At 52.7% G+C, this 53,260-nt stretch overlaps 2 protein-coding genes across 2 annotated transcripts; one reads left to right on the top strand and one right to left on the bottom strand.

Annotated features, from left to right (window-relative positions):
* Positions 1–1,499: 1,499 nt before the first annotated feature.
* Positions 1,500–9,954, top strand: RLBP1 (retinaldehyde binding protein 1). The gene is made up of 8 exons (XM_068143409.1): positions 1,500–1,750; positions 2,571–2,614; positions 2,888–3,016; positions 3,646–3,847; positions 4,916–5,094; positions 5,888–6,046; positions 6,657–6,767; positions 6,873–9,954. Exons 2-8 carry the CDS (start codon positions 2,603–2,605, stop codon positions 7,029–7,031), a joined length of 951 nt encoding a protein of 316 aa, XP_067999510.1. The 5' UTR covers positions 1,500–1,750; positions 2,571–2,602; the 3' UTR covers positions 7,032–9,954.
* ABHD2 (abhydrolase domain containing 2, acylglycerol lipase) lies at positions 9,948–52,745 on the bottom strand. The gene is made up of 11 exons (XM_068143408.1): positions 52,669–52,745; positions 41,560–41,646; positions 40,518–40,718; positions 31,701–31,876; positions 27,929–28,096; positions 23,494–23,677; positions 20,812–20,904; positions 19,065–19,178; positions 18,573–18,642; positions 17,668–17,752; positions 9,948–16,152 (listed from the first exon to the last, which is right to left on the bottom strand). Exons 3-11 carry the CDS (start codon positions 40,709–40,711, stop codon positions 15,956–15,958), a joined length of 1,281 nt encoding a protein of 426 aa, XP_067999509.1. The 5' UTR covers positions 40,712–40,718; positions 41,560–41,646; positions 52,669–52,745; the 3' UTR covers positions 9,948–15,955.
* Between the last annotated feature and the right edge of the window lie 515 nt (positions 52,746–53,260).

Here is a 53,260-nt window from a genome sequence, read left to right as displayed (position 1 = left end):
GCGTGGGAGCTTTTGCAAGCCCCGTGCCTGCAGGGAGTGGGAACCGATGCTGCGGAGTAGGGAGAAGCAGGTTCACCTAAGGCCAGGGGCCATGTGGAAGGGGATAGCTGGACCTGGCCAAGAGCTTCCCTGAAGGGACTCAGCCATAAACCCTTGGGGTGGCTCCCTTTAGGGCTGCTACTGCATCCAAAGACCCTTTCTCTTTTCCCCCTTTAAGTGGGATGAAACACTCACTTAGTGATGCCAAAGGTTGTGCATGATACTGCAAAACAGTTTCATCTGCAGTGAGCCTGATGGCCAGGATGCCAAAGCGGCCAGGGCAGCACAGGTCCTCTCTGTGCAGAGCTACTGGGTCTGTTCAGGAGCCCCAGCGCTGTCACGATGTCCCCCTGTCACACACTGTCTTACTCACTGGGCTGTAGATAAACCTCCCATCAGCTGGGGGAGGCTGCTGAGCTCCCACTCCACCAGGGCTGGAGTGGGAAATAAACAGGGGGGTCTCCAGTGGACAGCAGTGCACGGTGTCCCTGCCACGATGGCATTTCTCAGCTTCTTGGCACAGGTCTGGGTTTTCCCTCCCCGCTCCCCTCTGCCCTTCACATGGAGTCTCGTGCCTTCCTCCTCCTCCCTCCGTCCCTGGCAGTGGGGGCTTGGTTCCATTTGCAGGGCAGCCCCGTGGAAATGAAATCTGTAAATCCCAGTGGCATTACAAAACATGCCTTGTGTAAGCCCCTTCAGTCCTTCTCTGCTGCTGAGCCTGGCTCTGCCACCTCCCCAAAATCCCCCTTGCGGTAAGAACCCAGCTGAGCTCCTCTCTTGGGCTTGGGGGAAGGAGCCATGCAAATCCTGAGCCCAAAAAGAGTTAAGACTGCAAAGGCTCCCCATGCCACTCCAGCATGCTGGCATGTTGATGTCCCAGCAAACTGTGTTTTGCCATCCTGCTGCACCCACATGTGGACTCAGCATGGTTCTGGCCACATCCTGGGACTTCTCTCCATTGTTGGTCCACAGCATCACCTCTTGGAGGGGACCTGGTTCCAGTTGCCAAAGCTCCAAGCTGGCAACTGTCACTTGGGGACACAGTAAGAAAAGACATTGTAAAATCTACCTATTGTTTATTTCAAAAGCTGAAAGAGACACTGAGTGGATGCTGGCTTGGGTGGCTTCACTGGGGAGGAGCTGGAGAGCCCCAGGCGGGACCAGACCCAGGAGCATCCTCTGCCGTGGACACAACCCCGCAGCTGGATGCTGCCCACGCGGCCAAATCCACAGCGGGACCTTGCCAGGCTTTGTGGGGCAGAAGCTGGGGAAGAGAGCCGTCCCACTCGCCCCGGGGGAAGCAGGCCGGGCTGGCAGGCTGCCCATCGCCTGTCTCTGCCCCTGCTCCGTGCTAATGAGTGAGTTACACAACGAGCAGCTTTTATACTTCGCTAATCGGGTCCGGCACCGGCACCCCCACCCCCCGCCCCTCCACGCACACTCCGGCTGCCCGGCGCAGCTCCGGCTCCCTCCTTCCCTCTCCTCAGCTGCCTTTTGTAATGTTTTAATGGGGTTTCTTGCCTGGGTTGTGCTGGCTTAGTTACAAAGCTGCAGTGAGTTGATGCCGTGTGACGGTCTAATCCCAACCCGGTGACTCTACAAAGCTTTCTGCCGGCTTTCTTCCCGCTCCACTCCGGCCTCGCCCTCCGTGTGTCCATCTCGGCCCCTGTGCACTGACCTCCTGTGGACAGTTCAGCTTTTCCTCTCCCTGGTGAGTTTCCGGGACTTTCCCCATCCAAAATAACTGCAGTGGAGACCATCACCAAGCCCTCCCTTAACCTGGCACCTCCAAGGACGGGATTGCTTTTAGCCGCTGGAAATAGGGGATGCTCGTCCCCTCCCATGAACTGGTGGGGAACAGGATGCCCCTGGGAGGCAGCTGAGCTGGAGCCAAGCATCCCTCACACAGCCTGTGCTCAGATCTGGTGCTGAGGCTGGTCAGGGGCAGTGTCAGGCACTGGAGAGAGGATGAAGGCAGGCTTGCTCCTCCTCAGGCTTGGGAGCAACGTGGTTCACCCAGAAGGCATCTGAAAGATGCTGAGAGGCTCATGGACTAACCTTGCAGCCAGTGAGAGGCTCTGGGCTGAAGCAGCAGGGGCTCAAGGGTTTGGAAACCTTTTGGGGGGATAATGGGGCAGTAGAAGTCAAAGGCAATAAAAGCAGGAGCTGGCTGCCTACCTGGACAGAGCTGGGCACTTGCCTCTGTCCAGATGAGAATGGGCTGTGGTGAAATGGCACTGGGTGAGCTCACAGGGTTGGGGGTCCCCATGAAGTACCCCCAACCACCAGTGGAAATAAAAGGGTGAAGGTGTCAGATGATCAATACCCAGGTAAGCTGCTTTTGCAAAAGTCCCTGGTGGTTCTCCAATCCACCCAGCCTTCAGCAGGCTGGCAGAGATGCAGGCAGGGTGTGATGGAGATGGGCAGCTGGGGCACCCCTGCCTGAGCAAGAAGGGCAGGGTTTGGGGCACGGGGGGCTGCAGAGGTTATTGGGATCCCCACTGCTGCTGATTCCTCCTTCCCTCTCCCAGTGCCCTGCAGCCAACAAAGGACAGAGGACGACATGTCTGCAGTCGTGAGTACTGTTCCCTCACCACCCTGTCCCCTGGGCTCTGAGCATGCCCTCTCCCCAGCGCTGTGTTGGGGTGTGCCCCATGCACCCCTACCTCCCCATCTGCTCTTACCATACAGTGGGGAGCCCGAGTAGCACGCAGCCCATTGCACCCCCTTGGGTACGGGCATGGTGGCTCTGCTCTTCCCCATAACACCCTCTCCCAGGAGCCCTGTGGTGGGGCAGGGAAGTGGGGGGACTGCCTGGGGATGCCTCACATCCTCTCCTCACCCCCAGACGGGCACCTTCCGCATCGTCTCGGAGGAGGAGCAAGCCCTGCGCACTAAGCTGGAGCGCCTGACCACCAAGGACCACGGCCCTGTCTTTGGGAGGTGTGAGAAGATCCCCCCCCACACCCTGCAGAAGGTGAGGCTGGCTGTGGGGAGCAGGGGTCAGGCACAGCTCAGGGCTCCTGCTCCTTCCTGGGGGTCAGAGAAGACCCCTGAGGAGAGCTCTTGCGGTGGTTGGAGGGGTGTTGGGTGCAGTTAGCCCAGAGGGTACCTGGGTAGGGGACACCCAGTTGGTATTTAAAGGGTGGATATGAAGAAGATGGAGGCTCCCTTTTTGCAAGGAGTCCCATGGAAAAGATGAGGGGTGATGAGTACTAATTGCTCCTGGGGACACTCCAGCTGGACACAAGAGGAACCTGTTCCTCAGTGAGAACAGTCAGCCATTGGAATAACCTCCCCAGGGAAGAGGTGGGCACTCCAGCTTTGGACACTGGAGATTCAGCTGGACAGGGGTCAGGGCCACCTTCTCTAGGCCATAGTTTTGCCAAGAAAGGTTGCACCAGATGATCTTTGAGGTCCCTTCCAGCCTGGTCTTCCGTGGTTCTATGGGTCTATGACATAGGTGACCTTGCCCTCCCTGCACTGCTGTGCTGCAGTGAGCATCACTGCACCCCACCCAGCTTCTGGGTGCCTGAGGTGTTTTGGGGTGGGGGTGTGTGTGAAGGCAGCATCGCTGAGCCGGTCCCCTCTCTGCTCCCCCCTCAGGCGAAGGATGAGCTGAACGAGACGGAGGAGCAGAGGGGGGTGGCAGTGAAGGCGCTGCGGGAGCTGGTGCAGGAGCGGGCGGGCGGCGAGGAGGTTTGCAAGGCGGTGGCCGAGAAGGTGCAGGGGAAGGACGACTCTTTCTTCCTGCGCTTCATCCGCGCCCGCAAGTTCGACGTGCACAGGGCCTATGACTTGCTGAAAGGTGAGGATGGGTCCCAGGCTGCGGTCCTGGGCGAGGGAAGGGTTATCTGTCCCCCTGGCAGCTCCCGACCCCATGTTGGAGCCTCCCAACTCCTCTGTCGGGGCTGTGCCTGCAGAGCAGGATGCTGGCGTGAGGAGATGAGGAGAGGATAAGTAGAAAAAGGCAAGGCAAGGGGCTCGGGATGCAGGGAAAGAGTTGGGATTGGGAAGGAAATGAATGAGGGTGATGCCAGGTATCCCACAAAGCCAGGGCTTTCCCCTTCCTTGCCAATTTACTGGATGAAAACACAAATGCATTTGGTGGTGGCAGGCTGCTAAATCCGTGCAGCAAACCCAGCTGGTTTGGGCTGCAGCCCCTTGAACGCCCCACACACCCCCTACACATGCTCCTCCGTGTCCCTGTAAGGATCTGGTCCTACACCCAGCCTGGTTCTTCTCTCCCTGGTGGGCTCAGCAGCCCTGGGACCCCTTGAGGGCTGGGGTTATGTTGGGGAGCTTGTGGCACCCCCTCCCTGCACTGCAGGTGACCTGTAGGGATGGAGGGGGAGTGGGAAGGCAGCCTGCGGGGGGTGGCTGCCAGTGGGGACCTGCCTGGCTCTGGCTCCACTCTTCTTTGTGCTGGGCTGGGGGATAATGAGTTGTAATTATCAGTGCTGGCTCCCAGACAAGAGGTTTTGTTTGTCCACATTTTCCCAGGATGAAATTCCTTATTTCGTGCCTGCAGGGTGCCAAGAGAGGGGCGCTGGGGAATGTCACCCAAATGGGGAGGGAAAGAAGAAGGGAAATGAGGGCAGAAATTGCTTTATCTGCTCGTTGAGGTGTTGAAGAGAAGGCAGGCGTGGGAAGCCCCAGGCATGGGGACCCTAACACCGAGCACGGCAGGGCTAGGGCTGGTCTGCTGAGCTCCTTTTGCCCTGCTTTGCTGGGGGAGACCTGACCCGTGGCACAGCCAGGCTGCAGCCCGGGGCTCAGGGCTGCCGTCTCACCCCCGCCAGTCCACCCCACCTCCTCCAGCTTCCCGAGGCCAGGCGAGGAGCCGCTGTCCTGGCTGATTTCTGCCTCCCCGCAGGCTACGTGAACTTCCGCCAGCAGTACCCGGAGCTCTTCGACAACCTCACCCCCGAGGCCGTGCGCAGCACCATCGAGGCCGGCTACCCCGGCATCCTGGCCAGCAGGGACAAGTACGGCCGGGTGGTGATGCTCTTCAACATCGAGAACTGGGACTACGAGGAGATCACCTTCGATGAGGTCAGCTCAGCCCAGCTGCTGCTCCCGGGGCAGCAGAGTCCTGCTCCCAGCCTTGCCCTGCCTGGCACACCTGGGCACAGCGTCTCTGTGTCCACCACACCCAGCTCCAGCTACCTGGGTTGAAGCAAGTCTGTAGCCTGGGAGGGCATGGTCCATGAGGGTGGTGAGAGACTGGCACAGGTTGCCCAGGGAGGTGGTGGAAGCCTCATCCCTGGAGGTGTTTGCAGCCAGGCTGGATGTGGCTGTGAGCAACCTGCTGTAGTGTGAGGTGTCCCTGCCCATGACAGGGGGATTGGAACTGGCTGAGCCTTGAGCTCCCTTCCAACCCTGACAATTCTGTGATTCTGTGATCCCAAAGTGCTCCTCCTGAAGTGGTGCAAGGCCAAATTTGAGGGTGCCTCCCTTCCATTGAGGGTGCACCACGCCATTAAATCAAGGGGAGACCTGCAGAGCGAAGGAGGACACTGAGGCATAAGGCACAGAGTGGGCTTCTTGGCCAAGAGCTCTGCAGGCATCTAACTCACAAGTTAGCTCAGCTCCATTTTCTCAAGTTGGTGGCAACATATCCTTGATCCAAATGTGAGACATGCCCACCTTGGAAGGGGAACAGGGTGGCTGTTGAGCATCCCTTGAAACACCTTCCCTGCTCTGAAGTCCCGGGGCTGGCTGCAACAAGCAGGCTGGAGTCAAGCAGACCCTGACTGACACTGCATGGGCATCTTCCTGAGAGCCTTTGGGGGCCCATGGGAGGTGAGACCTGACACCATGCTCTTCTGTCTCTCATCTCCATCAGATCCTCCGTGCCTATTGTGTTATCTTGGAGAAGCTGCTGGAAAATGATGAGACCCAGATCAATGGGTTCTGTATCATTGAGAACTTCAAGGGCTTCACCATGCAGCAGGCATCAGGGATCAAACCCTCCGAGCTCAAGAAGATGGTGGACATGCTCCAGGTGAGGTGGCAAAGTCTGCACCCAGCAGTGGCAGAGCAGGCCCAAAGGGAGCAGAGAGCTTAGGGAAGGGGGAATGCAAGGCTGGCAGGGTTGGTGGTTGCCACTGCACTGGCACCATGGCAGAAGCCTGTGGAGAGGCTGTCCTCTGGCACATGCTCCTTCTCTTGCCAGCTAACTGGCTAAGTCCTGCAAGAGGGACTGGCCCCAGCTCCTTGTCCTCTCAAAGGGTCAGCCATAAGCAGCATCCTACAGCATGGCCTGGAGGCCTTTCCTTACCACCCTCTCAGGCCAGCCCAGCCCAGGCACCCACAGGAGCTGCAGGATTTCTGCCCTTGGACCAGAAGCCAAAGACACTCAGCTCTCCCTGGGAAAGCAGGACTGCAGAGATGTGGGAGTGGGAGCAATGAATCTTCTGTGAGGCTCTTGAGCTTCCCTGGTCCTCCTGGGGCAGGGATAGCCAACCTGTGCCAGAAGGAAAAGGGGCCTCAAAGAGAGAAGGGTAGCCTGGGCAAGGGGAGCCGCAGCAGTGGTGGGGTGGTCACTGATGTCCACCCAGTTCCACCTGGCCAGCAGCCTTTGTAACCACCTCTGTCTGGCTTTGGGATCCTAGGACTCCTTCCCAGCGAGGTTCAAGGCCGTGCACTTCATCCACCAGCCTTGGTACTTCACCACCACCTACAACGTGGTCAAACCGTTCCTGAAGAGCAAACTGCTGGAGAGGGTGAGTGGGGGAAAGGGACCCAGCCCCAGAGGCGTGTCCCTGGGGTGAAACAAGGCAGCCAGGGAGAACCACCCTCTGCTGAGGGTCACTCCCCTCTCTCCCCAGGTCTTTGTGCACGGGGAGGAGCTGGAGTCCTTCTACCAGGAGATCGATGCTGACATCTTGCCGGCAGACTTTGGGGGCAACCTGCCCAAGTACGACGGCAAAGCAACTGCAGAGAAGCTCTTTGGGCCCCGCATCGAGGCTGAAGACACAGCTCTCTAGACCTGGGCTCTCTCCCCCTCCCCTGTGAAATAGGCTCAGAGGTGGCCCCCTAACCCAAACCACCTCCTTACTGTAGCATTGCTTGGATGACTGCTGACGATGAGGCCCTGGGCACGTGGCTTCGCCCCTGTCCCTCCCCTCCCCAAACCTGGCAGCGGGCTGCCTGGCAGCTCTGCTCCTCCTTCCCTCAGGAGTCAGCAGAGAGAGGAAGCCACTGGCCCTCTCCTGCAGCACCCTCTGGGGCTGCAGGGGGAGGACAAGGAGAGCAACAACTCTGGGAAGGGAGGGCTACAGCAAGGGAGAAATAAAATGTTTAATGTCAGAGCTCCAGGCTCCCTTGTGGCATGTGGCAAGGAAGAGAGGGGCAGCTCTTTGGGCACAGGTGGTGGCTTTGCTGCTGGTTCTAGGGAGTGTCTGTGCTGTGCCCCTCATCCCTGGCTGTTCTTTGGCACAAGGACCCAGGACCCAGCTGTCCTCATTCTCCCTGCATTCCAGAATGAGCCCTACCCCTGCCTGAGCAAGCCCCCCCCCCCCCCCCCCCAGTTCTCAGTCTTCTGCTCTAACCCAGAAAGAGAAAACAGCCCCAAAAACATAAACAAAACCTCAGCCAGGGGCCCAGGGCTTTGCCCAATTCCTGCTCAGGTAGGGAGGAGGAACAGAGGCTGCAGCAGCTACCAGTAAAAGACAAGCAGAAGAGCCACCCAGCACTGCATCAGAAAGAGAGCTCAGTCAGGGAAGCCTCACCAAAAGCCACCAGCAAGGGCAGAGGAGCTGTGCCTGATGCCTGTCAGCCCTTGCTAATGGAGAGCCAGCAGGACCAGGGGGGAGGAGGGAGGCAGAAGTCAGAGTGTCCCAGGCAAGGCATCCTGTCCTGGCTCATGAGCCAGAGCTCCACCAAGGAACTGAGCAGCTACCTGTCTCCAGGCCACCTTCTCCCTTGGCCAGCAGTAGGGCTTGGAGAGGAGGAAGGTGCTGGTCCCTGCCCAGGTTACCTTCTTCTCTGTCAGGCTGGTCCTGCATCATGGGCTGTCCCTCTCAGCTGCACACAGGCACCTTTCACCAGCCAGGACACCAGACCCCCACTTGAAGCCAGCCGAGGTGGAGGGTGCTGACAAGAGCCCCATTCATCAGGGCACTGGCTGAGGCTCAACTCAAACAGCACTTGGGCTCCCAAGCTGGGGGGAGGATGGGGCCTGCCTGGGCAAAGGCCACTGGGGCTGAATCTGTTTTCTCCAGCCTCAGCAACGTGGCTACTCCAGGCAGGGCAAGCCCCAGGCTGAGGCTGCACCAACCTTGTGTGAGAGGCAGAGTGAAAGGCACCCCTCTGCTGCCTTTAGCTCCTCGCTGTGCAGTGCTCTCCACAGGGCCAGGGAGCACCTGGGGCCCCCCCAGAGAAACTGTGTGTGACATCCCAACCATCCTCAGGCCAGTACAAACAACAGCACAGCTTTGTTAGGGAGACAAAGCCAACTGCAGCCCCCTTGTGATAGCCAAGAGCAGCCCACCCATGCATGCACAGATGGAGGTACCACACTGTGCCCCTGGGACTTGGGAACTCACAGCTCTTGGGAGGTCCCTGGGGCTGCTCATCACTGCTGGACCAAACTGTCAGTAGCTTGCTTTGACAGGGAGGCAGAGAGCAGCACAGCACACAGAACTGGGAGCACGATCCACACTGCCCTCAGCTTCCCCTCAGAGGGACACTGACCATGCTGGGAAAGAGCTTTGAAGCAGATCTAAGTTAGATCATAGTGGCCACTAGAGATGGAACCTCAGATGCTGTCCCCCAGAGCAATTCTCCTTCCAGGGGAAGAGCAGTGATGGTCCTGGCCCAGCCACCACATTAGCTCAGCAGCCCCAGTGACCCTCCACCTCTGACTCACTTGCTCTGGAGAAGTCAACCCCCCCCAAGTCGAGCATTGCTGTGCCCTGGGGTCAAAGAGGGGCAGTGCCCTGGCCAGAGATGCTGTTGTGCTTTTCTGCTGCCAGCAGCTAAGGATCAGGAAATCCACTCACTCCCCTGGAGGGAAAAATAGCAGATGATGATGTTTGCAGAGCAGCTTCCAGGGAAGCTGCTGTCCCCAGGGAGAGCCCTCCCATGCACTGCAGGAAGGGCCACACCTAAGCCCTACATCAGCTCTCAGTCCTGGCACAGCTGTAGGTCTGGCTCTGGAGGATTGTGCCAGCCAGGGGTCCAGGGACAGGAGAGGCTGACAGAGGACCCTGAGAGCCTGCTTTTGTCCACAGGCACAATCAGCCCTTCTCCAGGAGCGGCAGGGCAAGCTTTCAGCTGGAAGCTGTTGCCACTCTACCAGAGCGGTATCAAGGACCTCTCTTGGCCAGAGGACAGGAGGAACTAGCAAAAGGCTGAGCATCACCAGAGCTTGTGGCAGATGCTACAAGAAAAGTGTCACCAGCAGGGCTAAGGAGGTTCTCCTGCCCTGATGAGAGCACACCTGCAGTATTGTGGCCAGCTCTGGGCTTCCCAGCTCCAGAGGGGGCAGCTGGAGGCATCCAGTGGAGGCTATGGAACATCTCTGTTAGGAAGAGAAAGGGAGAGCACAGAGGCTGTTCAGTCAGAGGAGGCAGCTGAGAGAGGAGCTGATCAATGTCTGTCAGTACCTGAGGAGGGGGTGTCAGGATGAAGGGGCCAGGCTCTTTGTGGTGGTGCCCAGTGACAGGACAAGGAAGGACAGGGAGGAGCTGGAAGGCAGGAGCATCCACCCCAACAGCAGGAGAGGGTGATAGGCCTGAAGCAGGCTGCCCAGAGGCTGTGGAGCCTCCTTCTCTGGAGGCCTTCCAAACCCACCTGGATGTATTCCTGGGTGACCCTGCCCTGGCAGGGGGGTGTGTGTCAGACCCTTCCAACCCCTGCCCCTCTGTGATTCCTCCCCCAATAACTCCACACACACTCACTGCCTCTAGCACTGACTTCACCAAGTCCTTTATTCTTAAATAAAGAAACCCCCACTGAATCAGAGGTAACAAAAATCACATTGTGTTTGCAGTGATCTCCATTGTACACCACACAGAACAGAAGAACCAGACTTTGCCTTTTCTTTTTCATAGAGATATATATATTTATCATTTTTCCAAGGTAAACATCAGCAGATATAGAAAAAAAATTGCATTGCTAGTTGCAAATCCTCTCCCCTGCAGCTGCCAGCCCCAGAGAATCTGACTCAGGAGAGGGCAGTGGGGAGGCTGTCTGGCTGGAGAAGCTCTCTCAGGGCAGCGTTCAGAGGTGGGTCCCAAGGTCAAGTCTGAAAACATTTGCCTGGTGAACTGCTGCTCAAGGCCAGCAGAAGTCACTGAGCCTGTTGTGGCACTCAGCTGCAGGAGCAAAACCAGAGGGGCACAGGGCTGAGCTCTCCACCTACCTCCTCTGCTTGGGGCTTGCAGCAGCAGAGGCTGTGCTCTCAGGAGCAATGCCCAGGGGTCTGTCCCTGGAATGGTGGTCAGGCTCTCAAGTGACACAAGACAACATGCTGCTGACCCTGGCTGAGCACTAGGGTTTGGCTTTAGCAGACACCAAGTGGGTTTTGTCTGGCTGCTCAAAGCCATAAGAAGAGTCAGAAGCCCAGGAGAGCTGCAGGGGAGCTCCTAGGAGGGTCTGTGGCTGATCAAAGCTCTTGCCTGGCCAGAGACAGACAATGCAAGCTTGTCACTCTCAGAAGTGAAAAGGCTCTGTGCAGAGCCACTCAGATTTGGCTTCTTACTGGCATTAAAACTGGGTTAGGCAAGGCCCTTGGGAAAGGAAAGGGTTTTAGCTGTAAGTGGTGTGGGGATAGAGCTTTGGGGATGTATCATCAGATGCACTGGACAAGGGCTGGTCAATAGGAGCAGCCTCAACCTGACCAAGGCTGCCCTGGCTTGCAGTGTTGGTGTCCACTGATTACCCAGCAAACCCAGGAGCACAGAATGCAATGGTCCAGCAACAGCCCTGCAAACTCTCCCAGCAGCATGGAAAGCTGACAACTGCTTTGACTCACTGCTGGCATTTGAGCCAAAGCTCCCCCAGCAGCTGAGGAAGTCCAGGGCAGCTACCAGACACTCAATGATAAAAGGGGTACAGTTGCAAGGCACCCCTCTCTTGGCCTGGGATTGCTCTGAGGCACTCAGAGCAGACTCAGGAAGTCCTCACACCAAGGAGAGCTGTTTGCTCCTCACCTGGAAGCCATGAAGATGACCCTGCTTTGAGTCACTGTGACAGCAGGACCCACACAGCCAACAGACCCACCTGAGGAGCAGGGATACACAGAGCATGACTGCAGCCAGAAACAAGATGCTCCTCACCAGTGACTCCCACAGGCAGCACAACGCTGGGGCCCTAGCTGGCCTTCTGAAGAAAGGCTGTGAAGAATTTCAGCAAGCTCCAGGCAGGCAGAATGCTTCCAGAGAAACCTGGGAGCAAGCCAAGTGACTAAAGCCTGAAGCTGCTACCCTGCTCTTGTTGAGCTGTAGTCACTTAGGCAATCCACCTCCAGCTGCACAGCCAAGAACTTTGGGACTGTAGTCACATTAAGCAGGGCAAACCCTCCTTCTGTGACTCAATCCCCACTGCTAGAGGAGCAGAGAGCTGGATCTGACCCCCTGCTTACACACATGGCTGTTTTGAGCATTGAAATAGACCTTAGCTAGTTGTAGGCTGCCCACAGAGGTCCTTTAAAGTCAGGAGGTGCTTTGTCCAGTGCACAGTTGGCAGAGGTGTCTCACTACCTGGTGCCTGAAAGAGTCATTCACTGGAAAGCAAAGCCTCCAAAGCACTGACAGAGCTGTTTCTGAAGTCTCTAGATATGCTGATGTCAAGGGAGGAGGAGAAAAAGGGCAAGGCACCACGTGTCAAAAGGTCTAGGAACTTGTGACAGACCCAGGACAGGTGACACACAGGTAGAGCTTGGCTAAGTCCAGTACAGGAGCTAACAGTTCTCAACATCTTTGCTTAATGCCCTGTCTTTGGAACCTACATCTTCATCAGGAACTGCACAAAAATGCCCAGGAAAGACTGCAGGGAGGTTCAAGGATCTGTCTCTGCAACCACAACACTGCCAGACCCATCTGAAGACACCTGCAGGGTAGAGGCTAACCCAGGGACCACTGGAAATGCTGGCAGAGTCGATGCAGCAGAAGCTGCAAGCTCCTTGTATTCAGTAAGAGCAAGTCCCAGCTGCTAACCTACAGTCCTGGACCTCTCCAGACACTGCCAGCAGGTGATGGCTGGACCAGCCTGACCAGCTAAGAGCAGTACTGCACCTTGCTGTCTGACTGAGAAAGCCCTTGGGGTTTCTGGTCAAGTGCTGCTTCCATCCAGAAGTGTGGAGGACAGAAGTGTGCACACAACATGAGGCTACCCACACAAGGGCTCTCCTGATGCTCTAACCCCACTCTGAAAGGGAGCAGAGCCCATGCCAGAGCATCCTGCTGCAGTCTGGAACTGCACTATCAGCCTCAGCCTGCAATGACCTACAAGTGCACACTTCAGCATCCTCCTGTGTCTTGACAAGAGATGAAAGACAACTCCAGTTCTGAAAGTTCAGGCTGCTCCAAAGGTTGAGTCCACTGAGCAAGTGAAGACCACCTGCCCACACCACAAGACTACCACTGCCTGCTCTGGGAAGAGTATAGCTTAGATTAGGATGGGCCAAAGCTCCATACATCTTGGGGGGGATCAGTTGCCAGCTGCTGTCAGCAGCAAGGTTTCAAACACAACTCCTTTGTTTGGAGGTCTTTAGATAATGTCACTGCAGGACAATTGCCTCCTCTCCCACTTCCCTACGTTCCTGCTGCAAGGCTGACACCAGGAGCCTGGATGTGACACCAGCATCAAACTGGGGAAGAAGAGCAGAACAGGTTTTCCACCACTGCTTCTACCCAAGTGACCCTCAGGCTCCAGAAGCCTTGCACAAAGCAGCTGTGACATCAGCTCTCCCCCAAGCAGGGTGGAATTAGCTGGGCTGGTCAGATGTGGTTTGACCAGCTGGAGATGGAAGTGCAAAAACAGGTCAGGAGGAAGAGGAGGAAGAGAGATACCCACACAGCTTCTGCAGGGGAGCTTCACAAAGTCCACAGCATTGGCACTTCTCAAGTACAAAGGCTTGGATTGGGAGGCAGGCTCCAGGAGACCCTGCAAATGGATCTGTTTGAGCAGCCAAAGCTCCTGCAGCTTTGAGAACTGCCCAGTTGCTCACCACATTGGAGAAGATCTGCTTAGAAATGGATCATGGATTGCCTGGCCAGCTGGTGTAGTGAAGTGGTCTGAAACAAAGCTACACTGGGCAAGGTGGTAGCTTCCTCACACCTCAGCAGCAGAGCAGCCCCTCTGAAAGCCTGGTTTGTCAGGAGTGACCTTCACAAGGTGGAAGGAGACAAGTTTTTTCACCCCAAGAAAAGGCTTCCCCTGAAAAGCTCCACCCTGAGGGGCTGGCATGGCCACAGCCAGGGGCAGGACACCTGCTTTGCCTCAGCACTCACCTGCCCAGACAGCACCCAGGCTGCACCTCACCTTCTGACTTCCACCTTCTGGGCAGGTCAACCACCAAGTTGTTCTGCCAGCCTGGGGGCCTGGAGAGGAAGGCTGAGCTCCAGCTGCCTGGGGGCTGAGCAGAGGCCCCTGCTCTTGGTAAGGCTTCCAACTTGGAGTGCAGATATTTTGCTCTCAAAGGAGGTCAGATGCATACTGCACTGATGCATAGGCATCTCCCTGCTGGGTCATGGGATGGGCTCTCCACCTCAACAGCAGTACTGCACCAAGGACAGCTGCTGTTCCTGAAGCTGAGACTCAGCACAGCAAAGCTGCACTGAGGCAGGACACGAGGCAAGGGCAGGGCAGCTCTTTGACCTGTGTAAGCCACAGCTGGGGTTATGCTCTGCAAGCCAAGAACACTTCTGAAGTTGTAACCTGCTGGAGATAAAAACCATACCCCCCCGACACACTATCTACTTGATGGGTGAGGGCTGTTTACACTCTGCTGCTGCTGAAGTGAGAAGATATTGAAGTCCTAGTCAATGAATATTACATGAACAGCCACTTAAGCAGAAACCTCCCATGTCTTTCATGACAGCTTTCAGGGATGTACAGATGCAGCAATGAGCAAGAGGATAACAACACAGAGACAAGACAGCCATCAGCTAAGAATATCCTTGCTAACTGGGGCCCTAAAATAGCTCTTCAGGAGCAGCCACAAGCAGAGCCAAGCCTTGCTTTTAGCCTTACTTGGTCACATCTCCTCTTTGAAGGGGAAAGCAAGCCTGGGTTTACCAGGAGGAGAATGTGCAGCTTTCCACAGCTCCTTCTGACAGGCCAAGGTGTCTGGCCCAAGGCAAATGCAAGGAGTTTCCTGCTGTGACACTGCACCTTTGCTACCACCACCAATTATTGCTTTATTGGAGCAGAAGCTCACCTCTCCAACCTCCTGCTGGTCAGTGACAGGGCAGGCCAGAAGGCTTCTTCCCCTCTCTTACCAGACTGAAGTCCTGCAGCTCCTTTTGCTCTTAAGCTATTAAAGTGCCTGGAACACAGACCAAGGCTGAAGCAATAAAGTGCTAATTGACAGGGGAGGTGTGACAAGGGAACAACTTCACTGACACTGGGGTAAAGGAGTCCTCAGGGTGGGTTAATGAAGGTTATAATATTGACACAACAAACAAGAATCAAAAACCCAAAAGAAGAAGATTCTGACCACAAAGTTGCAGTCTCCAGCTTGTCATAGGACAGCTTTCCTCCCAGGGAATGGGCTGGAGTCTTTCAGAACCATCTTGGCACAGCTCACAGCAGCCACTTTGAGGCACAAGGCAGCAGGCATCCCTCCTGCAGGCCATTTCCACACTTCACCTTGCACAGTGAAATAAGAGGAGGATGTCTGGCTGTGGAGAAGGAATTTGGGTGAGGGAGAGCCCAGTAATCCTCCAGCATCTGCATGGAAAGAGAGTCATCCAGAGACACCAGGGCTGGAGGCTCCCCAGCAACTGCAAGGCAAGTCTGAAACCATGCAGTGCTTTGAGAGCCAAGAGGAAGAATTTGGGTATGATTCACCCTGACATAAGGGGTGGGACCTCAACAGAGAGCTCCCACCCCCAACAAATTAAACCCCAATAGAGAATGTAAGTGCCTGTGGAACATTCTTAAGAAGAGATTGGCTTGCCAGTGATTAAGAATCTGAAGGACCTGTGAGCTCAGAGCCAGCTTTAAGCAGCCCTGGGTCAAACAAGAGTCCAGTTCTACAGAGATGACTGCATGTAAAGAGAGGCAAAGGTGACAGGAAGGTGACTGAGCTGGTCTTGGTGCAAAGACATGTTCACACAGGAACATGGGATGGCACTGAGCCTGCAGCCTCCCTGCTTGGAGTCCCAGCACAGATTCCCCAACCCACAGACAGCTCAAGCACAAAGACACCTAAGTAGTTTTAAACTGATTCACTGCTTAAAGGGCTTCCTAGGAGCCAAGAGGCTTCCCTTGGGATGGTGCAAGGCTGGAACTCCACTTGCAGCCAAGTGTGTTTCTCTGCAACATTCTAGTGAAGCATTGACTGGCTTGTGGCTTGGTAGAGGTTTGGTTCAGCACCAGGGCAGAACAGAGCCATGGCTACCCTCTCCTCTACACCTAAACACACACTGCAGATCAAGGCTGGGACCAGTGGGTGAGGAGGTTTGACATCTGAAAGCAAGCAGTCCTCAGCTCAACAAAATCACTGTCCATTTAATTCCACAAGCAGAGCAGTTAGTTACAAACCCAAGGGGCTGCTGCTGCTGCAGAGATGCTCTGAGCAGCCACTAACCTCTGCTGGACTCCACTCTGGAAGCAAACATTGTGATCAAACCCCAGCCATAGGATATCAAGGAGAATGGAAACCTGAAGCAGCAGGTGAAGGAACAAGATGTTCCCCAAGGGGGAGATATACTGAAGTGATCCAGAGTCTTTGGGTTGATTACTCTTGGCCAGACACAGCCTGCTCTGTGTCTGAGCATTGAGACTTTGTCTTCTCCCACTGGCAGATGGCATTGGCATACTGTACCACCAGCTTATCCATCCAGGTGAGAGGTTCTGGGAAGAGTACAGAGCCCTCAAAGAATCCCAGGTGGCCTCCATGCAGGAGCAGCACATGCATGACATTCTCCCTTTTCTCTGCAAAACAAAAAGCAGCAGAGAGTTCCAGGTTAACAGCTTGGAGCCTGCAGCTGTGACAGGCCACTCCAGCCTTGGCACAGCACCTGAACTACAGGAACAGTCATGTGGAAGAACCAGAAGTGCCCTGACAAGAGCCATGGCCACTCTGAAGCCCAATGGACATAACCTCACTGCTTCCCACCACAGGACAGTGTGCAGGAGCTCAGCTGCTGCAGGAAGGTTGGCCAGAAGGTGCTGCTGGCCTACAGCAGTACCTGCTCACTCTTTGGGATCTTCAGCTCACACTCACTGGAACTAGACTGCTAGCATCAACCAAGCTGCACTAAGCTCTGCCATCCTCCACCTCATTCCACTCTGCTTGGCTCCAGTAAGCACCTGGGGCCCTGTGTCCTGCTCTGGAGCCCTCAGCACAGGAAGGACATGGACCTGATGGGAGCAGGTTGAGAGGAGAGCTACACAAGTGCACAGGGGGCTGGAGCACCTCTGCTATGAAGACAGGCTGAGGGAGCTGGGGTTGCTCATCCTGCAGAAGAGAAGGCTCCAGGGAGACCTAAAAGCAGCCTTCCAGTACCTGAAGGGGGCTACAAGAAGGCTGCAGAGGGACTGTTTGCAAAGGCCTGCAGGGACAGGACAAGGGGCAATGGTTTGAGAGGAGATTCAGGCTGGATGTAGGAACAAGTTCTGCATCCTGAGGGTAGTGGAACACTGCAGCAGGTTGCCCAGGGAGGTGGCTGAGGCCCCATTCCTGGAGCTATTCAAGGTCAGGCTGGACAAAGCTCTGAGCAACGTGCTGTAGTGGAGGATGTCCCTGCTCAGTGCAGAGGCATTGGACTGGATGACCTTTGGAGGTTTCCTTCCAACCCAAACCACTAAGATTCTACACTCCCAGGTACAGGGAGAAGACTCCTATATGTGCTTTGATCTGGAAGCAGCTGTGGAGACATTTTGTACTCACAGCTTTCAAGCAGGGCAAGGATGAACCCTGCTCCCTCCCCTGTGCACCCACCACTAGTGGTGGGATGAGGCAGCAGCCAGCTCCCTCTCCTGAAGGGAGTTTGCATTGTTTTCTTGGCTGAAGAGCTCCTCTCATGGGAGAGACCCCAGCCCAGTGTTCAGTAACACAGCTAAGTGTGTGCCTCCCCTTCAAAGGGGCCTGCTCATCTGCACTTGATCAAGACATTGTCACTCTCATAACTCACATCTCTACTAAATCCCAGGGAGGAATAAGGATATGAGGAAGTGTTTTTCCACTCAGGAATGACCTGAATGTAACCTGCTGGCTATCAACAAGTCAAAACAGGAGATAATGCCTGAAAGGACTCAAGCTCCTCCTGTTCAAGGTTAGCCTTGCTAGTTCTAGCAGCTGGTGATTTAAAGGGGCTTAGGAACCCCTCCCAGAGGATTACAGATGTGAGGAGGCAAGTCCAACTGCTCTGCAATAATGGATCATTGGTGTTAAAGCAGCTGCAGGCACACAAGCATGCACAGCTGGAGAAGTCTGCTTCAACATACCTGAAAGAGCTCTTGGAATTGATAGGAGACTCTCATGCACAAGAGGGTCATCAGCAGCATTAACCAACAGAAGAGGAACATAGATCTGCATCAAGCCACACAGCAGAAAGGGAGAAAACAAACCAGTGAGAGGCTAGCATTGCAATTCACTAAGTGTGAAAGCACCTCAGCTTGGTTCAGGGAGAACATCTTCCTTCAGAGCTGCCCTGTGCCTGCAGAAGCATCAGGAAAGCACAAACTGGAGGCTGGGGGCTTTTCACCACTGCAGTCCCTGGAGTTTTAAAGAGGTAACTGAAGTGTGCTGCATTGCTTGCACAAGGTGTGCATCAGAACAAGCTCAGAGTGAGCCACAGGCCTTCCCCCTTCTCAGAATTGACACAGATTCACCTCTCTTCCTTTGCACATCAGGCAGGCAGGGCCAAGCTCTGATATGGACACCTTGGGTAAAGGCCAGGAAACTCCCTTGGAACTTCTCCATCCTCTGGCTCAGTAGATCAAGCAGCAATTAACCTTCAAGTTCCACTTCTGAAAAGCCTTGGTCTGCTGAACATCTGTCTGCCAGACAGCATCCTGAGCCTCCTCCACAGGATCTAGTAAGTCTTTCTTCCTTCCAACTGCAGGCTCTGTGCCACTACCCATTCCCCAGCACATCCTTGTGTACTCAGGGCAGCTCAGCTGAACTTGTGGCTCTCTCCAGATCACTTGGGTGCTGCCTGTCAGAGCTGTGAGCTCTGGGGAGCCCACAGCATTTAACAGCAGTAGGAGAGGTAGCAAACACTGCAATCCCACTCCAATATGCTGGCAGGGAAGCCAGCTGTGTCTAGGTATCAATGACAGATTCAGGCACATTTTCTCCCCAGTAGGAAGGTGAAGGCACAAGGGCAGCCCCCACTGCAAGAGCTTACCTTGTGCAAGTACTTCAGGCAGCTCTCTTCCTCATAGTATTCCTTCAAGGAGCTGTAGCCATGGAATTTCCTGGAAGACAGCAGACAGTCACTGTACTGATGGGCTTCTGCTCCTCACAGGACTTTCAAGAGAAGGGTTTGGGGTTTGTTTTGGTCATTCTTCCTCACTCTGGCTCTTGTGAGACCCCCACCTCAAACCCTGCATTCAGTTCTGGTGTCCCCATCACCATCCTCCTACACTACTGGAGGCTGCAGGTTCAGATGTGGCTGCAAGTAAATCCCTCCTAGATGGTTTTACAGAAGCTGTGGCTGTCAGCAGGAAAAAAAAACAACCTCCTTGCTCTTAGATTTTGTTGAATGTGAAGGCAAGGAAGAATTTGAGGTTGTCAGCACTGCAATTCAGCAGACTGCCACAGGCACAGCAAGGGGCATGCAAGGGCAGCACTTGCAAGGCAAGGTGCTTTGAGTTCTACAGAGGATCACCCTTCATACCTCATGATGTTGTCATCAATCTGCATCAGGGATGTTGCTGTGTAGAGTTTGCCCAGATCAGCATCTGCCAGGTTTTGTGGCTTCTTCATGTTGTTGTCTCCAAAGAGAACATGCCTGAAAGAGGACAGCCAAGGGAAAACATCCAAATCAGCCCAGGGAAGCAGAGCCAGGACCTGTTCAAGGACAACCAAGTCTGACAAGACTGCAAGTGGGCTTCACAGGAGGAGGCCTTCTTGGGAAGAAGCACAGCTTGGTGTTCCTCTTATGTCTTGCTGCAAAGAGCAGCAGCCAACAGCCTCCCCAAGAGATAGAAAGTTTCCCTGTCACACTGGAAAAGTGCTCCAGCACCTTTAAGAAGACCTTTCCCAGATCAGACAGCACTAAGGGTATCAGCAACACAGGCTGCCTGTCAGAGGGAGGGTCCTTCAGCCTCCCACCAAACCTGGGGGGGGCCTGGGTGACAGCAGCAGCCGTCCTGGGCAGCATCTCCTTCACCATCTGCTCCTCAGAAGCCTCCCCCAGCACAGAGCTCAGATTAGGTCACAGAGCAGAGAGGACTTGGGGGCATTACTTTAGCAGAAAGCTATTTACTGTGGACACTTATGACTGACTGCCCTCAGGAGAGGAGGAGTTTCTTCCCCAGAACAAACTGCTCCCTAGCAAGCAGAACAAAAGCTGCAAAGGGATTTTTATTCCCTTTCACAGGCAGGGTGGGAGGGAGGCTAGGTTTGGTTTGGGGGAGGGAGTTGCCTCAGAGCACAAGAGGTTATGGACAGAAGTTGAGAGAGCAGCCTTGCCCTCAAGGCAGCACTGCCTTGTTTTGGTTAGGGGTTCAAGCATGTATTAATAGGGGCTTCCCTGACTCCACACAGCAAACTTGGCCAAGTTGTCTAAATATTTGCCCATCTGAAATGGATTCTGTGCATCAGCCCCCAGGCCAGCTGCCCTAATCCCTTCTACAAGTGGTTCATACTGCACAGGAGTGTAAACAAGGAGCCAGAAGTTTGCAAGTGACACAGACTCAACTGGAACGGGTCTTTGAGGCTCCCCCTCCTGCCAGGCAGCTTCCAACACACAGAGGGGAGGCACTTACACATTTACTGCCCTGGAAAGAAGCACCCAGAGAACTCCTGGTGGAGGAAGCCCCACCACTGAGTGTGTCACCTGCTCACCACACACATTCCTCCATGGGACAGCCACAGCTCACAACAGCAGCACAGGGATCCTACAAGTACAGCTGCATTCTAGGGAGAGCAAGACTAAAGTATTGTGCTGGCTACAGACTCTCTCTAGAGGAACAGCTAGAAGCCAGAGCTACACTTGGACTATTTGCTCAGAGCCATACAGCAGAGCTTGAAGATGAAGGCCTACCTCAGGTAGGTGGCAGAACAAGAGGCTCCTTGAGGAGGGAGTTCTTTGGCTAGAAGTGAAACAGATGCAGAACACTCCACTTTGAGGTTTGGTTGCAATGGTTCTCCTGTGTGCAGCTTGTTTATTCGTTAAGCAAACTGCCTCAGAAGGCAGAAACACAAAGCCCTCTTTCTTCTAACAAAAGCAGAGCTTACTTGGATGTTACAGCACAGCAGTGAGGGGGACAGGAGCTCCCCTTCTGCTGCTAAAGGCCCCCAAGCAAGCACCTGGCTCGTCCTCTCTCAGGAGTGCCATGTTACGGGGCTGAGAGGACAAGCTGCCCCAGCAGCCATTGACCCCAATCAGTGCTCTCAGTGCAAGTGATGTCCTGCAGTACCTGTGGGAAAGGATGATCTTCTTCATGTTGTCTGCCATGAGGAAGTTGTAAAATCTTCTGCACTGGTCCCACTGCATGAAGGTTTCATGGGCCCTAGAAGAGAGACAGGGCAGAACAAACAGAGCTGTTAAGGGAGCTCAGATGAACACACTGCAACATCCCACAGCAGCCTGGAGGCTGTGTAAACAACTCTCCAGGCCTTCCCTGCCAGGGCTTAACCTCTGCCAGGAAATGACTTCCACTCAGATGAGGTTTGGTAAGATCAGGACAGAGATCTGCCCTCTCATTTTGCACAGTGCAATTAGCTGTTCTGACCAGGGGCAGCTCATCAAGCTCTGCAACACTGACAGCAGGATTTTGGTGTCCCTTTGCATTAGCTGGATGCAGTTATCTGCTAGGAAGGACCCAAACTCTGCTGCTGAGCAAAGTGCTGCCTGTTGCAGAGAGAGCTCTGCAGAGGAACTAGCTTGTGCAGATGTTTCCAGTGTGCACAGACCCTGCCATTGTTTCAGCTTGGCTGGCAGCAGCTGCAGGAATAAATCCTTGCTGCAGCTGCAAGTGGCATCTGAGCTGATGTCTTCACCTATCCCCAAAGCAGAAGGGCACTTCACAGCTTATCTGTTGTTACAGCAGAACTGAAGCCATCCAGACTCCTGTGCTCTGCCAGAGAGCAGCACTCCCCTGCTCTGCAGGGTCACAGGCAGGTTACAGCTTGACTCTGAGCAGGGTTTGCTGTTACTGAGGAAACACACACTCATTTACTGAGCACCCTCAGAATGCTGGGAGCACTTTGAGCTGCTGAACTGCTCCTACCATTTAAACATTAGCACACCATGACAACTACAGCAGGCTTAGCTTCACCTCCCAAGCCTCAACCTGCAGGTCAAACCCAAGCAGTTTGCCTGCAGGAAAGCCATGCTGGAGTGTGGAATGGTTTCTGTTGAACTCAAACCCCCCCTTTGATGTCTTTGTCCAGCCACACTGTGCCAGGGCAGGGGAATGAAGACAGGCAGATGCACATTCCCCTCCTCACAGAAGGTTTCCCAAGCACACCTATCAAGTCATGCCCAGGTGTTTGAAGCTCAAGCTGCTATGGTCCCCTGCAGTTTGTGGTGCAGAGCAGCACTCCCAGCAGGATGAGCTGCAAGCACTGACAAAAACCACAGGGCACTTTCTGGTATTTGAGGGACTGCCCAGGTTTCAGAGCTGAGGACTCTCCCCACAGCCTGCAGCTATGGGGAAGGTGCATTCCACAAGCTCAAGCAGCAGAATCAAGCCTGTGCAGGCAGAGATTAAGGAGTAAGGAGACAGGTCCCTGTTTGGCCTCAGGGTACAAATTCCCCAGCCTGGGCTAATTCATTAAACTAAAAGCCTCCTGCTCTCTGGCAGAGCCTACTATTGCTGCTGCTTTACTGTGCCCATCCATGGAGCTCATGCTGGAATGCTCTGGAAGGACTTGGACACTTCAGATCTCTGGTCACCTTGCCCTCCACCACTCTCTTCCCCCAGCTTCCTAAAGTTATATTGGGGGGTGGTGGAATCAAGGCTGTATCAACCAATAAAAAGGAATTCATAGCTTCCTAGAGGGGAATTCTAAACTAACTGCTCACACCTACCTGACTCATCCCCTTTCACACAGTCCTTCAGCATTCCTCCTCTGTCTCCCACAACCACAGGCACAAGGCCCTCCTCACCCTGGCTTTTGCTTAGCAGATACTTACTGCTGCTGCTTTCCCCTAACTCTTCTAATTAGCACTTCAAAGTAGATATTGGGGAGGAAGACAAGCAGCAAAACTCCTTCCTGCTGCTTGCCCAGTAGTGCACAGCAGAGGTTTTGGGGCTGGAGACCTGCTCGTGGATGTGCCCCCAGCAGGTGGAGTCAAGAGCTTCCAAACGCAGCCACACAGCCCGCTGGAAGCTGCCACTGGACTCAGGCAAGCAGCTCTTCAACACAAAGGTCCAAGGGCTGTGCAGTCAAACAAGGTTGTCCTTGCCTGGCTCCTCTACCAGCACATCATGGCATGCTGCCACAGAATTGGCTAGGGAACAGCATGAGGGCTGGAGCACCTCTGCTGTGAGGACAGGCGGAGGGAGCTGGGGGTGTTCAGCCTGGAGAAGACTCCAGGGGCACCTTAGAGCTGCCTGTCAGTACCTGAAGGGATCCTGCAGGAAGGCTGCAGAGGGACTTTGCATGAGGGTGTCCAGAAACAGGACAAGGGGGAATGGTTTGAAGCTGAGGCAGAGCAGGGTTAGACTGGAGCTGAGGAAGAAGTTCTTCAGCAGGAGGGTGGTGAGACTCTGGAACAGGCTGCCCAGGGACGTTGTGGCTGCCTCCTGCCTGGGGGTGTTGGAGGCCAGGTGGGATGAGGCCTTGAGCAGCTGAGAGGCATTGCTCATGCTGCCCAACATGCCTGGCTGACTGCATGGCAAGTGCTCCTTCAGACACTGCAGCAGTGACTTAAGCCAGACCAGAAGCAGACACCAGAAGCTGCCAGGTACAGAAGGCTGCTTGCATGGTTGACAGAAAGCTTCTGTGTGCTCCCAAATCAACAAAGCTTTGTCTGCTCCTGCAGGAGGGCAGCATCCTGCATGCTGCAGTGTGTTGGAGCAGTTCAGTACAGGAGGAACACCACTGAACCCTGCTGCCAGGGAGAACAGCGTGGAGCAGCCTGTTAGACCTACCTGAGTGCGCTGTACCCCTGGCAGACGCTGACGCAGCAGAGGACTCGCTCCTGGTTGGCCTGGTTCTCTCCCAGGTACTTGCACACAATGTTTCCACCCAGGCTGAAGCCCACCACCACCAGCTGGCTCTGAGGGAAGGTCTTCTTGATGTAATTAACCATGGCACCAAACTCCCAGGTGCAACCTGCAAATGAGGACAATGTCAAGAATCATCCTGTAGCACACCTGGATTCCCCCTTCAAGCCCCAGCTGTGTGCTGCCAGCTCAGCTGCTTCCCCTGACTTCTCAACCACCTTCAGCTTCTTAAAGCTCTGATTCACACATGTGCTCATCTGTTTCATGAGTCCTGTGGACCTCAGCTCATACTCAGTTCTGACAGAGTGCCAAAGCAAGATGAAATAAGCTTCCTTAGAAATCATGGCACCATCTACACTCTCCCTTCCTAAAGCAGCTTAAGAGGGGAAAAAGCAGAGCCCAACAACTCTGGGCTTGACATTGCTGCCTCAGGACACCACACATCAGCACCTTCCTGAGGCAGTTTGCCACTCCTGCACTGAGGTGAGGTGTCTGGAAAGCAGCAAGACTGCCATGGATCCTTAAATCCATGCTGACACAGGGAGGAAGTAGAAGTGCAGAGCTGTCTTGTGAGGACAGAGCTCACAATGGGCTTTTGCAGAGCCTAACTAAGCAGGAACTGTCTGAGTCAGAGGGCAAGGTTTAAGCAGAGGCAGCCAGACCTTTTCAGTCACTGAAGAAGTTACTGCAGCCTCCTAGAACACCTCTGGGTATCTTCTCACCAAGAGAGGAGAGAAGTGCCTCTGCACAGATCTGTTCTGCTCTCAGCTAGCATTCATTTGCACCCCACAGGGCTGCAGGGATTCAGCTCCTGGCAGTGCTGGGGGCCTCAGATTGTTTGACAGACATGAAGACCTCCAAACATGCAACACCCAAGTACCCACAGCTATGCCTCCTGCCTTTGAGCATGACAAGAGAAACATGAAGAAAACCAGCTATAAGACTGGTGCAATCAGTACACTGCTATCACCTGCCTGTACACCTTGGGAAGTGGATTGGAGACTGCAAAGCACACAGGAGGCATCACAGCACAAATGGAACTCCAGCTGTACACACCTGCCTTGGCTCAAACTCAGCTCTACCTCATGGAGCTTGTCCAGGCTAGAATAGAATCAACCAGGTTGGAAAAGACCTTTGAGATTGAGTCTAACCTATCACCCAACACCATCTGATCAACTCAACCATGGCACCAAGTGCCTCATCCAATCCCCTCTTGAACACCTCCAGGGATGGTGACTCCACCACCTCCCTGGGCAGCACATTCCAATGGCCAATCTCTCTTGCTGGGAAGAACTTTCTCCTTACCTTGAATCTAAACCTCCCCTGGCACAGCTTGAGACTGTGTCCTCTTGTTCTGGTACTGCTTGCCTGGGAGAAGAGACCAACCCCCACCTGGCTACAGCCTCCCTTTTAGTTGTAGAGAGCAAGAAGGTCTCCCCTGAGCCTCCTCTTCTCCAGGCTAAGCAACCCCAGCTCCCTCAGCCTCTCCTCACAGGGCTGTGCTCCAGACCCCTCCCCAGCTTTGTTGCCCTTCTCTGGACACCTTCCAGCAACTCCACAGCCTTCCTGAACTGGACACAGGACTGATAAATCTTGAGTCTGGACTCTACTCTGTGCTCACCTAACATTGCTCCAGTTATGCTGCCATCCCTGCTGGACAGAGTCAGGTTTTAGCTGGCTCTGGAGCAGACTGAGCAGTAGGATCTGTTTAGTTCTGTGGAACAGCAAACCTCTGGCTGAGTGTTTCTGTAGGGCTTGGGCACTTCCCTGGGAAGATTCTGAATGAGCCATTTCCCAATGGCTGACAGACAGCTGCATTGCTCTTGTTTCCTCTGCAAGAAGCCAGCAGACAAAATACTTCTGGTGCTTGACCTTCATGATTTGAGGGCAGCTGGCAACTGCTTCAGACATCCAACACTAGAAGAGCAGCAGGTCAAGCTTGCTGTGAAGGCTGGGGGATTCCATCAAGCCCCAATTTAGGGTGCTTCTATTTGCTGTCAGGACCTCAGCACAGGCTGACTCTGAGGGATTTGGGGTGGAGGCAGAGTAAAGCCTGCTCAAGGTCTTGCTGGAAGGCAACTTGGTCAAGTGATTTACTGTCTCACTCAAAGGGAACTAGGTACTCTCTGCCCTTCCCAAGGCTAGGAAAGGCTCAGGAAGGTGTCTCAAGGGATGCACTGCTGAACTGGAGTGCACAGCAAAGCCTCATGGAAGAAAACCCTTAACTTGTATCAAAACAGCAAATGCTTTATGGAGGCCAAGCTTAGTTCCCAAGCATGGTAGGCTTGAAGCCATTAACAGCCTGAGGCCTCACAAATTTTGGGACTTGGTATTCCTGAGATGTTTCCCACTGAGAAGCAGATTCACTAACTATAAACCAAGCAATAAAGCATTCTTGGTCTCTGTCTGCCAGACCCAGAACCTGAAAGCATTTGGGCAATCCCACACTTGGAGATCAACACTCAAGCTGCTAATTCAAGCTCTTACAAGTATCTACCTTAGCTATCCTCAGCAAGAAAGAGGCCTAACACCTGCTAAACCCACAACTGACTCCTGACTATGCTTGCAGGGACATGAGGGCTCAAGAGAGCTCAGGAACAAGCAGATTAGGCGCCAGCCAAGAGAGCCAGGCTCTGCAAAGATCCTGTTACTCACTAGCAAGGCAGTTAAGAATAGCTAGAGTCACCCTTAGAGCTCCAACTCCTTTGTGCCTTTCAATTTGTGGGTTAAGAAAAGATTTCTTTATACTTGGGGTGAAAGATCAAGATCATGGCAGTTCAGCACTCCCACTTGTGCAGTTTTGCTGTCATACTGGGGAATTGCTGCTGCTCCTTCACGTTTCTGTTACATCCAAGGACCAATCTTCACATGCCCTCCTAAGACAGAGGTGTACTTTCTGGATCAGCTGGTACAAGCTCCTCTCATCATGTTTCACAAAGCCTCAGAAGTGCTTATTCCCCAAAGAGATGTTTGCCTCACATTGTACTGACACTTCAGAACCTCTACAATCATCTAAGGGACCTTAGAGATTACTTACTCCAACCTCCCCACCACAGGCAGGGACACCTCTCAACTAGACTCTGCTCAAGGCCTCATCCAACCTGGCCTTCAACACCCCCAGGCAGGAGGCAGCCACAACCTCCCTGGGCAGCCTGTTCCAGAGTCTCACCACCCTCCTGCTGAAGAACTTCCTCAGCTCCAGTCTAACCCTGCTCTGCCTCAGCTTCAAACCATTCCCCCTTGTCCTGTCTCTAGACACCCTCAGGAGAAGTCCCTCTGCAGCCTTCCTGCAGGATCCCTTCAGCTACTGGCAGGCAGCTCTAAGGTCCCGTGGAGTCTTCTCTTCTCCAGGCTGACCAACCCCAGCTCCCTCAGCCTGTCCTCCAGCCCTCAGATCATCTTTGGGGGCTCCTCTAGACTCTCTACCAGCTCTGTCTCATTTTTGTGCTGAGGACACCAGATCTGGACACAGGATTGGAGACAGGATCTCAGCAGAGCAGAGCCAAGGGGCAGACTCCTCTCTCTTGCCCTGCTGGCCACACTCCTCTGGCTGCAGCCCGGCGCAGGGCTGCCTTCTGGGCTGTGCGAGGGCACTGCTGGCTCCTGGGGAGCTGCTCACAGCACCACCAAGGTTGGAAGAGACCTCAAATGTCATCAAGTCCAACCTGTCACCACAGACCTCATGACTAGACCATGGCACCAAGTGCCACGTCCAATCCCCTCTTGAACACCTCCAGGGATGGTGACTCCACCACCTCCCTGGGCAGCACATTCCAATGACCAATGACTCTCTCAGTGAAGAGCTTTCTCCTCACCTCCAGCCTAAACCTCCCGTGGCACAGCTTGAGACTGTGTCCTCTTGTTCTGGTGCTGCTTGCCTGGGAGAAGAGACCAACCCCCACCTGGCTACAACCTCCCTTCAGGTAGTTGTAGAGAGCAATGAGGTCATCCCTGAGCCTCCTCTTCTCCAGGCTAAGCAACCCCAGCTCCCTCAGCCTCTCCTCACAGGGCTGTGCTCAAAGCCTCTCCCCAGCCTTGTTGCCCTTCTCTGGACACCTTTAAGTGTCTCAATGTCCTTCTTAAACTGAGGGGCCCAGAACTGGACACAGGACTCAAGGTGTGGCCTAACCAGTGCTGAGTACAGGGGCACAATAACTTCCCTGCTCCTGCTGGCCACACTGTTCCTGATGCAGGCCAGGATGCCCTTGGCCTTCTTGGCCCCTGGGGCACACTGCTGGCTCATGTTCAGGCAGCTGCCAATCAGCACCCCCAGGTCCCTCCCTGTTTGGGAGCTCTCCAGCCAATTCTCAGACCAACACACCCCAAACCAACCCCCCTCCAGCTGCCATGGGGTACCTACCATAGGTGAACATGCGTGGAGAAGTGAGCTCAATGTTTGGCAGGGCCCCCAGGTGGTTGAGCACAGCACACCTGTAGCCATTCCTCTGGGCATAGTCCACGAAGGTGCGGATGTACTGCTTCTCGCTGTGGTTGGCAATCCCCGGGCAGATCACCATCGTGACATCCTCTGTGCACACACACACACACACACACAGACACACACACACAGACAGGGAGCTTAAGTAAATGTCACTCCATGCAAATGAAAGAGACTCAGAAGGTTTCCATTCCACATCCATGGGAAACCATCTACCAGAAGGAAGCTAAAAGAACAAAAAGAGAGAGAGAAATCCTCTCTGCCTGCCAAAAGGATGGGCCGGGAGAGGAGCTGCTGCAGGGCTGCAGAGGTATCATAGGATCAGTCAGGGTTGGAAGGGACCACAAGGATCATCTAGAACCAACCCCCCTGCCATGGGCAGGGACACCCCACACTAGATCAGCCTGGCCAGAGCCTCAGCCAGCCTGCTCTTAAACACCCCCAGGGACGGGGCCTCGACCACCTCCCTGGACAACCCATTCCAGGGTTTCACCACTCTCATGGGGAAGAACCTCCTCCTCACCTCCAGCCTCAATCTCCCCACCTCCAGCTTCATTCCATTCCCCCTAGTCCTATCACTACCTGAGATCCTGAGAAGTCCCTCTCCAGCCTTCCTGTAGGCCCCCTTCAGATACTGGAAGGCCACAATGAGGTCACCTCGGAGCCTTCTCTTCTGCAGACTGAACAGCCCCAACTCCTTCAGTCTGTCCTCATAGGAGAGGTGCTCCAGCCCTCTGATCATCCTTGTGGCCCTTCTCTGGACACCTTCCAGCACCTCCACATCCCCCTTGTAATAGGGGCTCCAGAACTGGACACAGTACTCCAGGTGGGGTCTCACCAGAGCTGAGCAGAGGGGGAGGATCACCTCCCTCAACCTGCTGGCCACACTTCTCCTGATGCAGCCCAGGATCTGATTGGCTTTCTGGGCTGCAAGTGCACACTGAGAGCTCCTGGTGAGCTTCTCCTCTCCCAGCACCCCCAAGTCTCTCTCCTCAGGGCTGCTTTCCAGCCAGTCCCTGCCCAGCCTGGATTTGTGCCTGGGATTGCCTGCACCCAGCTGCAGGACTCTGCCCTTGGTCTTGTTGAACCTCCTGAGGTTGGCTTGTGCCCACCTCTCCAGCCTGTCCAGGTCCCTCTGGATGGATCCCTTCTCTCCAGCGTGTCTGCTGCACCACACAGCTTGGTGTCATCAGCAAACTTGCTGAGGGTGCACTCAATGCCACTGTCCATGTCCCCCACAAAGATGTTGAACAAGCCTGGTCCCAGGACTGATCCCTGAGGGACTCTGCTTGTCCCTGGCCTCCACTGGGACATGGAGCCATTGACAGCCACTCTTTGGGTGCGGCCATCAAGCCAGTTCCTTATCCATCTAGTGGTCACCCATCACACCCATGTGTCACCAGCCTGGAGACCAGGATGTGGTGCAGGACAGGTGAAGAAGTGATTCATGCTACAGGGCTTCTAACTGCAGGGAAAGCTGCCCAAGCAGTTCTATAGGCACTGCCTAGAGACCAAGGCTAAATCCTTCCCCTTGAAGGAGGTTTGTGGCATTCCACGTGCCCTGCCTTATGAGAGCCTGTTGTGACTGCTGAGCGTGGGGAAGCTCTGCAGCTCACAGCTCCTTCACACACCAAGCAGATTGGCTGTGCTATTTTTACCTCTTGTTTCCCTTCCAGAGCTGAATCACAGAGTATTAGGAGTTGGAAGGGACCTGGAAAGCTCATCCAGTCCAACCCTGCTGCCAGAGCAGGATCACCCAGGGCAGGTCACACAGGAACATGTTCAGGCCAGGTTTGAAAGTCTCCAGACAAAGACTCCACAACCTCTCTGGGCAGCCTGCCCCAGGGGTCTGGCACAATCACAGTGAAAAGGTTCTCTCATGTTCCTGTGGCACCTCCTCTGCTCCAGCTTGCCCCCAGTGTCCTTTCCTGGCCTTGGACATCCCTGAGCAGAGCCTGGCTCTGTCCTCACAATGCTGCCCTGCACATGAATGAGGTCACCCCTCAGGTTCCTCTGCTCCAAGCTAGAGCCCCAGCTCCCTCAGCCTGCCCTCACAGGGAAGTGTTCCACTGCCTTCAGCAGCTTGGTGGCTCTGTGCTGGACACTTTCAAGCAGTTCCCCAAGGTCCTTCTTGAACTGGGGTCCCAGAACTGCACACAATGTTCCAGGTGCAGCCTCACCAGGGCAGAGTAGAGGGGGAGGAGAACATCTCTGGATCTACTTACTGCAACCTTTCTGATCCACCCCAGGATGCCCTTGGCCCCAAGGGCACATTGCTGGCTCATGGCCATCCTGTTGTCCACCAGGGCTGTCAGGTCCCTGTGCCCAGAGCAGCTCTCCAGCAGCCTGTACCAGTCCGTGGGGCTGTCCCTCCCGACGTGCAGGCATTCTGATCAGCTGCTATCAGCCATCATCTGCTCTGGGGCTAATCTAATGCTATTTGATCTGCTGACACTGTTCACTGCTTTAACAAGGTATCATTTCATCAGCTGAGAAAGTAATTGTTGTAATTCAAGTAAGTGCAGTGAATTACATCCAGGATTAGCATACGTGCCTGGAATCTGCTATCAGCCTCTCCTCTGCAAAGCTCCAACAGCAGCAGTTCTGGCCACTGAGTTTCTGCCTCCTTGGGCAAGGACTGCTCAGAATAAAAAGCAGTAGCTGCTCCAGTGCAGCATCATACCACCAGGACCTCAGCAGTGGCAGCTCAGAAGTGAGCTCTGCTTTATCTGAAGGCCAAACCCTGGTCAGGCAGTCATGGCCTTACCACAATGTCAGTTAGGACAGGGGTGAATTGTACTTCTGAAGGCACAGAATGTTAGGGGCTGGGAAGGGGCCTCCAAAGATCACCCAGTCCAACCCCCCTGCCACAGCAGGATCACCCAGGAACACCTCCAGGTGGGTTTGGAATGTCTCCAGAGAAGGAGACTCCACAACCTCTCTGGGCAGCCTGCTCCAGTGTTTGGTCACCCTCACAACTACCTGGACTCCACACTGTGCACACAGTTTGTTTCCCTTCAGTCTTGAAACACCTTCTGGTACTGAAGGCTAACAAACATCTGTCTTAAGGGGAGATAAAACCTAGCTTCTTTTCCATACACACCAGGCTCTGAAGCACCCCATGCAGCCAGCCTCTGCTCTGTGATCCCACAGGCTGAAGAGGCAAAGAGCATTCCCAAGGCAGCTAACCACCAGGTTCTTTGCCAGGCTATCACTACAAGCACGAGTTACAGAACATTTCTTCCATTCCTTAACTCCCCTCCCCTTGTCATGGACAATTAGCCTAGTAGGGTCTCTGCTGCTGTCTCAGCTACAAGTATACAGCAGAATGGCCTCAGCTTACATTAGTGTGGCTTATCAGTCCCCTTCTACTACAGAATAGCATTAAGCAGGTTGGAAAAGACCTTTGAGATAGAGTCCAACCTATCACCCAGCATCAACTAAACCATGGCACCAAGTGCCTCATCCACTCTTACTTTAACACCTCCAGGGGTGGTGACTCCACCATCTCCCTGGGCAGCCCATTCCCATGGCCACTCTCACTTTCTGTGAAGAACAACTTCCTAACACCCAACCTGAACCTCCTATCAGAATTCACATCCATCCTTTCTGATAAGCAGTGTCCTTGTCCACCCCGCCCAGGGCAGAGGATCAAGATTAGCAGCTAGCTGCAGCCAGCAGCTGTGTGACTGACCTCCAATGCAGTGCTCAGACTGTGGCTCAAAGAGATCAAAGGTGGCTGTGGCTCCATCTGGCATGGTGAGGTACTTGCGGTGCCCGCAGGGGTGCGGCGACCTCACTCTCCCCATCTTCCCGTAGAGGGCGGTCTGGATGTGTCCACTCTTTCCCCAGATCAGAGGTGGAATGTATCTGAAAGAGGCAGTGATTAAATGGCTTATGGACTGCACAAGCCACTGGTAAAACCAGGCTTCAGAGCAGGGGGATTTTTGCCTCCCAAGCAAAGTTAGGTGAAGCTGGGAGAGCTCTGAGGAGACCTGTCACAACTGGCCAAGCTCTGCTGCAAACCCAATCCCTCTCAGAGGGTGCAGCCTGGCAATTAGGTTTAATCAAGGGCACAGTAAAGCCAGGTGACAAAGCAAGTTGTCCTTCTCCCCCTGCTTAGTGACCCTCAAAAGACAGAGGGGTGAAACAGCTCTTAGCTGGAAGGCATTGGAGGCTGAGTTAGGAGGTGTTTCAGTACCAACAGAGCTGCAAGTGCTTCAACAAGCAGCAGCCTGGTGGGGGCGAGGCCATCACCTGGCTATTCCATGGAGAGACTCAGCCAATGCCTGGATAAAGGTAATTACAGCAACAGAAAGTGGGAATGGTTGGGTAGGAGAACAGCACTCCCAGGGGACATGCTTCTAATCATGGAGCTGTGGTCTCTGCCACAAGGAGGGAGCAGGGTATCCCAAAGAAGCTTGAGAACTGGGACCCCCAGAGACACCAGCAGCTCTCTCCCTGCTGTGTTTTTCAGGGCTTCCTGTAATTATTCCCACAGATTTCTTGAGGCACCACGAAGCAGAGAACATGTTCTTCCTGTTCACAGAAACAACCAGGCAGCTTGGGACTCAACTTTACTGCTTAGGCCCACAACCCACCAGCATGTGCCAGAGGCCTTGCCTTTGTGCTCTACCACTACCTACTCACACAGCTGGACCTTCTTCCTCATGCCAGCTCCCATGTGTCATACCCACAACTCCCTAACCCCCCTACACACTCCCCGAGAGAAGACTTCCTATAAAGCTGAGGGCTGTTAGGCTTGTTTAGTGAGACCAGAGCAGCAGTGTGCTTTGTGTCCCCAAGCTCTTCCCTCATCTGAGACTTCTCCACAGTCAGGCAGGAACTCAGTGTACAGTTTCCCCTCAGTTTTTGCAAGTGCACTTCCCAAAGAGACCCAAAATAAGCTCCTGCAGAAGCAGATGACACTTCAGAGCCTGCAAAAGCTGCCAGCTGATGCTTTCAACCTTGTAAATTAGCCCTCAGTGTGTCCTGGATTTGATCACTCAACTGTAAAGCTTTTCAAAGGACTCCACATGAGGCTGGCAGAATGATCTTTTCTCAGCCCAGCACCTCAGCACAGGGAGCTGTGCACTGCAGGGGGATCTTTGCAGCTCCAGCATGCAGAGCTACCCAGCAGTGGGGGGGACTGTAGCAGCTCCTGCTCTGCAGTGGCTGGCAGGGATGGAACACGGTCGGTGGGCACACGCTCACAGTTCAAAGGAGAAATCCATCAGGATGCTGCAGTGGAAAGGAGGCTGCACAAGAACTACAGATGGTTCTGCAGCTCACTGTGGAGGGTTCTGAACAGCAACTATTCAGCTAGATGGAAGAGACACTGCTCTCTAACATGAAAAGCAGCAGCTAGCTTCACCCCAGGCATCACTTTGTGAGCAGCTCAGGTCAGCAGCCACAGCCTACTGGAGATGCTGCATGACTAGCTTGTCCTCTTTCACAGCAGTCCTCTGCAGAGGGGTTTTGCTAGCAGATTGAGGAAGGCTGTCAAATACACCCTATAAGAAGAATGTGCAGCTCTTTCAGAGACTCAGACACCAACACTGGTTTCTAATCTTGGGTTACATGCAGGCATTGGGAAGCTTCGGTGATTCTTTTGCACCCTGCTTTCCAAACCAAAGAGTGTCCTCCAGGCTGAACAACCCTCAGCCTGTCCCCGCAGCCAGAGGTGCTTCAGCCCTTAGGATCATCTTTGTGGACTCACTCCCAACAGCTGTGTGTCCTTGTGCTGGGGACACCAGAACTGGAGGCAGTATTGGTGGTGGAGCAGAGCCAAGGGGCAGAATCCCCTCTCTCGCCTGGATGCAGCCCAGCACACATGGCTGCCTTGTGGGCTGCAGGAGGGCACTGCCAGCTCATGCTGAGCTTCTCAATGAGCATACCTAAGTCTCTTTCTCCACATATAACAGAATTCAACATCTCCAACAGCAGTGGCTCTGAAAAGCAGTGTGCAGTGCAAAGGTTCTTCCAGCAGAGCCAGTTTCAGTGTATGGAGCCCAATCACAAGGTGCTCCAGAGAAGCTGCTCACAGCCCCACCACAGACACACTGCCTGTAAGCAGCATTGCCACAGATGGCAGGAGCCGAGTAACCAGTTGGGTGGTGAACAGCAGCCAGGAAGGTCTCTTGCCAGAGGTATAGACACAGGGATGAGGAGGAGGTACCCCAGCAGCACAGACAAACAGGTATTGATTACTTAGGCTCTCTAACAGCAAAGTGCTGTTGCCCTGAAAACAAAAGATATCTGTCTCTGATCAAAACCAGCTTCCCAGTTTGCTCCAGACTCAAGGGCTTTATAACTGACTCATTTTCCTGTTTGGATTAGGTATCAGGCACTGAGTAAAGACAAATATTTGAGGCAGGTAGTTAAGGCTTCCAGTCCTGTATCTTCCAGGAACAGAATCCTGCAGCAGAAGGCAGACAGGAAAGATGGTCTGGGGATGCTGGTTACTTAGGGAAGCAGACTCAGGTGGCACAAGCAGAGCTCAGTCTCAACTGGCTAAGTGAACTCACAAGCAGCTTTCAACTCACTTTCAGCTTCCAATGCTGTTCCCCTGCTGTGCAGCACAGCCTCCACACCTTGAGGGGTGACTGTCCCCAACAGTGCCCTAGGGCAACTGAGTTTTGAGGTGCCTCACAAACATCCTCCTAGCCCTTTAAGACACAACCCAACTCCCCACATGTGACTGCAGATTAAGTTTTAGTGGCTTCCAGCAGATTATGATTTCAGAGCTTGTAGATGGCCTAGTATGCAGGAATTTAGGGAAGCAGCAGCTGCATAAGCAGCTCACACAAAGCACAAAAACTGTGCTATTTTTATTAGCAAGCATCAGCATTCAGGTCCTCAAAAGATCTGAAGTGGAAGTTCAGGAACAGGCTTATTTCTGGAGCATTACTTCATCTCATCTGAGGAGATTAACACTGCAAACTGTTAACTCTTCACATTCAGTGCCTCAGAAACTGATGGCAAGAAGGCAAAAAGCCTGCAGCGTGCCCATGCTGAGGAACACCCTGAGAACTGCTGCCTGCATTACAACAGGTGACAAGTTATTCCCCCTCTCACCCTTTACAGAGTACTTTGGAGCTATTTAAAGGATGCTTCACAAAAAACCTTTATTTGAGCCTTCTCTTATTTGATGCTGGGGAATGAAATCTCCATTCAAATCAAGAAAGCTCATCTAAAAGTCTGCAGGGTTCAGTATTCAGTATCACTAAGGTTGGAAGAGACCTCAAAGATTGAGTCCAACTTGTCAGACCTCAGAAGGTCTGCACTTAATACCTGGAGGGATTCCTTCTGAATCTTTCTTAGTCAATTTAAACTATCACTTAGAACCTCTCTCTTTCATTTTACTTCACCCTCTGTTCTAGAAGAGTTCTTTAGGAATAAACTGCTGAGGCTTTTGTTGCTTGGTCGGGTTTGTTTGGATTTCAACTCTCTCTCCCTCAAACACAGAGAGCAGCTGAGCTCAGGGTGGCAAAGGCACAGCAAATATAGAACAGCAAAAGGAGTAAAGCAGCTTACAGAGCTTCCAGGTTACAGAATGGCTCAGGTTGGAAAGGAACCTCCCCACCATGATCAGGGACACCTCTCAGCTAGACTCAGCTGCTCAAGGCCTCATCCAGTCTGACCTTCAACACCCCCAGGGAAGAGGCAGACACAGCCTCCCTGGGCAGCCTATTCCAGAGCCTCACCACTCTCCAACTGAAGAACTTCTTCCCTCTGAAAAAGAAACAAGCATAAGTGGAGCAGACCTGTTTGCTGCCCACAGCAACTGTCTGAAGTCAGGACCATTTAGAAGTACAGCCTGGCCCCCTTGGTTCAATTGTCTTCTTCCCAGTTTAGGCAGCTTTTATTTAATGAAGTGCACCCCACACTCTCCCTCACCTTTCAGGGACTACAAGAAGTATTCCAGTCCAAGCAGGACAGGAATATTACAGCATGTGTTCCTGGCTGATGAGAGCTAGAGAACACAGGGCTGTTGCTGCTGCTACAAGCAGAGCACCTAAGCAGGACTCAGACCCCCTGGGGTTCCTTCTCTCTGAGGTCAACCCTTCAAGAGATCCATAGGGAGCTGCCATTCTTCTCTACCTCTCAACATGTTCCCCTGCCAAAGCTTCAAGAGGAACACTGCTCTTCTAGTTTATTATTCTCCTGGAAGTGTTCCTCCCAGGGTAAAACACTAAGGAGTTGACAGGAATCAAACACTGTTTGCTATCAGATGGAAGCAAAGAACATTGAAAAGCTTGAAGAGAGCTTTTCTGACTGCTCGTCTCTTTGCATCTAGGAGGAAAGCAATGACAGTGCAAAAGGCTCCTCTGGTTCCAGGCAGCCTGCTTATCCAGTGTAGGTTACTGTGTGAACAAAGGATCAGAAGGATCTAGGCTGGATCTTTGACAGTGTTTACTAACAGGCTTGACAGGCATTTGCCTCACTCTGAGGAGCTTGCCTTTGCTAATGACAACAGTGCAGGCAGCAAGGATAATTATTTTCCAGGGGGATGACACTTGTGCCACTGCTCTGCAGGAATAAAGACACACACTCCATGGTGGAAGAAATTGGGAACAGACAAGCAAAGGTCTAACCCAGCACAGCAAGCACTGGCCAGATTTGTGCTCATGAATCAAAGAGCCAGGGCTGCATTTCTGCAGCAACAAGAGAACAGATGGCAGCTGTCTGTACCCATCTGAAGGGCAGGAACCCCTGCAGCCAGGGGCTAGGCCCAAGCGAGGGCACCAAGAGCTTCCATGCAAGCAGCAGTTCTTTGAAGGAAGAAGGGGTCTGACTGTGCTACTTCACCTGGGAAGCCCAAGTACAGGGCTGGATATGAGAAAGGGAAAGGAAGCTGCTTGTAAGGGAAATAAGAGAAGCCCCAGGAAGAGAGTTTGTTGCTTCCCAGTGTTTGGTCAATATGTAGAAAGCTTTTAGCAGTTAGAGAGCTGTAAAAAGCAGCTCTAACATCTGCAAGTACAAGGTACCTGGCACACAGCCACCTGAAGCAGGCCAAAGCTCTTCAATTATTCATCCCCCACTGCCTGGTTTTACTGAATGGCACCACAGTTAAAATGCACTGAAGAAGTTCACAGGTGAGGAGGGTACCACAGAAGGCAAATAAAATCCAGAAGCCTTCCCCCCCACCCCCAAAACACTTTTGCACAGCTGCACACAAAATAACTTTGCTTATTTCTGCACCTTTTTAAAGTTGCTTCTTTTTGTGTGTCCCCCTCCCCCAGCAACATCCTCAGCCCTTCCCCTCCTTTGAGCACAAAGGAGCTGCAGCAGCCAGGTCTGAAAGCCAGTTCACAGCTGTAGAGAGCTGCTCTTAGATCTGTACAGCAGGCCCAGTCCTGATCTAAACAGGAGGGATTGTTGGGCTACTCATTTTGCTTTCACAGTGGAAGCTGAAAAGAGCTGCTTAATCAGCTTTCCTCACACTCTGAATAATTAGCAAGCAATCAAAGCCTTGCAAGATTTTGCAGTGGAGGATGGCACAAGCTGTTTTCACATCAGGTTCCCCCCCCCCCCCTTTTGCTAATTAGTCCTCCCAACTATTTCATGCATAATAGCAGGATTTAAATACATTTGCTCCCCTTTAGTCTCCAGGTGACTTTCATGCCTGAGGACAGGACTTCTTTGATTTAATTTCTTCATTTGTGTTGAAAAAGTTCAGTGTTAAGACCACATAAGGGCTCAGGTTGGAAGGGACCTCAGAGATCATCTGCTCCTCCAACCTCCTCACCATGGGCAGGGACACCTCTCAACTAGACTCAGCTGCTCAAGGCCTCACCCAGCCTGGCCTTCAATACCCCCAGGGAGGAAGCAACCACAAACTCCCTGGGCAGCCTGTTCCAGAGTCTCACCACCCTCCTACTGAAGAGCTTCTCAGCTCCAGTCTAACCCTGTTCTCCCTCAGCTTCAAGTCATTTCCCCTTGTCCTGTCTGTAGACACCCTCAGGAAAATTCCCTCTGCAGCCTTCCTGGAGGATCCCTTCAGCTATTGGAAGGCAGCTCTAAGGTGCCCCTGGATTCTTCTCCAGGCTGAACAACCCCAGCTCCCTCAGCCTGTCCTCATAGCAGAGGTGCTCCAGCCCTTGATCAGCTTAGAGGCTCTCCTCTGGACTCACTCCACCAGCTCTGTGTCCTCCTTATGCTGGGACACCAGAACTGGCTGCAGTATTGGAGATGGGATTTCAGCAGAGCACAGTCAAGGTGCAGAATCACCCCAAAAATCAATCCCTACACATCCTTGCAGTTGTCTTTCCTGTAAACCCTTTCAATCCCCAACAGCAATGATGCTCCTGTCTCCCCCAAGGTAGGTACACAGATAAAACTGAACCTATCAGGCTGTTCTCCTTTGTTTCAGCTGAGTTTGTTTCTTGGGGTGACACAAACCTTTCAGGCAGTCCTCTGCCTGTTGGAATCACTGCTACAGTTCTGAGAGAAGCTGGCAAGTCTGAGCTGATGCAGAGAATGCCAAACAACCCAAGCCTGCACACTATTAAACACAGCACCAGGGTTCCACAAGCAGCCCTTCACTCCTGCAGCTGATACACAGCAGATGTACTGCAATTTTTAGCCATGTTCTGTATTTTCACTCCTTTGGGAACACTTTGCTCTATAAACTGAGTGCAAGTCCAAAACACATCTCTAATACAGTAGTGCTGGGAGCTTGCACCATAAGAACAGAGCAGAAACAGGAGTAGAAAGGGACTCAATTAGTTTACAATCTGTTTCCAAAGCTTAGCCTGATACTAATATGACTTCATGACTGGCAGTCAGCACAGCTTCCTGCTTGCTCTGTCTTTAATAGGGACCTGGCAGTCTGGAGTGCCAACACCAAGATGACAACTGCCTATGATACACACTTCAGTTACCTCCCACTGAGTGTGGTGAAGCTGAGCAGTGAAATTGGATTCTTGCTTATGACTTAACTGCTAAGCAGTTGCTTCCCTAAGAAGCATCAAGTAACTAGAACCTCCTTAGTGTATCAGGGAACTCTCTTTGTGCTCCAGTTTAAACCAGAGAGCAGCTTCCTCCAAGAGTTTACAGATCCTATGGCCTGAGATCTCACACCTTATGCAATCAGGCCACCTAACAGCACCACTAAAAGCTTCTCATGTGCCCTAGAAGGGCTATCATTAAGTCAGCTTGACTTTTGATATCCAAAAGGATCATGCAGCTGCACTCAGCTCTTACTGGATAATTGAGGTATTTAGAGCTTCTAAATAGAACTTGCAAGTTCTCCAAGTGATTGCAGAAGAAGTGCTGCAATCAAAGTCCTTGTCCTTCCACAGCCTCAGCAAATTGTAGCAAATGCTTCCCATTAGTGCTGAAGGTAAGGGCAGCTGCACAGATTCTGGAGGTTCTAGAATGGAAGGGCAAGGATCAGGCTGCTCAAACACAAGCTGGCATTAGGTCAGCCTGACAGTGGATTCAACAGGCTCAGAGCTGGCCAGTAAGTCATTACTTTATTAAGCCAGTTTTGATGATGTGCTCTACCTAGTACATGATTTCATTAGTTTTCAATGAACTTAAGGCACTTCAAGTAAGAGGAGGCACTCTAAAAATAACAGCCACCCCTGCCTTCATTAGAAGTGCCTAGACACCATGAAAGCATTTCCTTGCAGTGAGCCCAAACAAATTCTTTCCCCAACAGAGAACACAAGAGGAACAAGTACCTCCGCCCCTGCCCTGTCTCCACAGACACTGGGCTATGTGGTGCTGGGACAGTAAAATATCAGCACACAGCTGCTATACAGAGGGGCAGGGATGACTTCTTCCCTGGGTCCATGGAGAGCCCAGCACAAGACCACCTAGTCCTAAACCCAGGTACATGGGACACCAGCAATAATTAAGTTGGAACATATCTGGTTCTGGTGCTCCCATCATAAGGGCACAGAACTGTTGGAGTGAGTCCAGAAGAGGCCACAAAGATGATCTAAGGGTTGCAGCACCTCTGCTATGAGGACAGGCTGAGGGAGCTGGGGTTGTTCAGTCTGAAGAAGAGAAGACTCCAGGGGGACCTTAGAGCTGCCTTCCAGTACCTGAAGGGATCCTAAAGGAAGGCTGCAGAGGGACTTTTCCTGAGGGTGTCTAGAGAGGGGAAATGGTTAGAAGCTGAGGGAGAGCAGGGTTACACTGGATGTGAGGAAGAAGCTCTTCAGTAGGAGGGTGGTGAGACTCTAGAACAGGCTGCCCAGGGAGGTTGTGGCTGCCTCCTGCCAGGGGGTGTTGAAGGCCAGGCTGGATGAGGCCTTGAGCAGCTGAGTGTAGTTGAGAGGTGTCCCTGCCCTTGGTAAGCAGGCTGGAATAGATGATCTCTAACATCTTATCCAACCTGAGGCATTCTAGGATTCTACAGCTATATCTCCAAGAGAACAACCCTGACAGCCACTTGCACTCAGGCTAACACTAGGCAGAAGCAGGGTCTAGCGCAGCTCGCTCTCCTTATAACACAAGTCAGCTTGTTTAAAGGGGCAAAAAAAGAGAGATTACTTACTCTTTGGTCAAAAGTGGGCAGGATTTGAGCAGGAAGCAAGCCAATGCAGAGTCCTGGTAAATGAGCTCAGGAGGGCCAGTTGGGCTTTTCAAATTCAAGCAGCGGACGATGACGTAGAGAACCGCAGCCACGGCAGCCAGCTTCACCCCATCGAACACCGCCGGCAGCTCCGGCGTCTCCAGCATCGCACTCATGGTGAGCCTGCAAAGGGAAACCAGGGGGGAAAAACGGCAGTGACATTGGTGCCCAGCAGTGAAATGGCCATGGTAACTACAAGACTCTGCTCACCAACTGCCGTGGCCAGTGACTGCTGCCACAACTATCCTAGCGGAGCGACTACAATCAAGAGGAAACCAAGCTGTGCCTTCGACTACAACCAAGATGAAATGGAGTTTGGTTTGTACTGCTTTAAACCCTCCCTGATCCCCAGAAGGATGAGCAGTTGGAAAGATTTATTCCTCAATCAGTGCTGCACCAGAATTAAACGTGTCTCAGGTGTGCAGCCTGCAGACTGTCAGTGGATCTGGGCCAAGACTCTGCAGCTTGAACAGACAGGGAGGGCAAAGCCAGGCTATAAAGACACAAGCCAGGCTATAAAGACATGCCAGCAGCCTTGGATGTGCCTCTCATGTACAAGTCAGGCTTGTAAAGGAGAACTTGGAGGAGTTGCTGAGTTTTGCAAGTCCATGAGAATGCTGTAACTCACTCTTGCATGAAGGTGCTCACTAGGTACCAGGAAGTTCAGCACTGCTTCTGCTTCACTGTAGTTCAGCAGCTGAAGGATGACCAGATTAACATCTACCCTTTCAGGGGCTTCAGAGTACAAGGAAGTGGGGCAGGGGAAAGCATTCAAAACCTCCACAGGACAACATCCTTCCTGCTTGAAGCCAAATTTCTAAACCAACCCAGCTCCTTCTGAAGAGGTTTCCAACAGCTGTCTGCAGGTATTACAGGGAGATTTCCCTCACATTGTATGAGAGTGGGCTTGTCCTTAGCCCCATGGGGAACCCAAGTCAGACAGCAGCTGACAAGTCAACCTTACCAATGTCACTTGTTCTTCAAGCCAGAAGCAATTGCCAGTCCTCAGCAGAAAAGTCACCCTCTGGATCCACGTGCTACCCAAGCTGACCTGCGAAGGGAGGAAGAGCAAATCATCACTGATTAGGCTCCACCTTGTCTGGAAGGGAAGAACACTAACAGAGATCACACCACAGATACTGCAACTGATTCATGTATTCAGTCACAAGCACTTCAGCTCTAGCCCATCTGCATCAAAGCTCTTGCCCTGGAGCAGGCTCTAGAGCAGATCAGTTGCCTGCAGCTTAATTCCCAGGCAGGATCCAAAAGGTGCCTTCAAGAGACAGAAAGCAGGAAGGGAAACCAAAGCCTAGTTCTGAACTTCCAGCAGAGTACAGTGTTACCACCTCTATAAAGACAGTAACAGCTACACCTACCCAATCCTTTGGTGTTTAAAAGGCCAGAAGGAAGGGGCTGCTGTTCTCCTCCATTTCCTGCACTCTCTGCACTGTCACTGAAGTGGGAAGCCAGTCTGAAAGAAGTTTCCTGCTCCTTCCACTCAGGCTTAGCAAAGCAGCACACTCCCACAGATGGAAGCTCGTAAACAGTCTCTGCTTGTTCCCACACTTCCCTTTTTTTTGAGAAGTTACAACATCTCACACTTCAACAGGCTGGTGAGAGCCACCAGGAGCCTCAGACAGCCACCCAATTAACACCAGTGCACAGGCACCAAGGCTTCTTACAAGCATTTGATGAGGCCAATAAAAGAGAGCAAGCTTTCAGCTTCTAGCCATTTACAATTAGAACTGGATTCTCTACAGGCACAGCCAGCCCCCAGAGAATTTGGGCTTCCAAGGAAAGGCTCCAGAACTGCCTGCTCTCCACCACAGCTGCTGCTTCCAACTCCAAGCCCCACACCAACAGGATAAGCCACAGCAAAGTCTCACTCACTGGAGCAAAGACAGAACCTCAGAAGCATTTTATGTCCTCAATGCAGCTACACCAAGACCCCTTGGAAGAACACAACTCTGACATCAGCTATCCATTACCAGCCTGCTGGAAAGCTGCAGGTTGCTGCCACCATAACCATCTGCCTTGCAGAAGAACAGAGGGTGAAGGGAAGCTGAGACATTTAAGAGTTGGCAACTCTGATGCTTTTATCTCCCTCCCCCCCCCCCCCCCCAGTTCTGAGCTTCATGGTAGAGAGCAGAGAAGAGTGGGCTACAAAAAGCCATTTATGCTTCCAGGCAGAAAATGACATTGCCTCAATGAAGGCTGTGAGGGCAGTGCCCAGCTGCACTATGCCACCTCACTTCCATACTTAGACTCTCACCAACACTATTACCAACTATGTGGAAGACAACAGGCAGAGCACAGCAATGGTTTCTCCAGGGAAGGTACCAGCAGAAGAGCAGAGCAAATTCCTGCACTTGCAGCCCAGAAAGCCAATCCCATCCTGGGCTGCATCAAGAGAAGCAGAGCCAGCAGGGCAAGGGAGGTGATTCTCCCTCTCTACTCTGGTAAGACCCCACCTTTATTACTGTATCCAGTTCTGGAGCCCCTAGTACAGGAAGGATCTGGAGGTGCTGGAAGGTGTCCAGAGAAGGGCCTTGAGGATGAGCAGAAGGCTGGAGATGCTCTCCAATGAGGACAGAATGAGGGAGTTGGGGCTGCTCAGTCTGGAGAAGAGAAGGCTCTGAGGTGACCTCATTGTGGCCTTACAGGATCTGAAGGGGACTACAAGAAAGCTGGGGAGGGACTTTTGAGGGTGTCAGGGAGGGATAGGACTGGGGGGGATGGAACAAACTAGAAATGGGTAGATTCAGAGTGGATGTTAGGAAGAAGTTCTTCCCCATGAGGGTGGCGAGACACTGGCACAGGTTGCCCAGGGAGGTGGTGGAAGCCTCATCCCTGGAGGTGTTTGCAGCCAGGCTGGATGTGGCTGTGAGCAACCTGCTGTGGTGTGAGGTGTCCCTGCCCATGGCAGGGGGGTTGGAGCTGGCTGAGCCTTGAGCTCCCTTCCAACCCTGACAATTCTGTGATTCCTGAACAGTCACTGGCTCAAGGACAGCCAAGTGCCCAAGCAAATCTTCCCCAGGTGAAACTCCCTGAAGCTCTGTTGCCATCTTCATGGTTTTAACTAGAAATCTGGAGACACTGCTACACAAATTACCCAAGCCCTTCCTGCTACTTGGATTTTAAGTTAGTTTGCAGCTTTCCCACCAGTGGAGTTGTTAGAAGTAAGACTGGGCACAACTAGTCATGGTACCAGTGACTCAACATCCCTGGCCTAGCAAAGCTGCATCCCCCTGACAGTCTTCTCTCCCACATTATCTTCAGCTTACAAACACATCACATCTTCCCTGCTATTTCTGGGCCTCATTTTAGCTTGCTGCCACTTTAGAAACAGCACCCTAGCTTGGAGTTACATTCAGGAGGATCAGCTGTTGCTAGGCACAGCTAATGGGATTTAATTGATTGGCTAGTCTCACCTCTAACAGAAATCCTTCAGGATTTTCTTCAGGCAGCCATGAGACTTCCTCATCCTTCCCTGTCAAGTGCACTCAGGTCCTTCTCCTGCTGGTGCTTGGTGCAAGTGTGGGCTTGCCTCTGCCTAAGGCTGTTTGTCCTGGCACAGTTTTGGATGTGCAGTGAATCCCCTTGCCTGACTCAGTGCTGTCTGGCTCACCATGTCACCATAAAACTTGCTTTTCAAGGTCCAGGATACTATTTGGGGTGGTGGCACAGGATGTTTCCATTCACCTGGTGGTTGCTTCCACCACTGTAAGGTCAGAAGGTCCCTTCCAGACCAAATCATTCCATGATTTGAGAGCTCTGCCTCCAGTCACATAGGACAAATGCCTCCCTATTAACTGGCAGGGATGAGGTCACCTTGCTTCCATTTGGTTAAGCCCTCTTTGCACTGACCCAATAAGCCTGTCCATGAAAAAGGCCAGACAACCAGGGTTGAGCCAGGCCAATTTTAATCCAGGATCTCCTCTAAATGGGTCAAGCATTCAATATCAGACAAACATTTGGCCTTTTTCTCTATGCAGAACATTAGAGCCACTTGTAGCAGGCTAAACAAGAGGCAGCAGATGTATCACTGGAAGCCATCAAGCTGCCTTCTGAGATCCACACAGAGGAACACAAAGCAGCTGAAGTTCTTTGGGCCAAGCAGCACCTTAAGTGTGTAATTCTTTCACTAACAATCACTTCCAGGCATGACAGCCCTTTGGGCTGGCAGTCTTTTCAAGTAATAACCTCCCACATCCACTTTCATCACAGAGTAAAAAGGTGGTGGTGGGGAAAATGTATAACAAATCACAGGAAACATTTCAGCACTGCTGTTAACCTGACCTGTACAAGTGGAATGAGCAAACCCTCGTGTCCCCAAGGCAGGAAGAGAAACAAGCACAGCAAAAGCCAGTGGAGCTGCAGCAAATTCCTTAGGTATCCTTTGAAAGAGAGTGGGTTTGGGGGGGGGGGGGAAGAGACAGATACTTATTTGTAGAGTAAGTGAATTCATGATGGACAACAGCTCTGAGACCCGGATACCATTTCTGTCCCAGGTTTCCTGGGGAGAGGAGACTCTTCCAGGGCAGGAGTCGCCTCCCTCTGTGACTCAGCAGGGCACGCAGAGGATTTGGTGACTACCAAGCATCACAGCTCCTCCACCCATGCCAAGCTTGAGCCTGACTCTGCATACTGGAAGGCAAACATTAAGAGAGAAAAACAATGAAGGAAACCACTCCCATAGGGTCCTTCCCTCGGGGCTTTTAATGAGCAGCTGAAAGCCTGGCAGGCACATTTCACTGAAGCATTAGAAGTGCTCTGGGCTAAAGGAAAGATGCAGCTGCACACAACTCCCCACAGACAAGAAGTAAAGACAGCCTCTCTGAGAGGGGTTCCACTAGCAAGGTACTTCATGCTTCATCACATTCACTGAAGAATCCTGTTTCCAGCAATGGTAGTTTGACACAAAAGCCTCCTTGCTGCCCTCCCAGCAGTCAGTGTACTGGCTCAGTATTGCTGTCAGAGCTCAGCTGGACACTGAACCAAGGGAGCATGCCTAGCCAACACTCAGAGCCTCTAAAAATCCCCTTCCCTATGGTTCTCCAGCTTTTGCCACACAGTGCAACATCCTCTATTCCCCACTAAGCCTGAGAAGAGCCAGAGAGGCTCTCTCCAGGCAGACAAGACATTTCTTGGACTTGCTTCATTTATTTATAGGGCCTGCCTGAGGAGTAAAACTCTGAAAGCAAATCTGCCAGACAAGAGAAAAGCAAACTCATCCCACTTGAAAGAGGCAGACTCAGATCAGAAACCAGGGGTTTCCCCACTCTGAAGGGGAAGAAGGCAGGCTGCTTCACTGAACTTGGGGGATGCTTCCATCAAATGAAGCATCTTCAATAGCAGCCAAAGCTGGTGCCTCTTCCAAGAGACACACTGCAAAAGCAGAAGTCACAGGCCTGGCACTACCAGGGAAGGCATTTAGAACCACATTATGGAGAGGGGAACTTTAAAGGGTGGAAAGTCAGAGCATTCCAAAGGCTTCTTTAAACAAAGCCAAGTTTCATGCCAGCATTTCATTTGCATTTCACTCCAGGAAGTCCATGGAAGCCTGTCACACTGCTGAGCTTCCAATGGCTTAACTGCAGAGGAAGATGACTGGGTACCACTCAGAGGAAAACATACACAAGGCACATACACACCCAGGAAGGACTCTACAGCAGCATACCTGGATGGAAAAGGCTGCCAGACTAAGCTACTGTAGAGCACGGGAGGACAGTCAGAGGTCACAGGAGCTACACAAGTACTGCAAGCTGGGGAGGGACTGTTTAGGCTGTCAGGGAGTGATAGGACTGGGGGGAATGGAACAACCTAGAAATGGGTAGGTTCAGATTGGAGGTTAGGAAGAAGTTCTTCCCCAGGAGGGTGGTGAGAGTCTGGCACAGGTTGCCCAGGGAGGTGGTGGAAGCCTCATCCCTGGAGGTTTTGAAGGCCAGGCAGGATGTGGCTGTGAGCAACCTGCTGTAGTGTGAGGTGTCCCTGCCCATGGCAGGGGGGTTGGAACTGAATGATCCTTGAGGTCCCTTCCAAAATTAACAGTTCTATGATTCTGAGCAAGAGGAATCATGAAGGACCTTCAGCTTTCTTGCACAGCCTTTCACCCAGCAGTTTTTACCCAGGAAGAAAGGTGTTAAACCCAAACTGCTACTTTAAGGTCTCAAAAAAAGAGAAGTACATCCGTAGAAGGGTTTTAGAGCCACACCAGTACTATGTTTAAGCACACAAGACATCACACTGCTTATTTTGAGACTGGCATCTCACCAACCCAAGCTTACACCATGCAGAACCTCCTGTTATCTTCCACGGGCGCTCAGAAGAGAGTGCGTCAGAAGCCAGCGCTGAGATTATCTGCATGCATCACACCCTACTCCTGGCCACTTCCACCAGCCAGGTCATGCTCAGAGCTCAAAGCACAGCAGCTATAAGGAATGAGCTGAACCCTTCATGAGGAACAAAGCTCAGTCCTTGCCAGAGTCATCAGAAGCCTGGCAAAGTCCACCAGAGTTCTGTTGTCAAGCTTCACCTGCGGGCAGAGGGACACGTCCCATCGCGAGGATGCCTACAAGGACATTGTTTGCACAGCACACACAAGTGCTCGGTGCAAATCACTCTGCCCTGGGCCACAGCCAGCACCCAGGCCAGGATATGAAGCAGCAGGTAGTGTTTATACCATGTCCCAACCAGAATTTCTTGGCTGTTGCTTTCACTGGAATTTGACCTTTCCACTGGATGAAACACTTGGCTTGCACACTGGATTTAGAGGTACTGTGAGGTTACAGGGATAAAGGGCACAGCCCCAGGCACCACCAGCACAGCAGAGAAACAGGTGCCTTGAACCAGAGGGTTGGTGGGTTTTTGACTCTGAAATTTTCTACATCTTCAGAGCAGAAGCAAAGCACCTAAGCTGCCTTGACACGTGCAGCCAGCCCTCTTGCTTAGCACCTGAGAAGAATTTTCTAGCCAGCAGGACCACAGACTTTTAGGCCTTTTCCTTCCCCAGGAAGGTTGGTTTACAGGCAAATGAGCCTTGAGTTTAACTTCCTTCCAACTACAGGAACTGCTTTTTTTCCCTTCACACTATCATTGTAACTGATGAAAGCTGCTACTGTGTGAGTGGCAGCTGCTGTCTGCTATCCAGAGGTTGCTGTGCTCCCTGGGTACCACCTTGTCACAGATGGACAGAAAACTACTGTGCTAGCTTTCATTGTGTACACAGAAGTTTATTAGTGCATGCCCCTGTTGTACAAGATTAAGCCAAGGCAAGGCTCTGATGACTCCACAGAAATCAATTAATTGCATCTTGTCTTAAAGATAAGGCTTAAAGGCATCTATTAGTGCAGAGACTTAGGGCTTTGTCATCCCCTAACCACTGTCTTAGGGCACTACAGGGCAGAGCTTCAGGTCCTTGTAGAAGAGGCCAAGCTTAGTTTTAGACACAGAGAAGAAATACTGGCCATAACCTTTCCACAGTCTTGTAGCATCAGCAGGTGTCACTTTGCCTACCATCTAGTCCTGTGTCAGTGGGCAGCACTAAGCTCAAGGGAAGAAGTGGAATAAACACACTGCATAGACCCTGACAACCTGTGCTCAATAGTTGAGGGCATGCTGCTAGCATCAGGCCACAGCTAGCCAAGTGAGCCAATACAAAGTGTTACAGACCATCAAGGAGTCTGCTTCCTTCACTGCATTTTGAAAAGCAACATCCTATTGGGCAACAAAAGCCATCTTTACCCTCAGACTCAAATTTCTCCATCCACACAGTGCACAGAGCTCAGAGGAGCAGCCCAAAGTCCAAGCACATCACAGCTGTTTGCTCAGTTGCAGGAGGCACAGCTGATGAAGTGAGGAGCAGGCTCCACATCGAAATAGCTGCACAGCAGGGGAAGATCATCTAGCAGACCACAACACAGCTAAGAGGACTTTACTCAAGACTAGTCCAGTTCAAGCAGTCTGAAAACATTTACATACCCAAAAGCCAAGGTGCCACTTCACTCTGAGGTCTTCAAACACCTTGCTTCTTTTGTTCCCTTCCCCACTCCCCTAGGGAGCAGCTCTGCTCCACAGCACCACAGAACATTTGCAGAGTCATTCTCCCAGGCTCTCCGTGACAGAGAGAAGGCTCAAGCTAGAGAAGCTTAATTCACATAATGACATTAGACATTAAGCAACACATCAAGGCAAGAGAAGCAAACACAAAGAGCCAGCACCTGACCAAGATGTTGCTGCCACTGCTGTAGATCACACAAGCGTTATCAGAATGCTTGGAGTGCTACAGCGCCCACCAGCAACTCAAGGTCTGAAGGGCCACACTGTCCACCCTCCTGCTGAGCCTGAGTGGGAGGTTAGGAACATCACAGACATCTCTGGACATTTTGTCCTTCCTGCTTCCAAGGATGTTCACCAACTGACTGTGCATCTGCTTCTTCTGCTCAGTGCAATCCTTCATCCTCCCCTGTGCCAAACCGACACTTCACAGAACTGAGTGTTCCAGTTAAGGGGCAGCCAAGCTTGAACACTCTCAGCACAAGCCTCCTGGAACCTGCATGCCTATGCAAAAGCACCTTGGAAGATATAAATAAGTTTAGAAGCAGGATTGTGGAACCTCCCACTAGCAGCCAGCCCTTGCCCTAGCTGACCCTTCCCATAAGAACCCTGTATGGCACTGCCTGAGCACTCAATACCTTGACTGGAGCTGCAGCCCATTTAGAATGGTAGGGGTTGGAAAGGAGCTCTGGAGCTCTAGTCCAACCTACCTATTAATGCAGGTTGGCCTAGAGCAGACTGCACAGGATCTTGAGCACTTCCAAAACCCACCTGAAGACTCCACAGCCTCCCTGGGCACCCTGTTCCAGTGTTATGCCACCCTCAATGGAAAGAAGTTTCTCCTTATGTTTAAGTGAAACCTGCTGTGTTCTGCCTTGGACTCTGACCCTTGTGCTGTCACTGGGCACCACTGAAGGCAGCCCAGTCCCTTCCTCTTGACCCCCCCCTCCCTTTAGATATTTCTATGTATTGATAAGCTCCCCTCTCGCTCTTCTCTTTTCCAGGCTAAAGAATGATTAGGAATTAGAACATCAGAAGCTCCAGACAGGTTTGGCCTCTGCAGGAGCTCAGGCCACGTTACTAGAGGAACTTGACACTGCTGTTTATTTCAGTCAGCCTGAACCCATGAGGAGGAGAAACTCAAGTATTTCTCAACAGTAGAGAAAGTGCTAGGCAACTGCAGCTCCTGATCAATCTAGAGATACAGATGAAAGTCTTCTGCACATTGCCAAGGGTGCCACTTCTCTCCACTGCTGCTACCTCCAACACAAAACAGGCACAAAGATGTTTCAAGCACCTGGTTTCTGCAGAACTGCCTTGCAAAGCATTTTAATTACTGCTGCCTGGTGCAGGCAGAGCAAGGCTGGCACTCCAGGACAGCCTTTATTATCCAGTCAACTGATACAGCTGGAGAAGAGACAAGCCCTTGGGCACGCAAGAGGCTAAGACAGCTGCATGAGTAGGTTAGGGCACGTGTTGGCCCACATGTGAGACTTCCCCATTAAGGGCAGATTGCCTTTGAACAGTGAAATCAAACCTATTGTTTGGTACTGAACTGCACCAGCTCAGTGCAATCAGGTTCCACTGCAAAAGTTTAGTCTTTGCAAGCTGAAGAAGGGCAAATACTTGCCCAGAAGTTCAGCTGATCTGCAGTGCACCCTGAGAAGAGCAATGCAGAGCAGTAGCACATCACAGAATGTGATGTTCCAGAGGACTTCATGGAAGTGTAGATGAAGACTCAATATACTGTCAGAACTATGATGAGTTAGGGTTTTGCCAGTTTCAGGCTAGTGTCTGCACCATTCAACAGGAGCTACAAGCACCAGAGACCCCAGCATGTACATCCCTACCAGAGACTCTGCTAAACTCTCTTCTTCAAATCCAAGTTCTGGCACTGCCAGAGCTAGAAGCATGGAAAAGTAAAGATGAAGAGGCTGAAGATGCAAAGGAAGCAGGAGGAATGACAGGACAGTGTGAATCCAGCAGCACCCAGCAGCTTTCCATCACTGTGTGAAGTTCAGCTTCAGGTCTGAATCAGTGCTCCAAGGGCATCATTTACCACAGCACATCAAATTACATCCTGAAGTGCAGCTGGAACTCTGCAGGTTTGAGTAGTTTCTCCCTGTGGCTGTATAAGTGACAATCAATGTTATTCTGCCACCTTCCCTTCCCAACACCCAGACATCCCAGAACAGTGACTATTTGAGCATGTTAATCTCTAGGTTTTCACATGACAAGCCCAGTAATGCAGCTTTATGAAACACTAAGAGCCTCAGCTGCTGCTCATTCCCTGAAGAAGCAAATGTAGCTTTTACCAGCAGAGTAGAACAAATTAATTGTTGAAGCTGACCTTCCTCAGAAGCACTTCTGCAAGATGGGAACTCTCATCCCCAACCTCCACACCTTATCCACCCCGTAAAGGGCAGCCTGGCACAATCTTGAATCAGCCTTAAGCTCTGTGCAGCTAACTCACCCAGTAACAGAGAAGACCTCCCATGCAAGAAGTGAAACACAACCACTTTTAAGGATGAAACAGGGGAGTAAGAACCCAAACATTAGCTCTTTGCTTCCTGTTTTGACTCTTGACCTTGAGACTGAAGTAAATGATGGCCAGAATAGTAGGAAGGTCTGCATGTCCACTGTTCCATGAAGAGACAAGACAGTGCATCCAAACTTCTGTTGTGACATGAGGACTAAGCAAACATCTATGAGAAGGTGAAGCAGGTGAACCTTGCACAGAAAGATAACAGAACCACCAAAACCTGGTTGTCAATAACAAAACTCCCTGCACAGGACAAAACCATTATCAATAGCTGAAAAAGAGATACCAGAAGTGTAGACAGCTGAACTCTGTGTTCTGTGAACACCATATCAGTGGTGACTGCATCATCTCATGCTGAGCAATACTAGAAACATGGCTGAGCATGATAATCATTGATAAGTGAGCTATGCAAGATGAACACTCCACCACTTAACTGATTAACAAGCCACAGATATTTCTTACAGAGGGAGGCACCAGTGGGGTGGAAGCTGAGTAACAGTCTGTAAAAGGCAGACAGGAACCTTTAGCAATTACCCCACCTGTGACAGCCACACATCAACAATAAGAGGAAGTTACTATGAATGCTCTGAGGAGACCTGCAAGAGAATGCAATTACAGAATGCAGTCCCTCCAGCCATAACTGTGGGAATAAAGCTGCTGCAAAGACACCCCTTAAAAATCAAAAGGGATAGTGTTGGGTGAAGACTTCACCATCTACAATGCATCAGCCACAACAGATGTGATTCACACCAGCACAGGATGGTTAAATACAAGTCATGAATGAAGCAGAGAGTCCTACCACGCAGGCTAACAGGCAGGTGTACAACACACAGCAAGTGAGCCAAGAAGTTCTTGCAAAATGCTACCAGTGGTGTCAGGCCCCAGAAACACGAGTGACAGTGAAAAGCCTCATTCAGAGGGCACAGAGTGTCCACAGCTCACCTGGGTCTAACTCACACAAGCGCCATCCCCCAGGACCTTCTCCCCCCTCCAGCCCTCCCCCACTGCGAGCACAGGCTCTCACATCGCCGCTTCTCTTGCCCTGGGCAGCCTCACACCTCCACGAAGCGATGGGGAAGGCCACCAGCAGCAGCTCGGACCTTCCATGCCCAGCAAGAAGCGAGGGAAGAGTGGTCCCCTACGGCCCTGTCCCGTCCCGGTGCCTCAGCCAGGCCTGGCCGAACCACACCGCAAGGCTACCCCTACCTTCCCTCAAGGAAATAAATACCTAAGGCAAGCCCGCTGCAGAAAGGGAACAGAGAGCAGGCGGCTGGGCAGGCACCGGGAGCCGGAGGCCAAAGCGAGAGGAGCACTCCTGAGTGCCCAGCGCCTGACAGACCCGGCCGCTGGCGCCCCGCGCCCCTCCAGGCCCCGTTCCGCTGAAAGGCAGCGAAGGACGGAGACCGATAGGTTGGCTTGCCCAGCCACCCCCCCTCAGCCTTACACGATGGGACTCGCAGCCCCCCGCCGCCTCACCTGCGGGCACAGCCGTGGGGCACGACCACGGCCTCCGCCGCTTCCAGCCGTCTGCTCCGGCCCCGCTACTCTCGGCCCCTTAGCAGCCGCCCTCGCCCTCCCATTGGCCACGCCGCCGTGCCTCTCCCGCCCAAGCCACGCGCGGATTGGCTGACTGGGGAGCTGCGGGTGAGGGCGTGCCCTGGCCGGGCTGCGCGGACGCCAATGGCTGGAAGAGAGGCAGCGGGGCGGGATAACGCGGTTCTGATGGCTCAGGTGCACGTCAGTCATATAGGGGGCGGTGATGCGCGTCCACGGGGGGAACGGGGCGGGACTGCCGCTGCCTGCGGGGAGCTGCGGCCGGCGCCGCCATCACAGAGCGGGAGGAGCTTTGTTAAATAGCATCCTCGCTGCGGGTCACTTCGTGCTGCTGGAGGCGACATCTCTGCCCGGGGGGGAGGCAGCCAGGGGAGCTGAAGTGCATGTTCGTCCCTCAGTGACTTGGGGCTCTGTGGTCCTCTGGGACGCATGGACCAAAAACCTCTCTAGGGAGCTGCAAATCGCTGATAATCCATCTGAGTGTGGTCGGTTGCTGAGTACCGGTTACGTAATC

The sequence above is a fragment of the Melanerpes formicivorus genome, unplaced genomic scaffold (assembly GCF_026170545.1).
Source record: "Melanerpes formicivorus ecotype bairdi unplaced genomic scaffold, bMelFor1.0.p_v2 SCAF_10, whole genome shotgun sequence".
NCBI lineage: Eukaryota > Metazoa > Chordata > Aves > Piciformes > Picidae > Melanerpes > Melanerpes formicivorus.
This window is presented reverse-complemented; position numbering and strand designations above follow the sequence as displayed.

Excerpts from the sequence above, each read along its gene's own strand:
- RLBP1 (XM_068143409.1), top strand. Across the intron at positions 3,848-4,915 it reads GGCCTATGACTTGCTGAAAG|GCTACGTGAACTTCCGCCAG; the intron begins GTGAGGATGGGT and ends GCCTCCCCGCAG. Across the intron at positions 5,095-5,887 it reads AGGAGATCACCTTCGATGAG|ATCCTCCGTGCCTATTGTGT; the intron begins GTCAGCTCAGCC and ends CATCTCCATCAG.
- ABHD2 (XM_068143408.1), bottom strand. The coding sequence starts at position 40,711 with ATGAGTGCGATGCTGGAGACGCCGGAGCTGCCGGCGGTGTTCGATGGG. Across the intron at positions 28,097-31,700 it reads GTCTGAGCACTGCATTGGAG|AGGATGTCACGATGGTGATC; the intron begins GTCAGTCACACA and ends GTGTGTGCACAG. Across the intron at positions 23,678-27,928 it reads TCCACGCATGTTCACCTATG|GTTGCACCTGGGAGTTTGGT; the intron begins GTAGGTACCCCA and ends CCTCATTTGCAG.